Below are 72089 nucleotides of genomic sequence, written 5' to 3' on the forward strand. Positions count from 1 at the left end.
CTCAGCTCAACTCCGGCTGTATCGGTACTGTATATCCCTTTGTATTGGCACAAGCATATCTCTTTTCATATTCTCTCTAACAGGAAGAATCAGTCAACCACAACAAAATCAATCCCCACTCTCCAGCCATATTCCCTCCCAGCATTCCAGCTGCTTTTGAACGCAGTAGGCTTTCTTATTGACCGAAGGTCACGAGGATAGACAAAACAAGGAGACGCAGAGACGAGCTGGAAATTGGACAATTACATGATAGGAGGGGAGGGAAAAAAAAGTAAAGTTAGAAAAGCTTAAATGAATGGAAAATTCTGTTACTGGGCTTCACATCACATTGCTAATTTCATTTGTAAGTACTCACGTTCCCAAGGTAGGAAAATTAATAGCTGCCAAAAGTAATAAAAACTTGAAGGCTTTTTTTTCCCCGTCTCCCTTTCAGGAAATAAAAATAAGATATAACCCTTAAACTGCCGCAGAATATAAGAACAGTGCTAATCCAAGAACATGTTCTACATTTAAAAAAGGGAACTAAAGCCCCAGCTGAAGTTAGGATCTTTAAATTATACTTATAGCGCAGGACTTATTTACCGAGTCTTGCAGCAGCCCTGTGCCAGTTAAAATAGAGTTCCTAACATCATACACCAAGAGAGTACAATATATTAGTCACTGGGAGGCTTCAATGCTTTAAGGAGGAATTCACAGGTAAGAACTACATTTATCCGTCTGTCGGATGAAAACGCTGCGTTTTCATCCGCCAGTCGGATTATTGTAGTTTTTCCTTCACTTCCTGTATCTACAGAACATCCGACACGTCGCATGCGTTTCGCCACATAGCGACGTGTCGGCTCAAGCTGCACCGCGGAGTTCCTACCTTAGGTATAAAAAAAACCTCAGGTCAAAACCACATGAAATGATGGAGTTTATGTTACTGCAAATAAATGAGAGTTTTGTGAGTTTTGCAATTATTTGTGATATATATATATATATAATACACAAAAGCCATGAATATCCTGTAAATTATATCCTTATAAACGGTGAGTTCTGATGTCATCAGTTATAAACGGTGAGTTCTGATGTCATGATGTCTGATGTCTGATGTCTGATGACGCACTGAAACTTGTGTATTATAATAAATAAAGTACCCCCAGTTGCAAAATATGAGGATATTAAAGTTACCTCGGAGTTCCATGACCTGTATAAAAACACTCGGCCTTCGGCCTCGTGTTTTTATATGGTCATGAAACTCCTCGGTAACTTATAATATCCTCAGTGTCGGACTGGCCCGGCGGGACACCGGGAAAATACCCGGTGGGCCCCGACCCTTAATGGGCCCCCGCCGGGCCAGACACCTCTCCAGGTATCTTTAAAAAAGTTTTCCTCCCGCAGTGCTGATCAGCGCAGCGCCTTCTGCGCATGCGCCAGGCGCCTTCACGCTGGTGCGCCAAGCGGCGCCTTTGTGTGCGCGCACTCGGCGCGTCGCAGTAGGGGTCGGCAGGGGCCCTGGACAGTAGTCCCGGTGGGCCCCGGCCCCCCCAGTCCGACCCTGAATATCCTTATATTTTACAAGAGGGGGTACTTTATTCACTATATATCTATATATATCTATATATCTATATATATCTATATATCTATATATATCTATCTATATCTATATATATATCTATATATCTATATATATCTATCTATATCTATATCTATCTATCTATCTATCTATCTATCTATCTATCTATCTATCTATCTATCTATCTATATATATATATATATATATATATATATATATATACTAGTCTCACCTGGTGCATTATTAGCAGCTACCTGGGTGCTGGTTCGATGCAAAAAGAAACCGCACTCACAGGTCTATTATGCGAAATACTGTGGTTTTAATTCAACGTTTCGTCTCCTATACTTGAGCCGTCTTCAGGAAGACGGCTTGAGTATAAGAGCAAAAATGTTGAATTAAAACCAAAATATTTTTGCATAAAAGACCTGTCAGTGTGGTTTCTTTTTGATATATATATGGTATTCCGGAAGACGGATCTTTCCGTAATTTGAATCTTCCTACCTTAAGACCACTAGATAATTAAGTAAATAAACCCAATAGCCTGGTTTTGCTTTCAATAAGGATTAATAGTATGTCAGTCTCGATCAAGTACAAGCTCTGTAATTATTACAGAGAAAAAATAAATATTTTTTTAAAAAAATTTGGATTATTTGGAAAAAATTGAGTCTATGGGAGACAACCTCTCTGTAATTCGGAGCTTTTTGGATAACGGGTTTCCTGATAACGGATCCCATTCCTGTGTATAACAATATATTCCTCTAATATGACCTTGGCCAAATAACAGTCATCAATTAAGTAAATCATCTAAAGTCTGGCAAATTTATGGCAGAATTTAGCAGAATTTCATTGTATGTGGACAGTACTGAGGATAACTTACAGTGATGTACAGTTATGGGATGCCTTATCTGGAAACCTGTCATGCAGAAAGCTAAGAATTATGCTAAGGTAAGCTCCTATATAGTCCATTTAAATCATGTCTAATTTTTAAAGAATGATTTCATTTTTCTCTGTGCAGATATGGGACTTGTTATCCAGAATGCTTTTACCATGGGTTTCACAGATAAGGGATATTTCTGTAATTTGGATCTCCAGACCTTATGTCTACCAAATAATCATTTATACACGAATTAAACCCAATAAGATTGTTTTTCTCCATTAAATGGGTTGTTCACCTTTGAGTTAACTTTTAGTATGATGTAGAGAGTGATATTCTGAGATGATTTGCAATTGGTTTTCATTTTTTATTATTTGTGGTTTTTGAGTTATTGAGCTGTTTATTCAGCAGCTCTCTAGTTTGCAATTTCAATAATCTGGTTGTCAAGATCCAAATTACCCTAGCAACCATGCATTGATTTGAGTAAGAGACTGGAATATGAATAGGAGAGGGTATGAATAGAATCATGAATAATAAAAATTAGCAACAACAATTAGGGGCACATTTACTATTGGTCGAATATTGAGGGTTAATTAATCCTTGATATTCGACCCTCGAAGTTAAATCCTTCGACTTCGAATATCGAAGTCGAAGGATTTAGCGCAAGTCGTTTTATCTAACCAGAAATTGGTTAGAAAGCCTATGGGGACCTTCCCCATAGGCTAACATTGGTGCTCGGTAGGTTTTAGTTGGCGAAGTAGATGGTCGAAGTTTTTTTTAAAGAGACAGTACTTCGACTATCGATTTTTAGGTGGAATCGTTCGAGTCGAAGTCGTAGTCGAAGGTCGAAGTAGCCAATTTGATGGTCGAAGTAGCCAAAAAAAACCTTCGAAATTTAAAGTATTTTTTATTCTAATCCTTCACTCGAGCTAACTAAATGTGCCCCATAATGTGTAGCCTTACAGAGCATTTGTTTTTGATGGGGTCAGTGACCCCCCATTTGAAAGCTGAAAAGAGTCAGAAGAAGAAAGAAATTAGTTTTAAAACAATAAAAAATAAATAATGACGGCCAACTGAAAAATTGCTTAGAATTGGCCCTTTTATAACATACTAAAACTTAGCTAAAAAGGTGAACCACCCCTTTAAGGATTAAATGGGCTGTTCGCCTTTGAATTAACTTTTAGTATGAGATAGAGAATGATGTTCTGAGACAATTTGGTTGCTAGGGTCCCATTACCCTTGCAGCCATGCATGGATCTGAATAAGAGACTGGAATATGAATAGATGTGGCCTGAATAGAAAGATAAATAAAACATAGTAGCACTAACAATTCATTTGTAGTCTTACAAAGCCTTTCGTTTTTAGATGGGGTCACTGACCCTGGTTTGAAAGCTGAAAAAAGTCAGAAGAAGACGACAAATAATTCAAAAACTAGAAAAAAGAAATAATGAAGGCCAACTGAAAAGTTGGTGAGAATTAGCCATTCTATAACATACTAAAGGGGGAATGTAATAAAAGTCGGTAACGGAAAAACTATTCGCAATGCGAAAAGTTATGACTTTGCACGAACAAACTTTGCTTTGCGCGAATTTAATATAGCTTTTGCGAACCCGGAAACTGTTTAGCGACCACTTCCGACAGTGGAAGACTGTTTGTGAATTTTATAGTTTGCGCCAATGTGCAGTCAGTGTAATAAAACTTCTTACTGAAAAAGTCATTATGTTTGCTCCAAACGATTACGACACCTTCAAGCACTATTTCGCAATGCAATAACAGTTTAAGGAACAATATTACATTGTGAGATGTGGATTTTTATTCTTATTGGTGCGAATATGAACCACCCTTTAATTATATCTTAGCTTGGATCAAATACAAGGTACTGTTTTAATATTCCAGGTATGGGATCTGCTATCCGGAAACCCATTATCCAGAAAGCTCCGAATTACGGCTTGCGCTTTTAAGACAGAGAACCTGCTCAGACCAACACCCATAAAATAGCATTAGTAGGACTTACCATAATTTTAAACAAATTATTCTTTTATACTTTGCTCATTCAAACAACAAGTCTTCAACTGATGCAGAAGCAGACATGACACAAGTTGATCTTTTATTATTATTATTATTATTATTATTATTATTATTATTATTATTAACCAATCAGACTTTACCTTTCACAGGTTTCCCTGTAGTTATCTGAACAAAGAGGATTACCAACTGGTTGCTTGGGTTTACTGCTGTCGCACAGATTCCCTTCTTAATAAATAAAGCTAAGTTTTAAGCGTTTCCTGCCCATTTGGCATGAAGCGCGTTAGGCTATTATGTGCCAAATAAACTTCATCATTTTTGCTACTGCATTCATTACCACTTGGTCTCTCACATATATTTGGACTTGGAGTTATAGCAGTACTTCAAGTCTTAAAGGAAAAACAAACCCTTTACCAAAATAAACCCCTACTTCCCACCCCACGTAGATCCCCTCCCTCCCTGCATAGCTGCCCTCCAAGGGAAATGTCACAGCATCGGAGTTCACCACAGCGATCTTCCGGGTCTTCATTAAGCTGAGATGGAGACCGGCGAAGTAGCGCATGTGCAGTTGGAGCAAATTACCGGTTTACATTCACAGTTGTTAGTTGAATATCATTGTTAATATGCTCTAGATCAGGAGTCCCCAACCTTTTATACCCATGAACCACATTCAAATGTAGAAAGAGTTGGAGAGCAACACAAGCATGAAAAAATCCATGGGGAAGTGATTGGCTATTAGTAGCCCCCATGTGGACTGGCAGCCTACAGGAGGCTCTGTTTGGCAGTACACACGGTTTTTATGCAACCCAAATTTGCCTCTAAGCTGGGAATTCAAAAATAAGAACATGCTTTGAGGCCAATGGGAGCAACATTCATGGGGTTGGTGAGCAACATATTGCTCCTGAGCCACTGGTTGGGGATCAATGATCTACAGAGAGGCCCAACTATATATAACTATATACCCACTAGATTCCAGAAAGAGAGACGTATACATAATAGCTGCCATTATGCCCCTTTGGGATGAAGATAAGCTGAGATGGGAAATCTGTTTTTCAAATTTAAAGGATATTTATGTACAGTACTTGGTTCCAGTACAGCCATCATTCCTATTCTTTGAGGCTTACATCAGCCCCAGAAAAGCTGAGGAGGCTCAGCCTGAAGGTGAATTTCTGGTAGAATGTCTGTTTGCTCTTGTACCGAAGGTCAGCATAAAGGTTGAAATAGACTGGGATTTGTGTAGTATATTGCTAGAGCTATGGCTGACTCGATAACTTAATAATGCACTAAAAGAGGCTTCCTCAAAAGGTTGAGTTTCCATCAGGAGCTTGAGCTGAACTAGTCTGACATCCCACAATAGTGCATCTTAACACAGTAACTTTAGTGATGGGCAAATTAGCCAGACACGAATTTGTGCCAATTTCTGCGTTTCGCCACAAGCAAATTAATGTCGCAAAACTGCAGTGACAATTGTCATGTTCTTCCTCTCCAAACCTTACTTGACAACAAAGCATGATTGCAGTTTTGGTAGCGGGTGGAAGCATCTAATACATAAGTACTTCTTCAGACAAAGTGAAGAGTTTGTTCTTACAAGGACAGAAGAAGATATTGCAAACTACAGACTTCAAAGATTTTTAGCAAAGAAAAACAAAGCAAAACTCTCATGAAATCAATAAATACTAAGGGGGCCGATTCTCTAACTTCGAGTGAAGGATTCGAAGTAAAAAAACTTTGAATTTCGAAGTTTTTTTTGGGCTACTTCGACCATTGAATGGGCTGGTTCGACCTTCGACAATGACTTCGAATCGAAGGATTCGTAGTAAAAATCGTTCGACTATTCGACCATACGATAGTCGAAGTACTGTCTCTTTAAAAAAAACTTCGACCCCCTAGTTCGCCATCTAAAAGCTACCAAAGTCAATGTTAGCCTATGGGGAAGGTCCCCATAGGCTTGCCTAACTTTTTTTGATCGAACGATATTCCTTCGATCGTTGGATTTAAATCCTTCGAATTGTTCGTTTCGAAGGATTTTATCGTTCGATCGAAGGAATTATCCTTTGATCGTTCGATCGAACTATCTGCACTAAATCCTTCGACTTCGATATTCGAAGTTGAAGGATTTTAATTCCTAGTCGAATATCGAGGGTTAATTAACCCTCGATATTCAACCCTGAGGGCTCTTACACATGAGCGTTCTGACCTGCGCTCCCCTGCGTTCCGTTTTTTGGCGTTCAGCCGCAGGGGAGCGCAGGAATAGACGCAAGTCATTATTTGAAATGGGGCTGTACTCACTCAGGCGCGTGTAGGCGCCGAACGCAGGAAAAATGCAGCATGTTGCGTCTGAACCTGCGTTCGGCGCCTACACGCGCCTGAGTGAGTACAGCCCCATTTCAAATAATGACTTGCGTCTATTCCTGCGCTCCCCTGCGGCTGAACGCCAAAAAACGGAACGCAGGGGAGCGCAGGTCAGAACGCTCATGTGTAAGAGCCCTTAGTTAATCGGCCCCTTAGTATTAAGTAAAACAAATGGAAAACAATGACAAAAAAGAACATATTCCTCTAGTAAATAAACTATAATAATTCCATTGTATTCTTCCACAGGCTGGACTGGCCTCCTCCCCTAGTTAAACATCACTGCGCTGTATTACAATTACCCTCCAAGACTAAATTAAATCAATGGTTCTTGATTACAGTATCTTGTAATTATGCAGGGACACAGCTCCAGGTTGCAATAAAAAGGCATAAAATCATTACAGCACAAAGAAAAAGTAACTGTGTGCATTCAGCTTACAACTGGAACATAAAACCGAGAGAGACACTGTGAGATGCCAGACATTTTGTACATAGATTGTAAGGGTCAGATCATTACGAGTAACAAGGGTAAATATTTAACCTGGATTCTTCATACCTAACTTCTTGGAGCATTACTTGTTTTCCTTAGTGTTTATCAGCGGGGAGGGTGAGGTGCAGCAGCCAGTGTGATATGCAGGCAAAGCAAGAAGGAACCAAGGTAAGTCGCTTATAAAAAAATGTCCCTTTCAGCAACAATGTTGCCTTTATTAGCAAATGTTTTTTGTGAGCACTGCACATTGCTATATTGGCAATATCTGGGGATCAGTAATGATAATTTAAAAACAAATGCAACTTAGCACAAATATCTGAAAGAGAAAAATATCCTGGCTGGGCATCCATTGGCCAATTTTTATTATATTTTATTTATATAGTGCCAACATACGCACAGTTCTTTATAGATAACATCCATCAATCACTCCCTACCCCAGTGGAGCTTATAGTCTAAGGTCCCTTATTCACACACACTATAGCCAGTTTTATCGTAAACCAATTCACCTGCCTGTATGTTTTTGAAGTGTGGGAGGAAACTCAGGATTACACAGTAAAAGGTATCCTTCGTGCACTTTGCACACAGCCCTAGCAATAGGGAACTTCCTAGATTGTGTGCAACTTGTACAAGCAGATGAAAGGCTGACAGTCAGGCTCGAGGAAACCCCTTCTGGGCATCTTTTTCATTCTATTGGATTTATTAATCTTGGAACTTAAACTATACATTAAGCAGATTCCATAGCATTGGTTCCCTTAGCCTTACAAAATGTAGCCTATGGTTAAGTGGCATTTATGTCAGAAATGTGTAAGGCGTGTCTCTAGATGTAGGCATTATTGCTTTAAGGCAGTTTAAAAGTACTAATTGTCCCTTGTTGCCTATTATTTGCCAATGATAATTATTGGATCTGTACATGTATGTGGGTATAATATATGTTCATGTATATGGGCATGACACAGGGTCATTCTTCTACATGTACCAAGGAGGGAGAAAACAAATAAAGCCTGGGAGTGCAGTTTACTTGCTGAATAGGTCGAATGCTATTTGTTTTTCCCCTCCCTGTTTTTTGCGTGCTAGGTGAAAAGACCAATTCCAACAGTAGCACCTTTAAAACACAAGCAATATCTGTGAATCATGCCATGGCAGTCAACAAATGACTATATAATATACTTAACCCCATGTTTGCCTCTACAGCCGAAGTGTAGATAGAGGCCTATAGGCCACAGTGCAAGCTCCACCAACTTATCTTTCATTTACTGCTGCTCATATGGCCACTTCTTTTTTTCCTTTTGTAGTGAAAGCTGAAATTATTTGTGTCCATGGTGAATTGGGGGGATTCATTTTTATATGGGTATTTGCCATGTTCTAATTGAGTAGAAATAAACTCTCAGTTTGGACTGGGATGCCAGGGGCCCACCAGAAGCCCTTAGAACGTGGACCCACTATTTTTCCTCCTCTCCTCTTTATTTTCATAGTCTTTTATCTCTAATTACTATACACTATTCTTCCATTATTAAGCCTCTTTTTACCCATAAAGAAATAGGGAATGACCATGAAATAGGCTAAATGGTTAGAAGCAAGAGGGCCCACTGACACCTGGGCCTCCCGGGAGTTTTCCTGGTATCCCGGTGGGCCAGTCCGACACTGTTTGTGCATATATATATATATATTTATGCTTGTTAATGAAACAGTGAAAGCAAAAAGGCTTTATGAGTCTGGGCTCACTGACAACTCTCTTTTGTAGCCCCAGTGTCGGACTGGCCCGGTGGGACACCGGGAAAATCCCAGTGGGCCAGACCCCCTCTCTCCATTTTGAAATCCTCAAAAAAAAAAACCCCGCTGCTGTGCAGCCACGCTTCACAGTAGGGGCTGGGCGGGGAGGCAGGAGGGGAGCCCTGGACCAGTGGCGGAACTACCGGGGGAGCAGGGGGTGCAAGCGGGCCAGGGCCCGCACCCCCTCAGGGCCCCCGGCAGTCCGTACACCACTGAGAAATGCGGGCAAATGCGGCCGTACAGAGGGGGCGGGGCCCGGCTGCATGTCACGCACCAGGGCCAGCCCCCCTCTAGGATCGCTACTGCCCTGGACAGCTGTCCCGTTGGGCCCCGGGCCGCCCAGTCCGACCCTGTGTAGCCCCCACCCTTCCCAGATATAGTCAGGTGATCCCTGATTCTTAATGAATCAGATGTAATTTGAGTGTAGGAACTGGCCAGGTATGGGATGACTTTGACGTAGTTGGCCAGCTTACATATATTGCAATATATGGACAAACAATCCCTGTTTCGTTTAAAGGTTAAGGCATTTTTCAGTAGCAGTATGCACAAAATATCTCAATGTCTTAAATATATTGATAATGGGTTGAGTGCAGAGGACTCTTGTATTTGTCTATATATATTTTGTGGTCACAGCCTCATTGCACCCCGCTTAATGGTTTTAAAAATTAGTGGTGAGCACAACTTTCCCTTGTTTGTCACTGACAACACCCTTCATTTGGCAGAAAAACTACAACCCTGAGCGCCTCAAGTAATTTCTTTTGCAATCTCTCCTGCAAGCTTCCTAACACTGTACAAGGTTAAGTCAGTTGTTCTGGTAAAGGTTTTATGAACCTGAATTAATGACAACATATTGTTGTGGTGCTTTTTGCTACATTAGAGTGTAGGGATGGGCGATTTTTTTCACCTTGTTTCACAGCAGAAATGACGCCCACAGACTTGTATGGCCTTGTGCGACAAAAAAAAAAAAGACGTGCGTCAAAAAAGGTTTTGCCGCGCGTCAACATTTTTTTGACGCCCATAGACTTTAATTGCCGTCATCGACATTTCGCCTGAGGCAAATTTTTGGCGAAACAAAACGGGTCAAATTCGCCCATCCCTAATTTATACCTCTATGTTCTGCAGACCATGTAATAAATAGGCACACATACACTTTGATACTAAGGCAGTTTTTTATTGAAGACCAAATTTTTCGAGATTTACTATACCCAGAGGATGGAAAAAGTCAGAATCCAAAAATCCGGCATCTCACACCAAATATGCTATTTGGAATATTCTGTGATCTGTGCTTGAATTATACCGAAAATCCGAATATTTTGGACATTTCGGGGATAAATCTGAAAAATTCTGGCTTTTCCGCAAAAAACTCTTGATTTGGATTTTCACTCGTTTTTTTCGGGGTTGACCCCTATCCGATTAAATCACACTTTTTAAATAATAAATAAGTTCCAATTGTGGATTCTAGTCAGACTTTTTGAATTTTGCAATTTATGAAAATATTTACATTGATATATTCTCTTTAACAATTGCAAATGATTTCCTAGCGATTTTTTCTTTTTAATATGCGAGGTAATTGAATCATAATGAGTTATAATGGACTCAGCCCAACCCATTAAGTGTTGCTGAAATGTCAGGGTTAATGATAATGTTAACGAACGTATTCTAACACTCAGTTACCATTGTTGTATTTTTCAGTTGAGCAATGTAATTTGAGATGGTATCAGGTGATCACAAATGTTTGTCTTACTTGTATACCTGAGAACATTCTTCCTTAACCTCTACTGAATTCTGCAGTTTTGTTTCTAGACAAGAGCTTGTATCAGTGGAGGAGGCTCTCCCCAACTAACCGTGGACATTTTTTTTAATTAAAACTGATCATTGTCTGGACTGGGTGAAACAAAATGGCAAGGCTAGTTTTCCCTTTGTGATATCTGTATCCAGCACAAGACTTGCGGGTGAGTTTTATGCCATAAAATGACTTATTTCTCATGCATACGTGTTGGTATGTAATGAGCAGGCCAGATGTATATGTATATGATTTATGTATGTGATAATCAGGACCATATACAGGTTTGTACATGTGTGTGCTTTTATTAATTGAACGCAGGAGGAGAGTTTCTAATATCTCTGTATTGTGTGACAAGTAAAAGAATCTTCCTTATGCTGAATATATGTCAGACTCTTTTTTTTGTCCACTCTGGTGAAGTAATGGTTTTCTCCATCTGATCAACTGCAGTGACTTGTTTATGATCCTTTCTAATTGGCTCCTGAAACAAGTGTGTGTGTGTGAAACTGTCCTGTTTTGTGTGGGACAGTCCCGATTTTGACTGCTCAGCAGGGCAGCCATCAGGGGGGGGACAGGGGGGAGAGTTGTAGGGGGCCCCGAGGGTAAAGGGGGCCCGGCCACGCCACACTTACTTGATTAGCCGGGCCCCCCATCTTTCTGAGAGCTGCTGACTTCGGGAAGGCATGGACGTTTAAGGGGCCACCAATTTTTTTTCTCATGTGGGGTCCTAGCCACCAATATTTTTTAATGGGAATGGGGGGCCCTGGCCACAAATGTTTTTTTTATGGGGGGCCCTGACCACCAATATCTTTTTATTTTTTATTAACATGTGGGAACCCTAGACACCAATATTTTTTTTGTTTTTTTACTGTGTGGTGGGGGGCGGACCTGTGGGGTGAGGAGGGCAGACCTGTAGGAGGGGCTTGCGGTGGGTGCAGCCCAGGGGGCCTAGGAAATTTTGTCGTATGGGGCCCTGCGATTTCTGATGGCGGTCCTGCTGCTCAGCCCTCAGATTGTAGTTCTGTGTCAGCACACGACTCTTCCACTGTTTTTGGTGCACGTTCAATGGTTGCCACCCCACACCGTAGAAGATTCAATGTAGAAAGGAACAGCACCTTGTTAAAAGGCCTTTATTCAAACACGGCACAGACCAATTGTAACAACTTTTCAAGCCGTCTCCAGCTTTTTATCAAGCTCAGCCCACAGTCCCGGGTTTCTTACTGAAATATTCCTCTTTGATCTCCTGCACTGATGACATAAAAAAATACAAAGTTTCTGCAACTTAATTAAAATAAGAGGCTTTTTGCCAGAGAGGCCGGAACACTGAGCTGCTGCATTTGTAACAATTCAAGATAAGCAAAGAAACAATTGTCACTATTTAAGATAAGCAGGTCTCTTGGGGAAACTGATTCACAGCTTAAAGGGCAATTTCAGCTTCATTATAACACAGAAAACATGACCCTACAACTTTTACAAATGTGTTCAAACGTTCACAACCTGCCAAATTTTGTAAAATGGGCATGGTAATTAGGGAGTGTGGCCATAAAATGGGCATGGTCAAAAATGGCATGTTTTCGACCCTCTTTACATTTTTTCAGAAAAAAAATCAACTGATTTATATTAGCTTACATTAGATCATATAAGCTCCATTGTAAATGTCAGTTGTTTGGATGCTGCATACACTCACTTGTCTTAAATGATTATTCACCACTGAATACTGGCTTCTATTTGTCATACAAGCACATTCTACTGTGTGAAGGTTCTCCAGTTCTGCAAAACCATGGAGCCAAGTTTTCAATCAGATCTTTTTAAGGGGTAACTAATACCTTAGATAAGATGGTTTGTGCTTTTTTTTATGTGTTTTATATGTTCATAGCAGTTCATTGCATGTCTTTTTGCAGGAAGTGATTTTCATTATACTACATATTGTCATAGACTGTACATGTATGGGACCTGTTATCCAGAATCCTCGGGACCTGGGGATTTACGGATAACGGATCTTTCCATAATTTGGATATTCATACCATAAGTCTACTAGAAAATCATGTAAACATTAAATAAACCCAACAGGCTGGTTTTGCTTCCAATAAGGATGAATTAGATCTTAGTTGGGATCAAGTACAAGCTACTGTTTTATTATTACAGAGAAAAAGATAATCATTTTTAAAGATTTGGATTAATTGATTATAATGGTCCCTTACCCTTGATAGTTATGTCTAATTAGAACAGGAACACAACAATTTATCTGTTAGCACCCCTTGAGAACATAATCATTATGTTGCAATTTTTGGCAGTGAAAGGTCATTTCAGCTAAGAAATGTAATGTGGAAGCTTATGGTATATTTTCCCTTTAAGTCTATAATGTTTTGGGAAGCCACATTATTTTGTTGCTTGTTCGTCGGCTCCTGAACTTCTCGGTTTTATATTTAGCAAAATATATTCTGTTATGAGTCTCTATTATGTATAACATGATCTTGCTGTACTTCTCCGGCTAGAATATGAGCCACGCTCGCCTTTTTTGCCAACAAATGAAATCACTACATTTAGCCCCCGAAGCCAATTTGCTTAAACAGAGGTAAACTACAAGACAATAATTCTGTTTAGAGCAAACTCTCTTTTCATGTATGTGGCTTTAGATATCTCGATACATATGGAACATGTCCAAGGCAGCTTGTTATGGTTATTAGAACAATATCACTACTGTGCACAAGTAGTACAGCGATATCAAATTTAGGCCTTGATTATGATATCATAACTGCCTTCGATATATCTCTGTTCCCTTATTGGCTGTGATGGAGTACAGAAAAGGTCTTGTTATCCAAAGAAAATGATAAGATTCTAGGTTGTTTGAAATTGGCTTTTTAAAGGCAGTGGAAAATGCAATGACAGATTTGGCCCAGGGCAAATAGACTTTTAGCTGAATTGATACATACGCGATAGTACGCAGAATTACAATGTATGAGTTCTCATTTACAGATTAAATTTACAAGCGTTATGGGTGTATGCAGTGTATTTTTTATGTACAGGTATGTGAGCTCTAAGCCAGAATGCTCGGGACCTGGGTTTTTCCGGATAATGGATCTCTCCGTAATTTGGATTTCCATACCTTATGTCTACTAGAAAATCATCTATCTGAGAAAAACAGCCCTGATGTTTTTCTATATCAAGTATTTGTGGGGCTATGCCATTTATATATGTCGGTGAAGGTTTGTGTTGAGTATTGAATACAGGTATAGGACTTGTTATCTGAAATATTTGGGGGGAACTGGTCTATTCTAGATAAGGGAGTCCTTAACTATGTGATGCACCATACCTTAAGGCTACAATAAAACATACTTTTTTGCCATCTATGGGTTCTGTTGTACTTATGTATCTTTGTTTACGGACAAAACAAATCAGTCATACTTGGAAAATGCTGTATTTTAGTATTGTATGAATAGAAGGTTTGATTATAGGACTTATGGATACTAGATCCCATATCTGTGTCTAATGTTTGCGGTACTGTATGTCCACAGTACTACTATGATACAAGTATCCAGATATCTATGGTTTTATTTTCTAAATCAGGATAATGAAATATATAGAGCACATCTGCCTTTTTTGATCCCACATGACCTACATATGCTTGATTGGGGGCCCAACCTTTTTTCAAATGTATATGTGATGGGGAGCAACACAAGCATGAAAAGTTCCTATGGGTGCTAAATAAGGGCTTTGATTGGCTATTTGTTAGCCCCTATGTGGACTGGTAGCCTACAAGAGGATCAGCTTGGCTATAAACCTGGATTTTATGCAACCAAAACTTGCCTCCAAATCAGGAATTCAAAAAGAAGCACCTACTTTGAGGCCACTGGTAGCGACATCCAAGGGGTTGGTGAGCAACATGTTGCTCACTAGCCACTGGTTGGGGATCACTTTTCTTGATGGATCAACACTTTAAGCACTATTTTTCATTGCAGATAAAAAAATTGGGATTGGGGGAGGACCTGTTCTACTTTTTAGAAACCAGTTTTTCATTTTAGTCTATTATATATTTTTACTTAAGCCATAAAGACAGCTCTAGCAAATATACTGTATAAATATACATGTATTTTAGCGTGTGTTCCCACTAAAACTATGTCTGAACAATTCAATTACTGGCCATTTCATCATGTCACGCCCCTTGTCGTAGCCCAGAACATTACACTGCTCTGGCACCTCCTTCATGATGCCATGGAGGGCTATGGTATAAGATGATAAAAACAGAGAACAGGGGGGGCGTGGCCGGGATGCCGAACTAGTTTTTTGCTCCGCAATCCTGAACTGATCCTGCTTGCTACTTGCTTGTTCCCACGCCGATGGGTAGATCTATTGTGGATCTTTTAGCTGTGGGGACACCTCCTGAGCCAGGAAATGCGTAAGGCGGCCCAGAAACGCATTGATGGCTACACGAAGCCGGCCACCTCGCCACGAGGGCCTACCCAAAATGGCAGCGCGTCCCAAAGCATGGAGTCCGCAGACCCCGCTTCCCCTCTAGCTGCGCCGTCTGCTGCAGACCCGACGCCGCACTCTACCCAACTCCTCTTACAAGCGATAGCGGAGTCTAAAGCTACTCTCACTGCCACGTTGGCGACCACCAGTGCGATGCTCACCTCCAAAATAGAAGAAGTGCGCATCGATCTCTCCCTCCTGCGTCAGGATTTGCAGACTGTTCGTGACCGCACTACCGAGGTGGAGCGCAGGGTGGGAGAACTGGAGGATGAGGTGAGACCCCTTCCACAGACTTTACAGCAACTTCAACGGGAGTCTGCTGACTTGGCTGCCAGGATAGACGATCTGGAGAATCGTAACCGCCGCTCGAACCTCAGAGTTGTGGGCCTGCCGGAGGGCTGTGAAGGGGCAAAGGTGGAAGACTTTGTGGAGGGGTGGCTCAAAGAGACACTTGGAGCTGACGCTTTCTCGCAGCATTTTGTGGTGGAACGGGCGCACCGTATTCCCGCCAGGAAGCCACCCCCTGGGGCACCGCCAAGAACTCTGATTATGAAGCTGCTCAATTACAGGATAGAGATGCAGCCCTCAGAGTGGCCAGGGAAAAAGGTGAAATTCTCTATCAAAACGCAAGAGTATCCCTATACCCGGACTACTCTCTGGCGATACAGAAGAAAAGAGGAACCTTTGTGGAAGCACGCCGCAGACTACGTGATAAAGGGATCAAGTATGCTATGCTCTATCCAGCTAAGATGAGGATTCTGGATGGGGCAAGGGCCCTCTTTTTCGACGACCGAGAGGGATTATCCAATGGCTAGAACACCGGCCTCCTCCCCCTCCTTGATGAGTCGGCACCTACCTCGGTTGGACTCCCCACTCAGGTCGTATGGTTTTTTGTTACTCTGCTAATGCCCAGCTACCTGGGCAGATTTCCCCCTCTAACTTTGGTTCCGAGAGCCGCTTGACTGTTGGGGCCTTTGTGTCGGACTAATCAGACTGTTAGGGCCTCACCGTTGTTCTGGGACTCCTCTTCCTAAAGCTGGAGCTGGGTTGTTTTTCTCAGTTTTCTCCTTGTTATTTTTGCTCGGTATACCTGGATTATGGTCCCTATGTTGGGGGTGAGTGGGTAGCTACTGTTACACGAGGTTCCTAGACGGAGCTCCTCACGCAGTGACTTTACTCGTACAGAGACTTTTTTTTTTTCAGTACAAAAGGTTGGCCAGCGGCCGGGACTCTCCAAGGAAGGTTTGAAGTTATGGGACGAATGTATCCCCACGTTCAGGGTGGATACCGGGAGGGTGGAAATTTCCGCTTTGGAAATGGGATGAGTGTTTTTGCAATGTCTTTCTCGCTAACTTGCTTTGTTCACACACTAAGGGTTCATGTATATGCTAGTGGCTGCAGAGGGGGAATTTACTTGGCAGGCCTCTGCCTCCTGGTTACTGGGTTAGCTTACCAAACCTGAGCATACCCATGGCTTACCAGCAACGTAAGGTACAAGTGGTATCGTGGAACACACGGGGGCTCAATGACCGTATTAAACGGTCCATTGTTTTGGATTATTTGAAAAAAATCTGGTGCGGACATATGCCTGCTCCAGGAAACACATTTAATTGGTCAGAGAGTGCTAGCACTGAGAAGGGCCTGGGTGGGCAGCCTTTACCATGCAGAGTACTCTTCTCACTCGAGAGGGGTAGCCATTCTCACTAGAAAGGGCATGGGTCTTGGGGTGGCGGATTTGCACACAGATCCAAAGGGTCGGTATATAGCCATTAATTGTCAATTATTTAGCTATTGTTTTATAATTGTTAATGTGTATGTCCCTCCCCCTTTCTCCGTGACCCTTTAAGATGAAGTCCTGACTCGTATAGCTGATATGGGGTCATACCCGACGATGTGGTTAGGGGATTTTAATGCGGTTCCTGACCCCTCTATAGATAGGCTTAGGGCCTTGCCTCATGATACCTTGATTTTCCCCAATTGGATAGGGAGTGCTGGGTTATCAGATGTTTGGAGATCTAAACATCCCACTGCTCGCCAGTATTCCTGTTTCACTATAGCAACTTCGGCCTTATCCCGTATAGACTTAGCGCTAGTTAACAAAGAGGCTCTTCGTCTCACGTTTTCGGCTGAATACCTGCCCCGGGTTTGCTCCGACCATGCATCCCTTCAACTAACTCTTGCTTTTCCAGGGCCTGGGCAGGCGCGCAGTTGGCGGTTGGCCCCTAAGTGGGTACATAACCAGCCCATTCAGGATAGTTTCCAGCATCTGCTCACTGAATTTTGGGACACCAACACAGGTACAGCCAGGGACATAGTAGTATGGGATACCTGTAAGGCCTGGACCAGGGGAACCTATGTCTCCCTCATTAAACGGGAACGTAATATAATGGAGATGGGTCTAGACAAAGCCAAATCTGAGCTTCAAACAGCGGAGGGAAACCTCAGTCAGGAAGACAGTTTATCCCACAGAACGGCTATGACGTTTGCGCAAAGAAACATTGATCTCTTACTCACTGATAAATTTTCTCAATTCGAAATAAACAGACGGGCAGCTTGGTACGATAGGGGGATAAAAGTGGGAAATTGTTAGCGATGTTAGTCAAGGAGCCGCACGAAGTGACTGCCGTCCCTAGGTTAGTCCTGCCCTCGGGGGACGAGTTACAAGACCCGCAAGATATAGCAAATGCCTTTGGCGAGTACTATAAGGACTTGTATGGCTCTAGAATGCCTTCCAGCTCAGGGATACCGGAATACTTAGCTCCCATACCATTTCCTAAATTGACTTTGGAACAAGCGATAGCCCTAGATGCCCCCATAACTAAGGAGGAAATTGCTGACGCGATAGCTAGCTTCCCGAATAACAAGTCCCCAGGCCCTGATGGACTGCCAGTTGAGTGGTATAAGGCAAATACCAAATCTCTTGCTCCCATTCTTGCCTCTCTCTGGAATACCACCTCGGAGACGGGTGAAGTCCCATTCTCTTGTACTCAGGCAGTAATAGCGGTTCTTTTAAAGCAAGGCAGACCTGATCAATGCTGTGACTCTTACCGCCCCATCTCTTTGCTTAATGTAGACGTCAAGATCTTCACCAAAGTTCTTGCTTCCCGACTTAAATTGGTTATCGAGCATCTTATCCACCCTGACCAAACTGGCTTTATGCCGGGGAGAGCCACTGATGTTAACATTAGACGCCTATATGCAAATATGCAAACTCATCATGACAATACAGGCTCCAGAATCGTAGTCTTGCTTGATACGGCCAAAGCCTTCGACACGGTCGAGTGGGCTTACCTCTGGGAGGTGCTGGCCCGCTTTGGCATTGGGGATGGCTTTATTAGGTGGGTGAAGGCGATATACAAGTCGCCAGTGGGCCAAGTCAGAGTTAACTCATATCTCTCACAGATCTTCGAGCTACGTAGAGGTACGAGGCAGGGATGCCCTCTGTCTCCCTTTTTGTTTGCGCTCGCTATAGAGCCCCTAGCTATTCAAATCCGTAACAATAAGGAAATTGTAGGTTTGCTGAAGGGCCGGCTAGAAGAAAAGACATCCCTTTATGCAGATGACATGTTGGTGTATTTGGCTGATCCTGAGGCTTCTCTGTCCACCCTGCTTCGAGTGGTGAATGAGTATGGGACTTACTCGGGGCTTAGAGTAAATTGGGAAAAATCTACTGTCTTTCCGATTGATGAAATTGCCACTCAGGACCGAATTCCATCTAGATTAAAATGGACCACCTCGTTTAAATACTTGGGTGTACTTATCTCTAGAGACCCGGCTAATTATATACGGGACAATCTGGAACCGGTTCTCCAGGAATATCGCAGGAAAACTACCTCTTGGGTCAATTTGCCTCTATCTTTGGTGGGAGAGCCAACATTGTCAAAATGATTTTCTTGCCGAAATTCCTGTATAGATTGCACAATGCCCCGAATTATTTACCCCAAAGCTGGTTCAAACAAATAGACAAAGTTACCAGCTCCTTCATTTGGGCGGGTAAGGCTCCCCGCGTTAGCCTAGCAGCTCTTCAATCCCCAACATCGAAAGGTGGTCTGGCACTGCCAAATTTCTTGCTTTATTATCATGCCTCTCAACTGGTGTATGCCCACTGGTGGCTAGTGCCTGATTTGAATAATCCTGCCCTGATGGTGGAGGCGGCGAGTGCCTCCTCGCTGGAGCATTGGCTAATCATTTGTACCGGGGTCCGCACTCTGCCTTCCCATGCACCGCCTCCATGACTCCGGTCATGAAGATCTATGATGTGTATATGAAGAAGCTATACCCGCATCCAGAAACATGGTCCCCGGGCACCCCCCTCTGGGAGAACCCAAAACTTCCCCACTTTAAACAGCTTACTGATGCCGGACTCTGGCCTCTTTGGGTGTTAAGTATCTGGTCCAAATTGTTGAGGGGGGGCAGCTCAAGGCTTTCCCAGTCCTTAAAGAGGAATTCCATCTACCAGCTAGAATGATTTTCCGATATTTACAACTGAGTCATGCATTTCAAACGCAGTTTCAGGCTAGACCCCTTAATATTGCACAGTGCTCCCTTGAACGATACCTGAGGCGACCTGGGCTGCAGAAAGTGGTCTCTTGGATATACGCTATTTTGCTAAAACCCTTGGACTCCCACTTAGAGAGGGTGCGTTTAAAATGGCAGGCTAATATTCCAGGACTACATGAGGAGGCATGGAGTGAGGTCTTGGAGCAAATTCCAATAGTCAATATTTCGAATAGGGACAGGCTTATTCAGATTAAATTCTTTCATAGAACGTATCTGACCCCTCATAGACTTGCTAGGATATATCCAGGAACCCCGGACACATGTTACAAATGTGGGACTGAGGCGGGAACTTTGTACCATGTCTTTTGGGAGTGCACTCACATGCAGAGATATTGGGGGAAGGTCCTGGGTTTTATTCAGGAAAATTTTGCACTTCCCAATATCCTCTCTCCGGAACTTTGTCTCATGGGACTTGTTGAACCTCTCACCCTTCCCCCGTACCGTAGGCAGTTTTATCTGCAAATGCTATATTTTGCTAAAAAGGCCATTATTCTCGCGTGGAAAGACACTGCTCCCCCTACTCTGGCCAGATGGAAATCTTTGATTAATGATGTTCTGCCACTGCAAAAAACAGTGTATCTAGCTAGGGGTTGCCCTGGTAAGTTTCGGGCAATATGGGGTGACTGGATTGACTTGCCGGATACTGTAGTTCCACGAGTGTAACTATGGGTGATACCTGATTCTCCCTCTCTGCAGCTATGAAATATTTGTAGTAAACTATTTGTCTAGAAGTGTGTACTTACGGACCCAATGTGATTGTACTGATGTGAGACATTGCAAATGTTTGTCTTGTTAAACTGAAAATTGTTAAATAAAAACTTTTAAAAAAAAAAAACAGAGAACAGTGGAGACTTAGGTAACAGTAAAGAGGAAAGCAGAGTCATTGAGGCACTGGTTACCCATAGGACCCAATCAGTGACTGGCTTATTCAGCAACCTGCAGGTTAAACAAGAAACTTTTGATTGGTTGCCATGGGTTACTGCCCAGGTGCAAATTTGCCCCGTGTTTATAAATGTGCCCCAATGAATCATGGCAAAACAAAGAACTCAATCATTTCAAAAGGAAATATCAGGTATAGTAGCAGTTTATCAGCTCCATATTTAGAAAATAAAATAAATATATGTAATGAACAAGTATTTTGACACGTATGACAAAAATGATATGAAGGGCTAGATGAAACAACCACAGAAATCACAGGTGTAGAAATGGATTTGATCCCTATTTAATGGTTTAAGGTTTGAGTCAGAGTTTTCCAAACTCAGCTCACATGCCCATTAACATTCAAAGCATTTTTTCTAAACCAGCAAAACCAGCATTGACCAGTTTCATCTAGTTATTTTCTTCACGGTTTTATGCAAAGGTATTTTCTTATCAGTATCGTCTGTGTTTACGGTAGGAATCAGAATGGCAATAAAGTAATTGCAATCCTGTTATTTGTGTGACTGGTAAACACAAAGACTGGTACATACTGTAGTAGCTGAAAATCTGTTTTTGTTGCTAGAGAAAATTCTGTTTGTGTTAACTGGTCTGCAACTTCTAGAATCTTTCAGTAGCATCATCAGTTGTATATTTGACATCGCAGGGGATTTCCCCTGGGGCCCAGAACAAATTAATTAAAATACATAATCTTGAATGTGTTAGAAATGTAGGTTTGGTAAGAAAGGCTTGGAATTTAGTAGGGTTATATGTAGGGCAGTGAATATCAAAGTGGATTATCAGGAGGTTGGTATAGGGAAAGGGAGAAGAGGGAAAGGCAACCGTTTTGGTGGTGAGACAGGGATGAGTAACATGCCACATATCCGCCTTCTTTGTGTCAGGATTATTGAGAGGATGTCCCTTTAGGGACATAAAATGTAATTGTCACAGCTGTGGAGGAATGCTTGCTAGGGGTTGAGGGCATAGCCTAGTTTTAAGCATGCTAAGGATGATGATGATCTCTTTGGTCAAGGGTCTCAGGATGGAGGTATTCTGATTGACAGCTCCCACTTACATATCGCTTGTGGGAAGTAGAAGGCACAGTAGGTAGCACAAATTTGGTGTGCAAACATTCCATGTGGGTCTCTGTTATTTCTTCTGTGTAATATTTTTGTTTATGCTATTATTGATATCACTAAGGGAGATGTAGATGGGCTGAGGAAAGGTTTCGAAGTCATCCTGCCAGCTTGTCATGTTAATATGCATCGATATGGAGAATAGGAAGCAAAGCAATGTTTTTTACCTCAGCGGTTTCAGGCAAATGTGTGCCATAAAGCCTTACAAAGAAGAGTAATGGGATAAGTTTTGGGAATGATGAAAGTTTACATTGTGATTGATCAGGAATTAGGATGTTCCCACTTTCCCATCTGTTGGCTATGCCGCCTGTATTATGTCGTGCCTTCCAAATGAAATGTAGGATTTTAGGATCTGGATTTGTTCCGGTCATACCAAAATATAAACCTACAGGCCTATAGTTTTCAGGCTGAGAATGCGATCCCTTTTGTCTCATGGCACTATATTAGCAATTTGCCAATCTCTTCTCACCTTACCAGGCCGCAAGGAATCTTAGAAAGTTAAGTAGGGTGGTTTGGCAATCACAAAGTTGAGATCTTTAAGTACCCTGGAATGAATACTATATGGTCATGGACCTTTTTTCCTTTACACATTATAGTCTCTTTTGAATTCCCTCCAGCTATCAATTATCATTTTATTAGAACTGGGAAGCCTTCAATAGTGAGTTCCTCAGTTGTGTAAAAATAACAGTTCAGAATCACTAACCACTAACCTTTTTATCAAACCACATTAGTTTTGCAACTTTTTTCCTTGTTTGCAAGGGGAATATACTGACGTATAATTGTTAAGTAACATTTTCCATTTCTTTCCCTGCTTAACCTTGTGAGAAGGCTTTCACAATTAAAATATTGAGAGGTGCCCTTATACTTGGAAAAGCAGTCAGCACATCGATTATCTCTCCTTTAGAGAAATGGTGCACGTTCCTCAGTGGCCACTCTCCACCGATATAACAAAGGAAAATATTTGTAGAGCCCCTTAGCTGAAATTAAGGCTTTTTATACAAGAAGATTCCCAATCTGGTGCTGTTCTACAAATATTTTCCTAGGTGCCCTTATACTGCCAAAGTTTGCACACCTAAAATGTAATGCCTTTATTTTATTTATTACTCCCTTATACAGTTGTCTCTGCAACATAATCTCAAATTATGTTCACTGTTCCCTAACTGCTCACCCACACAAATAGGTTAAGACACATTCAGTATTATTTATTACTAAATTCAAAAGCACATCTTTCCTAGTAGTTTCCTGAACTACCTGAAATAAAAAAGATAAATACATCTAATTTGAATAATTATCCAAAATTAAATACCCCAAAAATTCCATTAGTTTGTTAAATGGATACTGTCTTCGGCATATCAGATCTGTAGTGGTTCGAAGTTGTGCCTGTGTGCACAAAAAATGTAAATGCATATATTAATTGTAAAGCACCAACAGGTCAGTGCAATAGGATCCTTTTAAATAATGTAATTTTAAGCTTCTCTAAATCCTTTTACTATATAATCCTCTACAATTTCCCAAAACATGTTCATTTAACACAAATCCTTTTTAGTCATGTCAATACTGATTTCTTTAGAAGGGTTGGTGTTTCAGACCTTTTAAATAATTGTGGCATTCCGTATATAGATGTTCCATTAAATACAAGCCATTATTAGAATTCAATAGCAAGAATGTCTGTTGGGTGCCCACAAAGGTACATGGTATTTCATGTGGTTCCAAGATCACATCTGACTCACCGTAGTACCTAGACTTTGGCAATAAACCCAGAGGCAAGTTCCTTGTTTTTTCTTTTCTGTAATAAGAAATAGCAACCTAATAATGTCCCATGTGGATAGAAGTTGCAATAAAAATATATTCTTTATTTAAGGGCCAGAGATTCTTTATGATCTAAAGCACTGATCCCCAACCAGTAACGTACGAGCAACATGTTGTTCTCCCGCCCCTTGGATGTTGCTCCTAGTGGCCCCAAAGCAGGTGCTCATTTTTGAATTCCAGTCTTGGAGGCAAGTTTTGGTTTCATAAAAACCAGATGTACTGCCAAGTAGAGCCTCCTGTAGGCTGCCAGTCCATATAGGGGCTACCAAATAGCCAATCTCAGCCCATTTTTGTCACCTCCGGGAAATTTTCTCATGCTTGTTGCTCTCCAACTTTTTTTACATTTGAATGTGGTTCATGGGTAAAAAAAAGGTTTGGGACCCCTGATCTAAAGTATTAGATAACAATGGAAAGCAATGTCTAATGGACATATGTATATAGTATATGGTAATATACTAATTCTGTAACCTTGTGAGTTAAGTTTTTCTTAATACTTCAACACTAAAGGGATCTAGAACCCAATAAGAAATCTGAATACCTCTGGTCTCATATCACACTATGGGGCAAATTCACTAAAGGACGAAGCGCCTAACGCTAGCGTTAATTCGCTAGCGTTAATTCGCTAGCGTAGCGCATTTTCATTAATTCGCCGATTCACTAACGGACACTGGCGTAAATTTGCTAGTGTTACTTCGCACCCTTACGCCTGGCGAATTTGCGCAACGGATTTGCGCAACGGATTTGCGCAACGGACGTAACAAATTCACTGATGCGCATTTTTCTGAATGCTACCTTTTACGCCAGACTTCCTTCGCCACCTCAGACCGGGCGAAGTGCAATAGAGTAGATAGGGATTGCTGGCGTTTTTTCTTTTTTTATGGGTGATAGGCTGAAAAAGATAAAAAAAATTTTTGGGACTACCCTCCTTCCCCCCTACATTTCCTAACTCATGGCACCTTAACTATACAGTGGGCACATGTGTAGGGCAAAATAACAATTTTATTTGCTGTTTTGAAGGTTTCCCAGGCTTGTGTAGTGCTGCTACATATTCCTCCATTGTAACTTCAATTTGGCGCCATATGCAAATTAAGCATCGCTAGCGTAACTTAGCTTTGCTTGGCGAATTAACGCTAGTGCAACTTCGCAACCTTGCGCTTCTCCTGAGTGCAACTTCGGATTTTAGTGAATTTGCGTATCACTGGCGAAAATACGCCTGGCTAAGTGCAGCGAAGCGGACGCTGGCTACGAATCTTAGTGAATTTGCCCCATGTGTCCATTTGATTCTATTTCATAGATCAGATTTTTCATTAAGGGGATGAAATTCCGTATTCCTACAAAAGACTGAGTCTGAAATGTTTGGAGAATATTTGCCCTAACCTCTGAGGCTTAGTAGTAATGTTGTATAGTCATCATAATACCCCTATAGCATATGTCTAATTCAGAATTGTATTATTAGAGTCTATGTTAAAACAGGTTAAATCTAAAGATGTGGTCCCTGGGTCAGAAAGTGCTAGGATATGAGCTGAAGAATGGCTAGAAGAGGGGTTCCCAACCTTTTTCACCTGTGAGCCACATTAAAATGTAAAAAGAGTTGGAGAGCAGCACAAGCATGACTAAAGTTCCTGGGGATGCCAAATAAGGGATGTGATTGGCTATTTGGTAGTCCCGGTGTGGACTGGCAGCCAACAGACAGTTTAGCAGAACCTCTTTTTTTTGCAAACAAAAGTTGCTTCTAAGCCTGTAATGCAAAATTAAACATCTGCTTTGAGGCCACTAAGAGTAACATCCAATTGTTGCAGTTGCTTGTGAGCAACTGCTTGGGGATCACTGAGCTAGAAGTAGGTCACCAACAGCAGAGATAACATTTGAGTCACCATGTTTACATGATTTTTAGTGGATCTAGCATTCCTCCAGCTTTGCCATTGGCCTTCTTTTTATTATCTGTTACCATGTTTCTTCGTGGTACTATAAAGATCAAAGATGGCTCTGTTTTGCTCAGCAAGTTGATTACTTTTATAAAGGTTGAGTGAGAAAACTGCAAGAGGATGACTTAGCTTGATCTGGCTCTAATGTCTTCACAGACTGATTTCCTTTCAATCTATCTTTTAATCCATAGCGTGAGTAGTTCCGAAGCGCATATTACCCCCCTTTAAGAGGTTAATACACTATCGGGATTTTTCTTTTCTTTAGGTATCGGGATTAGACCTGAACTATCGCACCGACACCCCCCCCTTTTGATTTTATATCTTTTAATCTCTATCCGGAGCCTTTTTTGGTTGGTGTTGCTACTTCTCTTACCTCAGGATGCTTAGTGACATCTTCAGTATGATTACCCTGTTATTATAAAACACCAGCAAGCTTTCCATCTGCTTTCTGTTTTCTCTAGAGCTTCCTGCATCAAGTCCTGTAGACATCATAAACTTCCTCTGTTTGTTGGAAGCTATAAGGTTACGAACTTTGAGTTTCTTTCCATCAAAATACAAACACAAGATTCTGCTTTTCCGAAATAATAGTGTGCATCTGAGGTGAATCCGGGGCATGTGCCTATTAATATCACTTGTGCCTGTCAGTAAACGTCAGGGCTTTGGACACATCTGGAGGCCACAGGAAGTCGTTGATGCTCTGTACTAGAAGCTGCAGGAAGTTTATGATGTTTTGCACTGTAGAGAGTGATACAAGTTCCTTTTTGTAAAGTTCCTAAGGTGGCAGTATCCATTTGCATTTTCTACAAAATTTTAGAATGACTTAAAGGAGGGCTAGACACAAAATGAAATAGAGTTGTAGCACTGCAGAGAACTCCTATTCCGTTGCTCTACTACAGCAGATCCATGCAGTCTAAGTTTTAGCCACCCCCTGCACCCCCTTCCCATGCAACAGAAAATGCTTTGGTGCAAATTAATAGTTGGGGGGGATAGAACATATGGACACCTGTGGAACATAAGGTCAGATGGGATAAAAAATGTTCATGCTTTTGGCAAAGCAAATCTAATAATAATCTTGACAATATAGTCATTAAATAGCAAAACAATTAATGTGTATTTAGAAATTAACCAACCAGCTGTGTGTGTGTGTGTGTGTGTGTATATATATATATATATATATATATATATATATATATATATATATATATATATATATATATATATATATATATATATATATATATATTGAATATATAACATTATATATATATTTAATGTTACGAGCTGCAGGTCAAGAATGGGGTCATTAGTAGACCTCCTAACCTCTGCAAGCTTGCACTAGTTCTATCTAGTTGCATCACTGCAACTGACACTTGTAGGGTATATATTTGGATCTTAATAGTAGTAAATATCAGTTTTCAAATTGTAATTTATTATCCCAGTGAATGCAAACTTACTAAAGGGCGCATTTTTGCCTCAGAAGGCTCCCCCACACTTTGCGCAACTTTGACAGACACTAATTCATAGCTTATATGCTTATTTAGCAAAATGCAAAGTTGCGTCTCGGCAAACAAATGCTATTGAAGTTTCACTTGTGAAAATCTGTCATTTCTAAGCAAACTTTTGGTTGCGTTACTTTCTTCTTAGCGAAACTTCGTTAACACACTTACGCTTACATAAATTTAAAAATGGCGAGTACATATCGGTAATATATATGACTTTGTTAGAGATGTTGGTGAAATTGCTGGAAGTGGCCACTTATTATTAATTATGTCCAAGGAAGCATAATAAAGACAAAAGAGATCCTCTACTGTCCTAGACAGGAGCCCATCCTAAAACAAAAGTGACATGAGCTTTAAATGATTAAAAAAAATATACTTAACAGTTACAACTTTTGTTAAAAAAAACGCTAGTGTTTTGTCTTTTTAATGATTTCGGCATACAGGATATGATGTCACTGACAAAAGATTGAGGAGGATGTAGCTTCATCTTATAAGTTCACCAGGTTCACCTAGCAAAGCAGACTCTGGCGAAAAGGGTAACATAGTGGAAAATTCACACTTGAATCTGCAGAGTAACAATCGTTCCCCTAAGCAAAAATGCGCTTGGCGAAAGGGTGTAAAACTTCATTAGCACTGAACTCTTTCTCTAGCAAATTGTCCTCTATGCCTTTTAGTAAATTGCCAATGTCCCTGCGAATTACCATTTTGGCGTATTTTCGCTTGTGACGGCCACTTCACCCATTAGTAAATTTGCCCCTAGGTCTTCACCTGCTTCGCCAGCTCCCAGCACAGACTGTCTAATCCTCTAATGAGGGTTTTAACTGCTAAATACTGAACCACATCCTGAACCAGAAAAGCAGAAAAACCTGTTTAGATGAATGGCGTATTTTTGAGCAACAAGTTTTTTTTTTACTGGGTGCGACGTTCATGAAACAGATACCAAAACTCCCTCAGATGACAAGACTGGAGAACATACTGACAAAAACAGTTCATGTGCCAGTGGTGTAATAAACATTTGTACATAATGCTTGTCATTTGTGATTCTAGTACAGTAATTATTTTTAAGCAGTGAGATGCTATTACCTAGTTTTCTAAACTATTTTTAGCTTCTTTTTTCTTTCGCAAAAGCACGAACCACCCACAGGCATCAGTCATTTTTGTCTTTCCATATCTCCTTGAAAAAAGTTCCACCTTTTTATATTCAATAATTTCGTTTGAATATTTTACATGGTATACCAGAACCAAGCAAGCAAAAATAGATAAAGCAAGTGTTTTATATAAACTACTTGTTCTTCAATTTATGCGTTCAGTAAATGTTTTTCAGCAGTATTACTTTCAGGAATCACAAACAATTCCATTGCTTGCACATTTGTTCTCTGTTATGTATCTAATATCATAGCCCCAGCAAGTAACCCAGGTCATTGTCAGGTTGATATATTACATGCAACCTTATCCTATATCAGCATTCTGGGCGATAGTGCTTAAATTAGGCTGTTTACTGAGCCTATCATCTCCTGGGTCTTTCTTTCTGCAATAGCCTTCCAAAAAATGTGTGGGGTTAAACACTAGGTCTTCACCTGCTTTGCCAGCTCCCGGCACAGACACAACACAGATGCTATCTCCGCCTATGGAAAAAATGAGACATGCAGAAAACACAAAGCAAAGAACAAAGAGAATCTAAACCTATCTCCAAACACAGGAGCCTTGGAAAACATCTGGACATTTAAAATTAGGAATGAAAACATTCCATGTCTGTGGACAAAAAAAAAAAAAAATACAACCTGAAAATGAGCCTCTAGGCTGCAGGGAGATCTTTCTACAGCAAGTTCAGAGTTCAGTACATCTCAAACGAATCTTTAAACCTGTCTGGGTAATTAAAGGAGGTTTGATGGATTATGGCTACTGGTATGAGCACAAGTTGGGACCAGCTGAATGTTCTTGGAAGCATGTGAATCTGCTAGATTTGACTGGGCTGGCTGGGACTTCAGGCATGCTCCTGTGTTCAAGATGAAAAACAATATTCTTATTCGAAAACACCAGTGGGACTTGTCTGGTAAATCGAGGATGAATGGGATGTTCTGAACAGATTCTTCAACTCTATAGTTCAGTGAGATACTGTACAGTACTTTGCACATTTTAAAAGTACAATATGAAACATGTTTAGATTAATTATCAAACACGATTGGCCTAATTATCATCAACATGAAAATATGTTGAATGTTTCTGTTATGAATATTATTGGATTAGATGCAGCTAAGACAAAGCATTGTTCTATTTAAGGTTCTCAGCAATGGAAAGATATTAAACATATCAGTCAATATAAAAGTCATCTGGAGAGTTCATAGACAAGTGAAAGAGAACCTGAAGGCTTCTGAGATTAATAGCTCCACCAGGTGAATCTGTTTTTCTCAGTGCTTGGAAACAAGCGGAGCCTGCACGCAAATGAAGTTGACCCTGATGGCTGCTGCACAATCATGGGTCATGCTAGGCAACCTGCTTTAGAGCAGGAAAAGACAACAAACTAGATTTCTTGGATAGTAAACAAGGATGGCACATTAGCTGCAAAATAGTGTCATTGCTCTTTATAAAATGACCCCTAAACTATTGTCTGGTTACCCTTACATACCAAAGCAAATGTAAATACAGAGCAAAACATTTTCTGTTTCATTATTTTGTTCTGCAGGGTACTTCAACCAATATAACTATTCATTAAAAATTGAAAAATATAAGACATATTTCTGTTGGGACATACAGTAGATACAATCACTTTGTAGGTCTTTGTATTATTTGTATATGCCTGGCTGTAGACAATAAAGGGAACAACAAATGGTGATTTTGGTCATCTAAAGATGTTTTACATTCCAAAATCATTATTTTATGAATAAATCCCACTCCCCAAGAGCATTTAGGTTAGTTCATCTGTTCAGATGATGACAGAATTAAATTATGTAGGGAATCATTTTTCAATCTCTTGTTAGATGGGGCTGACTTTTCCAGTATTTGGAACCACAATCTGAACCTGGCCCGGGCCAAGTCGGGGCAGGCACCCTAGGCAACCCGGTTGGCAACCCCCCCCCCCGTGCCTGTGTGAATGTGCATGCGTATAGCCTGACATTGAGGGGGTGGGGGGTAGCGACATAGAGGAGGGAAGCAGCAGAGGGGAGGGATGGAGTGGGGAGGTGAAGCAGCCGAGTGGAGGGCTGGAGTCGGTAAGGGAAGTAGCAGAGGGCTGGAGTGGGGATAGGAAGCGGCAGATCAGCAGAGGGAAGTGACTACAAGCTAGGGGTAGGCAGAAAAGTTACCTGCAAAATGCCCCCCAATTTTTGCACTCTAGGCAGGTGCCACTTGTGCCTATACCTAGTTCTGGCTCTGATCAATAACTCCTCTAAATATTGGCCATGAGTAGAGGTGCCATTATTGGTTAGCCCATGTATGGCAATCTTCAGTGGGTGCTGATATTTTAGCAGTTGTGCAGTAAACAGAATTTACCAGATAGGGAGTGGACTAATAGAACATCATGACTGACATACCTTTAGGTTTAACCCAACTGGCTGCTTGCAGTCAGTCTAACAATGTGGATTTGTCTTTTAAAGCACAAATCCCAGAGAAGATCTAGCAATTAAGATTGCTTTTCATGTTTCATTTCTGGTGGAATCTGACCACCATGGCCCTTACATAAAATTGCAAGCTGCTAGATAATGCTATGCCTTGAAAATGCCTACATTGGCAAGCTATACTATTATTTACAGCAGGATTAAATAAACACTGAGGAAATGTAAAATACTTGCACAACCCGAGCCACACCTGAAATACAAATACCAACCCCCAGCTTTTCTTTAATTACAATTTGATTAATGTCATCGGCAAATGTTATGATCAAACCACATTCTGCCTGGAAGCGTAGAGGAGGCATGCCAGTATCTGTATGTAAAGTATGCGCAATCGTTGATATAAAGAGCCAACAGGTACCCAGGTGAGAAATATATCATTCCGTGTGAGCTTCAGTAGTGACTCAGGTGGCCACTGCTGTTAAAAATATATTTCAGCATTCTTTCATTTTTCTGTAGGAAGTGCCCATACACCAGCATGCTACAGTATACGTTGTTTCTTAATATAGATCTGATTTCCTTTTCTCAAACTTTTGTATTCATCTTTTTTGGTAAATTCCTAAGACCAGCGTTGAATAATAAACACTTGCGTTTTTATTTTAGCTCCTAGCAGATGTCTACATAATTTCATCAATTAAGAGTATTCATAGATTTTGTGTAAATAAGCCTTGGATTCTTGTGGAGTTCTTAGTCTGTATAGACAAGCTGTGCTTGCCTGAGAACCTGCTGCTTCCCTTACTCTGCAGTTTCTTCTGTTTGGGAAATAAAGGACATACTTACCATAGCGGAGATTAGAGCATTTACTTCCCTTTCTTGTAGGGGCTCTTCACTGATTATAGTGGGCTAGTTATTAAACCCTGTTTATTACATCAATGTAATCAAAGTGAATGGAAAAGTATTGACATAATGCCGCATAATGATAACTCTTACTTCCTGCTTTAAAATCCATCAGGGTTAAAAAAATTGGATGTCATGAGAACATGAAATGATGCTGGGCTTTGTGTATAGGAAGTTAGATGAAAAGTATTCAGCTGTGTTGTATAAATCTGCTAAAAAAGAACACGCCCGGCCTTCCTTTCAATGCAAGTTTGTAAAACAATTTTATGAATCAGTAAGGTCTTTCCTACTTTTGATATACAGTATAAGTGTACAGGTATGAGATCCGTAATCCGCAAACCTATTATCCAGCAAGCTCCTAATTAATGAAAGGCCATCTCCAATTATATTCAAATAATCTAAATTTTAAAAAATGATTTCCTTTTTCTCTGTAATAATAAAACAGTACCTTGTACTTGATTCAAACTAAGATGTAATTAATTCTTATTGGAAGCAAAACCAGCCTATTTGGGGTTATTTAATGTTTACATGATTTTTTAGTAGACTTAAAGCATGAAGATTCAAATTACTGTAAGATCCATTATCCGGAAAACCTCAGATCCCGACCATTTTGGATAGCAGGTCCCATACCTGTACTATTATTGATACAGCACTATCATCTTTAATAGTCTGGACAGAAGACACTATATTTTTACCTTTATTTGCCCACAACCAGCCGGGCAAGGAACAATTCCCAGCAAGTCTTGTGCTCAGGATGGGGCTTTGCTGTTTTGGTAGATGAAGGGTAGCATGTTGCCATCTGGCTGGTATTTTACTGGCCTGGCTGGTACAAATGATGGTTGATCCCAATGTTATTAAAAGGGAAGATAGATACAGTAAATAGGAAGGCTTATATTTTGTCCCCTAAAAAGATGGCAACCCTAAGCATATTTGCACTATAATGTTCATGTTGAAAAAGAAAACCAATGGAGCACCAGTGTTTCTTAAAGGGATACTGTCATGGGAAAAAAAAAAATTTTCAAAATGAATAAGTTAATAGTGCTGCTCCAGCAGAATTCTGCACTGAAATCAATTTCTCAAAAGAGCTTGATTTTTTTATATTCAACTTTGAAATCTGACATGGGGGCTAGACATATTGTCAATTTCCCAGCTGCCCCAAGTCATATGACTTGTGCTCTGATAAATTTCAATTACTCTTTACTGCTGTACTTGTTGGAGTGATATCACCCCCTCCCTTTTCCCCCCCAGCAGCCAAACAAAAGAACAATGGGAAGGTAACCAGATAACAGCTCCCTAACACAAGATAACAGCTGCCTGGTAGATCTAAGAACAACACTCAATAGTAAAAACCCATGTCTCACTGAGACACATTCAGTTACATTGAGAAGGAAAAACAGCAGCCTGCCAGAAAGCATTTCTCTCCTAAAGTGCAGGCACAAGTCACATGACCAGGGGCAGCTGGGAAATTTTCAAAATGTCTAGCCCCATGTCAGATTTCAAAATTGAATATAAAAAAATCTGTTTGCTCTTTTGAGAAATGGATTTCAGTTCAGAATTCTGCTGGAGTAGCACCATTAACTTATGCATTTTGAAAAAAACATGTTTTCCGTTGACAGGATCCCTTTAAACAATTAACAGGAACTTTATTGAATGTCAAGATTTAGGATAATGATTAGGGATGGGTGAATTTGACCCGTTTCGTTACTGTTTTAAACCTATTTGAAGCTGATTGTGTAGTATTAGCAGAAGAGAGTATGTAATACTCATGCCAATGGAGCTCAGATAAAATAGAACTTACTCTCTCTCTCTTACTTGTAGATGCCAAAGTACCAAGAAGTAGTGAGAATATCCTGGGTACCTTTGCACTGTGGTCCCTGTACTAGGCAAGTATTGCCTGGGGATTTCTAACCACACTACTTACTCTTCCTAAGTAAGGGCACTGAGCTGCCTTGCTCCCTGATCTTGCCTGATAGGTTTTACTATCAGGAACTAGTATTCATGGGGTCCTGGTAACTTGGCTTAATCTTGAGGCCTACGGTAGTTCAGCTTCTGGATGCTCAGCACTCTCAGCTGCCTCTAAGGTAGAACTCTAAGAGCCAAGCACATGATTATCCTACCTTTTTATCAACTAAAAGGGCATCCCATATTACCACAAAACAAATGGAAGAATACCTCCCTCCTTAGGGCACAGGTCACTCCTATGTCAAAAACTATCAAAGTGAAAAAAATAACTTTTTCACATCCCTACATAAGTAATGATTCCAACACCTGAACTGTTTTCTTCTTTTTTTACCCTACCAGAAGGCTATTAATGCTTAAAAAAGAAATGTGGTGTTTGTAAATTAAAACTTTGGAAAAAAAAGTTTGAAATCACCAAAAATCTCACCCTTGATACATAGACCAAATATGCAGATGTCATAGAGGACAAGGAATGTTTTTTTTTATAACCAGAAAGCTATTAATGCTTAAAAAAAGAAATGTGGTGTTTGTAAATTAAAACTTTTTTAAAAAAGTTTGAAATCACCAAAAGTCTCACCCTTGATACATAGACCAAATATGTAGATGTTATAGAGGACAAGGAATGTAAGTGAAATTTTATATATATATATATTATATATATATATATATATATATATATATATATATATATATATATATATATATATATATATATATATATATATATATATATATATATATATTAGAACTATACATCTACAGAACCGATGATCTCACGTGTTCTGTTGTGCACAGAATTGCTTTTGACTTTTTTCTAATATTCTTCATGGTGTTTGTTTCATCTCCCTCCTAGGTATCTCAAAAATATTATCCTACAGCAGCTTTAGAAATACATACTGATGGATTTTTGCTGATGTAGACACCAGAAATAGCCCCAGACTGAATTTATTTTGACCCCACTTTCATGGAACATCTGTATCTCTTTAGGAAACGCCATTCCTGTTAATAATTTATTGCAGAAACCCTATCCTAGCCTGTTACCACTTATTCCACCGCCGGATTGTACAGAACCAACATAAAGGATATTGATGGATTTTTATAATGTGGGTCTAGGTGAAAGGATTCATTAGATATGAAAATACTGCCTATAGAGGCATCCAGGCTCCTAAGGACCAAGTGCACTACTACTATATATCTGCTATCAGTACAGAGAGTAGACACCGATATGATTTCCCAAGGTGCACTTTGACCAATATGTCAGTACTTTATCACTTTTATTAGCCAGTTACTGTATTTCGTATCACAAGCTTTTTCCAATAAATCCTGGTTGTTTATCAATTTTGGAAAAAGTTTTTCCTTCCTTTTGCTAAATTCATGGTTGCTTATCATACAACAGAAATACATCAACATACAGGAACAGACTTTCTCTGGACCATGCATCTAAACAGCAGTTACACAAACATATGGCGTAGCACAAAAGAGCCAGCTCTTCTGGTCTGGACTGTGTACTTACACCTAAAGGAAAAAGGGCACAAGTTGCTTTGCCACAAATCCGGGCCTAATACCTTATAGCTCCAATCATGCTAATACAATCAACCCCTTACCTCCATGAGGTCTCTGCTCCCATGCTGGTTATACTAAACATATTATACTGACTGGAGCAAGGTTCCAGGGTATTTAAGCCATAAAGCTCATCCTGAACTGAGAAAAGCCAGTCATATGATTAGCAATATGTGTTTTGAAGAGAAATAAAGAAAAAAATAAATACAGCAAGTTCAGTTGATTATTTTTACTATGGCATATACATACTACCGTACATTCTTATGTAGCTACAATATGCGTTTAAAGTCACAGGCATATATGTATTTTCTCTGGATCCAGGGGTTCAATTTTCATGTGTTTTTTTTCTGCCATGTTCTCTAGGCAGTGTCTGTCTAATTAGGAATCAGGCGTTTCAGCCAAACCATATGCTAAAACATGACATATAAAGAGTGCTAAGCAACACATTATTTTGCTTTCAGATAATGCTGTTTTGTTTATAGCCCAATTCCAGCAATTAGGGATTGGATTGAGTTTGGAATGTATTATGGAGGTTTCAACTAAATGCCTGGGTCCTGAAACACCAGATTTAATTCTAGTCTTTTCTTATCTGTATATCTTACTTGGTCATATTGCCTTGCTCCTGTTTATCCTATTCTAACCAAAAGTGCCAGCTTGGTGACACTTACCTGACTCGAAGAAAAGAATGCTGCTAGAAACATAGCTGCCTGGTCCTTTCTGGTATGGCATTTAAAGACCAAGCTAACCCCCACATACATAGATGAAACCTGTGTATAGGATCAGCATTTCATTCAGTATAGAATGTTTCTATACAACATCTTCATCCTTATTTAGATTTTTTATTAAAATATTGTACTCAGCTGGGTACTTAGAATTTGTTGTGCTACACAGTCTAGGGACCATCTCTGACAGAGTCACAGTCAGAGACACCTCTGCAGTGAATGAAACCCATATACTGGATCTGTTTATACTTTTGCCATTCATCATAACCTGCTATAGTCCAGAAATTTCCTAAAACAAGGTGTATCTTCAGGCCTTAGTCAAAATCTCCTACAGTCACTTATTAGATGACTAATAAATGAGTAAAAAGAACTCATTTTATTTCATCTGCATTTCCCCTATAGGCTAATGGGAGGTTTTTTTTTCTAAAGCTAGAATACACTGTTAATGTTCTACCATGTAATAGAAGACAGCTGTTGTGAATTACATTATATCAAAGAGATCAGTATCGCAAAGATATTTCCATCAGCAAAAGGGAATTCTGTAAGTACGGGACTCTGTTGCAGCCTGTGCCCAACGTGCCTCCCCCTGTCCTTTATAGTTATATAGTTAATTTGGGTTAAAAAAAAACAAAAGTCCATCAAGTTCAGCTCCTCCACAAGAACTCCAGGGCACATGTATCAACTACATATACGGACCTTTCTATATACTCAGATATATAAATATACGGACCTTTCTATATACTCAGATATATAAATATACGGACCTTTCTATATACTCAGATATATAAATACACGTATGGGACTAGTGATAGGCGAATTTATTTGGCAGGCGGGAATTTGCAGCGAATTCCTGCGATTTGCCGCCAGCAAATAAATTCACCAAACCGCAGCGAAAATTCGCCAGCGTAAAAAAAAGACGCCGGCGTCAAAAACGAGACGCCGGCTCCGTTTAGCGAACTTTTCCCAGTTTTGCAAATTTCGCGTGAAATTCGCTAATTTTTGCGCGAAGCCCCAAATTCATCCATCACTATATGGGACCTATTATCTAGAATGCTCAAGACCTGGGATTTTCCGGATAAGGGATCTTTCCATAATTGCCTTTAATCTACTAAAAAATTCCTCAAGTCTAAAGGGGTGATTCCTTGATCTTTTCTAAGGGAGCGTACGTCCCCTCTGTCTATCTATAATGTTTTTGTAGTGTAACCATGTTACCTTGTAAGCACCTTTTCTCTGGAGAAACTCAACATATTTAATTCTAATTTAATTATTCGATTTTTGATTAAAACAATTCTGCTAAATCACAGGGGGGAGATGTAGATCTCTATGCTCTGTTTTAGAGTGCAGACACTTGGGGCATTCTTTAAAGGTGATGAGGCAGGACTCAAAGTTAAAAAATCATGGAGGATTTGAAAATTTTTTGATCTTTGAACCCTGCTCATAATAAATGACTCCTGGTGTGTTTATTTATAGCATATTGCAGAGCCAGAACTATGGGTAGGCAAGAGAGGCATGTGTCTAGGGTGCAAAGTCCAAGGCTTTGCCCCCTCATCTTCAACCTCCCAATACATAGTCATTGCCCTTGCTTGTTGGGTATGCTTGTTCGAGGGGGCGAGATGACTGGCAGGTTTCCCTAGGATGTCTGGCCAGCTTGGCCCGACACTGTCAGGAGCGACGGCCAGCGTGTCCACCTCCGGCGGTGCCGCATCCAAGATGGCGGTGGCAATGGCTCACACCGGTGCATTGACGCCGGCGCGATGACGTCACACGCATGGTGCGAAATTTGAACTTAAAAGGCCATCCGCGTCACGGGTTCAATGCCCGATCATACAGTTTGTTTAGAACATTCCTGGGTCTGCTATTATTCTTGGTAAACTGTTTCCTAAACTTCTGACCCTGCATGGACCTTGACCTAGATATTATTCTGCCTGCCTTTGAACTTTTGCCTGGACTTTGATCACGATTTTGCCTGAACCCTTTTGTACTGCGATTCTGGACTTAAACCCCTAAAGCTTCCTCCTTGGTCCTGACCACTCCCGTTGGGAGCCGATAGGCCCCTTGACAGACACTGCCCTATTGGCTTACAGATAATTCAATTTCTATGAGGAATGTTGGCTGTTAGAACATGTGACATTCCACTAAAATATGGTAATTGTTATTGCACATACTTCCAGACTGGGGATTTGAAGGACTATATGCAATTCTATACCAGACATATAAATGTAAAGATGCATAAATGTATAGATAGATGATAGATAAATGCAAATACAAAGATGGAAGCAGGCCCCTGGTACATAGAGCCTGTGGCTTTACCAATCAGTGTGGCCAGGTCAACTGGGAGTCCATTAAGGTAGGATAACTAGTGTCACAATATTTTACAGTAGTTGACTGGCAGGTGAACCAATAACATTCACTTTATGCTTATGCAGACATTAGTTTTTCTATTAGTATGGGTTTATGGTAGATCAGATATCATCAAGTACTGTATAAGGTACTGTCTTATTTGTTCAAATAGGACATGTTTTATCCTTGTATTTTAAAGTGTAGGGTCAATTATTTCCTATAATTAACTATTCTCAGTCTGTGACACAGTACAAATAGAATAGCACTAGGCAGGGCTTATATATGATGACATCAATAAGGCTGCGTGTCACAGGTTGCATTAACTTATAAAGGTGCAAAGCCGCATTTTCCTTGATTTGTTTAGGGGTACATTCCTTTGAATCTCTTTTCAGCAAAGGAACAGTTACATTATTTCAGTGCCTTTCAAACAATGCTGTAACGTGCAGTCCTGAGTCCCAGGAATCTCAGTGCTCTTAAGGAAGGGGAAAATAAAATCACTAACAATCAAGTGAACCATATACGTCTGTTGCTTATTATAGTGTCAAACTTTGGTGGTTCCATGGAGGTTGTTTTTTATAGGATCTGGTTTCACTTTAAAGAATTAAATGTCACTGTGTTTGTTTCTTTTAGTTATTTCAGTGCAAATTGGTGCCCCTTTGCATGACTTTTGAGTTTGTGTAAGTGTCTGCTGCTCTGTGCTATTTGCGTCTGAGGGTTTAATGTTTCAATAGAAATTTCTTTATTCTGATATTTTCATCCTCTGCCGTTTATTGAGGTTTGGAATTCCCGACCCACAAGGCTTGTGCTCTTACACCAGGGACCATCCTCTTCCAGGTTTTTTTCCCCATGCGCTTTTTATAGCTGTTGAAATTCACAGAAAGAAATACAAGATTCAAAAACACTTAACTGAAAGGTTAAAGGGGATCAGTGTCGGACTGGGATGCCAGGGGCCCACCAGAAAGCCTTAGACCTTGGGCCCACCAGAAAACCTTAGACAGTAGACCTTTCCAAACTATTATTCCTCCGTGTTCGTGCCAACTTTGTGCTGGGTCGTGGGGGGTTGATCAGGTGACCTTACTGTGCCGGCTTCTGCTAGCCACTATTTATAGGCTTGCGCCTGCCCTGTCCCCTTTCATGACATCAGAGATGGGTGGGTCTGGAGCATGGTCTATAAATAGAAGTGCAAGTTGGGTTTGGGTTCGCGTTTGGAGCAGGCTGGTGTGGGTTGACTTTTTTGGAGCATTCTGGATAATGTGTTTCCCATACCTGTACAACCAAATCTGATATGTGCCACTGAACTCTGAACACTTATTAAACGTATATCTCCTGTATGAATGTATCTGATATGTTCACGCAATCTCTTGCATTTTTGGTCATGGAATTCCTTGGTAATATTATGTGTATTGTATGATTTACTGAGACTGTTATAAGAAAAAATCAATCACTATTGTAAAATAAGTTAAGGATACATTATTGATTAATACTCTTATATTTATTATGTTATTCAGCAGGGCCTAATAACTTCATATGATCATGGAACTTCAGGGCCGTAACTACAGAGGAAGCAGACCCTGCGGCTGCAGGGGGGCCCAGGAGGTATAGGGGGCCCCATGAGACCATTATTAATGAGCAATTTCAATATATATTGGTAAAAAAATAACAACCTCTGGATGTGCTGTATGCCCTGTAACATTTATTTACTCCAGTGCTCTATGACTTCCAAGGCAGTGTCCATTATGATAAAGCACCACATTGCCCACCTGAATTTGCATTGGAATTGAGTCCCAATGTAAATAGCAACATCAATGTCAGTTTTACTTAGCACTTAGCAATCTGCTGGCAGGTCTAAGCTACTGTTAAACGGGTGGTTCACCTTGAAGTTAACTTTTAGGGGAATCTAATAAAAGTCGGTAACGTAAAAGAATTTTATGTTTTTACACAAACAAATTTTCCTTTGCGTGAATTTAATGTAGCTTTTGCGAACCCGGACACTGTCCTACAGTGGAAGAAAGGTTTGCAAATCTTAGACTTTGCACAGTGCGCAAGTTATTACTGAAAAAAGATTGCGACACCTTCAAGCTATTTGTAAAATCACGTAATGCGCAATTAAAATTCAAAATCAATAACCATTTTAGCATGCAAATTGCATAAAAGGATGATATCGGCCGCCTGTTGTGTAGTATAGTTATGGGACCTGTTATCCAGAATGTTTGGGACCTGGGGTTTTCAGGATAACGGATCTTTCCGTAATTTGGATCTTTATACCTTAAGTCTACTAGAAAATCATGCAGACATTAAATAAACCCAATAGTTTGGATCAAATACAAGGTATTGTTTTATTATTACAGAGAAAAAGGAAATCATTTTTAGAAATTTGGATTATTTGGATAAAATGGAGTGTATTGGAGATCCATAATTCAGAGCTTTCGGGATAATGGGTTTTCGGATAATGGATCCCATACCTGTAGCTCTATATCCTTTTTTCTTAGATGCTGTATGCTAAATTCATCTGATTTCAAGAACTACAAAGCTCAGCTTGACCCAAAATTCAGCAGAAAAAAATTCTCACCCTACGAGAGAGCGGCAGAGTTTTTTTTTACTCAGTCTTGAGCAGTAATTTTGTATAAACTAACCCTAGGAGTGTTATTTTAGGAAAGCAACGTTCTGGCAACTTCTTCAGCCCAGCACAAGATATTTAATAATATTCCCTCTTGTTAATAGAATACAGAGTAGGCAGTAGCTGTTTATTTTAGCAAATTTTATGCAGCGCTGTTTGCGAGGCTTACATATGTTGTCTGAAGTAGGCAATGTGAAAACAATTACAACTGTAAGGATGTTTCTTATTTGGATGCTTATTGTTACTCAAATTGCTCTTTTGCCCTTCTTTCACACATTAAGTTATGGCAGTGCGGCGTATTGCTTAAAGGGGATTTAAACCCGACACTAAAGTGTTGCCTAATGAAAGAAATTGTCACTGAAAGAAACTTTCCAATATACATTTATTACAGATATTTAATGGGCTTATACATTGATTGTACACAGACTGCCAAATAGAATTCTACACTTCTTAAGAAGCAAATATTTAAAAAATAACAGAAAGAGGAGGACATCTGCAGAATGACCTAGAGTATTAGCATCAATATCATTCTAAAATGTATGTATAGAATGTGCAAGTCAGCCTAAAACCCATGGATTGGACAGGTTCCAAGATACCTATTGACCTCTGCAGTGGGCCAAGGGGGCATGTGACAGGCCATTGCTGTTCTTTATATACTCACACTTGACTTGTCTTGCTCTCTCCAATGACTTCAGAGATGGGCAACTTGGACCAGATATATAAAGCAGTATGGTATGGCAGGACAGGCCTGGGCTGCGTTATGGGCAGGTTAGGGTTGAGATGGGTTGAATAAAATCACTGGTTTGAAGGGGAAGATATATGACTGAAAACATTTAGTTGGGTTAGAGATCTGCGTGGGTTTGTTTTCAGAGACTTTCAGAATAGCAGGAGATTGTGGTATAGAGTTTATGCTATGGTGGATAGTATTCTGGGTGTGACTCTCTCTAAAAACCCATGGGAAGCGTTGCTACATAAACAAATTGAAGGTATCCCAAAGAAAGAAATGCGCTTGATTGCTTATATATTTAATGCAACAAAACAAACAATAGCAGCAGCTTGGAAGTCTCCTTATTTGCAGAATACCAAAGTTAAAGAACGGTTGATGAGAGTATATCTCTATGAGAAATTAACTGCCCAATCCTTAGGAAGATACAAACAATTTTTTGATATATGGCATCCTTGGCAAGTGTATTCTCAATTGGAGGACAGTTAACTCAATCATTGTATTATGTCACCTGTTGATGTTTGGTTACATTGTTCAGTGATTTTTGATGTTGATTGTACTGTAGAGAAAGATGTTCCCCCACCTCCCCCCCCTTTTTTTTTTCTTCTCCCCCCCTCTTTTTGTTTTTATTTTTGACTATCTTTCTTTTCTTGATTTATCATAAGTACATGTGTAATTGATGATCTAGATTGGGTATTGTTACTATGTTATCATATTGCAATTTCGTACGCTGTGCATTCTGCAGGACTGCCTTTATCTTCATTGTCTAACATGTCTTTGGCAATGTGATCACTGTACTGAAAAAATCTGTTAATAAAAAAAAAAAAAAAAAGATAAAGAGCCATAGGTTGTATCTCCTTTGTGTAAACTAATGATGCCAAAGAATATAAAATCAGTCATATTAAAGGAGCATCCAGAGAGTCTTTTTCATTGAAGCAACTGTAGCCTTTATAGAGTACATACATATTCATAATTACATCTAAAACTATTCTCCAGGCACTTTCAGACTTGAAATATCTGTTTTCCAGTTATTAAAGGGGACCCGTCACCCCAAAAAAATATTCATAATCCTATTTTATCACATCAGTAAAACAAAATGAACTTTAATTACACTATATAAATTATTTGAATCTTGTTTCCTTCAGTCTGGGAATTCATAATTATAGCAAGCAGGCAGGAGCCATTTTGTGGACACTGTTATAAAGGCAAGTCTTGCATCAGCTCAGAATCTTGTTTGTGCACCAGAATGGGGGACCTGATGTCCATCTCCATGCCCTGGCTACACAATTAAACAGTGAAGAGAACGAGGGAATGTGGGGAGAGCAGCAATTTCTAGGAAGTGCTGAATGGAAAGTGCCCAGGGCATAGAGGAGGGGCAGAATAGAAATTGGATTTCATTTTTAATTTGAAAAGGACTTTTATTATACAGATTTTTGTGTCTGGGTGACAGGTCCACTTTAATTCTTGATCACCTCAAAACAAAAAACTGGACTGACAGTTCTAAATAACTGGTAAAATATCAGTGTTTTTGGTGCAATTAGGATTTAATTTGTTATAACCATTCAGGCTTTTTGCAGATGATGGTCATATCCATCAAAGCAGTACATTCTCTACAACTACAAAAATAACCCCAATTTTGGACTTGGAATAGTTTAGGGAGAATTTACTCTCCATCCTTGCATTAGTGCTTGCATCCAGGGCATTCCCTTCATAAAGATTGCACTTCCCATGTCTAACTAAATCTTCTATACACATGTAGCAGATGGCTTCTAATGAAATCTCAATAAATGGTATGTTTTTGAGTTTGTGCAAACAGTCAAATTTGTAAGCTTCTCATTCACAACTCTGCCCAGGGGCCTTAATGGAGTAGTTTATCATTCAGTTCTTTCTAATCTGTTATACAGGTATGGGATCCATTATCTGGAAACCCGTTATCCAGAAAGCTACAAATCACTGAATGGCCGTCTCCCATAGACTCCATTTTATCTAAATAATCCACATTTTTCTTTTTCTCTGTCATAATAAAACCATTCCTTGTACTTGTAGTTGATCCAAACTAAGATATAATTAATCCTTATTGGACGTAAAACCAGCCTATTGGGTTTATTTCATGTTTACATGATTTTCTAGTAGATTTAAGGTAAGAGGATCGAAATTATGGAATTCCCTAGGTCATTCTGTATAAAAGGTCCCATACCTGTAGTCCTATTCATAGCAACCATTCTAATGGTCTTCATTTTTTTTTATAGTTAAAATAACTTGCCTTCCTGTTCTGCCTCTATTCAGTTCACAATGCTGCCCTGTTTGTCAGGGTCACTGACCCCGGCAACAGAGAAAGACGATGCTATTGCATTGCTATTTTCCTCAATTGGGGAATTTTAATACATTTGCACCATATTGTTCATTTTAAGTTGAACAACTCCTTCCTAGAATTTTAGAATATTATTATTGAGGGCTGTTAACTCTCCCCCTGAGACAAGAGTATGCCCCGTAGTGTTCATTTCCAGTGCACAGTTCAACAGGGTTGCTGGTTTCTGTGTTGGTGACAGTCAGTGCTGCATTAGTTATGGATGACACAGGTCTCTGTGCTCCAAAATGGAGTGCAGAGGCCTGCAGCAAATTACATACTAAAGGGCACAACGTGCAAAGTGAAAAAAGACTGGTTGCAATCTTTTTTTTGCAAGTTGCACAGCGAGTCCTGCATTGCGAATGAGGCCCATTCAGGGTCAGACTCGGCTGGCTAGTACCAGGAAAAAAAACCCGGTGGGCCCCAGCCTACTGGCCCGGACCGTTCTCCACAGCCGGTAACTCATGCACCCCTTTCTAAACTTCCCCCCTTCTGATCGCCTGGAGCAAGAAGAAGGTACATGCATAGGGGTTTAGGGAGATAGAGGGCAATTTGCTGCTGAGAGGGGACAGATGGGGGATTTGCAGCTGGGATGGGGTTGGTCCTTGGGCGTGGAGCTCTGGTGGATCCAGACCTCCCCAGTTGGACACTGGGCATATTGTATCACTATAATATAAAGATATGGGCATGCACACCAAATGATTAATCATATAAACCAGATAATTGTGCAGTAAAAATTTTTTTAATGTTTAAAACATAACGGTAATAAACAACATCAATTAATGAGGGTAAATATTCAGTAAATCAGCATACATACATACCACACCACTGGTAGTTTTGGTTAGATATAGAAAAGCGGATACACAGACCCCCAAAAAAGACAACACCCCGACGTTTCGGCTTTCGCCTTTATCAAGGGGTATTCTCTTATATTGTATCACTACTCTGCTCTTAGCATACACTTTACAGAAGTTTTAATTACGGTACAAAACTATCCCAAGTAGATGTAGAGCGATTCCCTTCACAGTCACATGTAAAATGCGTTGTGCTGATCATTAGAGCATTATAAAATACTAGACATTAAGCCCGTTAAATTAACGGGCGCTAGAACATATGCAGAGACGGTCCGTGGGGCACATGCGCAGTAGCGCAATCCCACGGACACAGGGACTGGACGCAGAGACACTTCAACTTTATTATATAGGATATTCAGCAAGCATATGCAGAGAATATCCTTTGAACCCCTTATCTTGGTCACTATGCCATAAAGTTCTATCACTAGGGCATACATCTATATTACTTCCCTGTACACATCATGTAGATAACTGCTTTGCACTTTTGCATGTTTCCCAGTCTCAACATACTATGCATATTTCTGATACAAAATAATATTTCATAGATAAAATAAACAGTTTTCAGTGTTACATTTTTTTGCGTGTTGGTTTGGCCATAAATGCATTAAACCTTACATTCTGATATCGTACCTTTCATCATAAGAATGATGATTTATGGTGACAAGTAAATCGATTCAGCTGTTGAAACTCTGTAAATTAAATGCATGTGAATATAAATCACATTTATTTTTTTCTGATCTTTTTTTTGTGTGTGTTTTTACAGGTTTTCGGTACCACGGGAAAATCTTTTCTTTAGATCAGTAGCTTGAACCATTGGATGCCATGATGAGTTATACTACAGATACTTGGAAACTGGTGAATGTGAGAGAGCACAACTGGTACCAGTACAGTACAATATGTAGGAAGCCATTCCAGAACCGGTTCATGCAAAAAGATGGAAGCTGCAATGTCTATTTCAAGAACATATTTGGTGAATGGGAAAGCTATGTGGTTGACATATTTACTACACTTGTGGATATAAAATGGCGCCATATGCTTATTATTTTCTCCTTATCGTATGTCCTGTCGTGGTTGCTGTTTGGCTTTATATTTTGGATCATAGCGCTCCAACATGGAGATCTTAGTGATACGGAGATAACCCCATGTATTGACAATGTTCGCACATTTGCAGGCGCATTTCTTTTCTCTCTGGAGACCCAGACTACCATTGGTTATGGCAACAGGTGTGTTACAGAGGAGTGCTACATGGCTATCATCCTGGTGACACTTCAATCAGTCCTTAGTTGTATTATAGACACATTTATTATAGGTGCAGCAATGGCAAAGATGGCGACTGCCCGAAAAAGAGCTCAGACCATACGTTTCAGTTACTTTGCACTCGTGGGAATGAGGGATGGCAAATTGTGCCTAATGTGGCGAGTTGGGGACTTTCGGTCAAACCATGTTGTTGAAGGAAACGTAAGAGCTCAGCTCGTACGTTACTATGAAGATCATGAAAAAGGCATCACCATGGAATATAAAGACCTCAAACTGGTCAATGAGCAGATAATACTGGTCACCCCAGTAACTGTGGTTCATGTTATAGATCAGGATAGTCCATTGTATGCACTGGATCGAAAAGGGTTAGCTTCGGATCGATTTGAAATCTTGGTCACATTTATATACACAGGCGACTCCACTGGCACATCACACCAATCACGGACATCTTACTTGCCCCGTGAGATCCTCTGGGGCTTTAGATTTAACAGTATTTTAGAGGCCAAGAAAAAGTACTATAAAGTGGATTGCTTGCAATTTGAGGAAATGACAGAATATTATGCACCATTCTGTAGTGCAAAACAGCTGGATATCAATTCACAACCAAGCAAGGCCACCCCAGTCTCAAAAGTCAATGGCTTATCTGATGCATCACCAAGTATGACTACGGTTTCATCTCTTGCCACAATAGACAGCAGCAATGCAGATAATGCATCTGTCCCCCACAGCAGTGTACTGAAAGAGAATGGAGTGAAACCTTCCCGGAAAGTAGTTGTGACTTTGAGCCAGTTATCCCTGGAATCATAAATATGTTTTGAATTAAGCAATAATTCCAGGAGATAACTACATTATTCAAACAGAAAGCGTCCTCATAAAACTTTGGGAAGAGGAGATGGAATCTTACAGCGCTGAGGGACTTGTGTTACCACCACAGAACTAGATGCTGAACATACTGAAAGAGTATTATTGACAGAAGATTTAGGGTGGAACATTTGCTTTGATCAACTTTTTATCAACTTTGAAGATACAGTGTATACACTACAATATTTTAAGGAGCACAAATGTGATGCTTTTAGATGTTTCTCGTGGTGATGCTTCTTATCATTAGTCAGCCTGGTTGGGATCTATAGGTACTCAAAGACATTTATTTATTGTTGTATGTGATCATTAAAACTGCATCAGGTACATCCTGGTCAGACACAAGGCCCCCTAAGCTTCTGCATAGGGCTTCACATAGGAGGAAATTCAGTTTGCTCTATAATAATGCTGATGGAGAAGTAAAGCAAGAACCTATGTTCTTCTGCCTAGAGCCCCCTTTGAGCTTAATTCTTTTCTGCAATCAGTGTTTCTTGTGATTAAGAGACACAAGTTCATAGAGGCTATGAAATACATATGACACTGAATAGAAAACCATGTAATTAATTTAAAAATGTAAAAAAAAAAACCATTGGCTCAGATCATTGCCCCACGAGGGTATTTGGGTTGACAATTGAACAAAATCAACAAAAGGACAAATACAGCCAAGGCATATGCAACTGAACAGGTCACAGTGCTCCAGGAGTAAAAGGGTTAATGAGTGATACACTCGATAACATTTACAAAGAAAACCGCTGATCATATGTTATAAAGGAACCACTTTTTCCACTTGTCACACTGAATTAAACTCTCCCAAGCCTTTCTTGAGTATTATAACCACCATTATCTCACTGTTTGAGAATTCTGAACATTACTGCTGTGATTACTTATATTAATAGCCAAAGAAAGAAATACTCTTTTATTTCAAAAAAGATAAATGTGTGCTCCATCAGATAACCGAAAAATACATTTGTGTGTGTGTTTCTTACAGTTCCAGAATTTGTAACAAAAATTTAGCAGAAGAAGTTGTTTTGAAAAATAAATAAATGGGAAATATACTGTATGTGCATATATTTATAGATAAAATGTCAGGAAGATAATGCCACAGAAGGAGAAAAAGGCAAGGTTTATATTTAATTCTGTTAAAATTCGTTTGTTAGAAATGCTGCCAGTGTAACTTTTCCATGACACTGTGCAATAAATTCCAGTTGAATGCTGCATCAATCAATACTATTAATACAGTTTATTCTCTGGCACAGTTATTCAGTTCAAAATGATAGCATTCATTTTAGAAGTGATTTATGATTTCATGGAATTTAAAAAGAGGACTCAAGGTTCCCCAAACCAAGTTTTTCTTTTTTGTGATTTCATAAGGGAGAGGACTAACAATTTAATATGAAGTCAGTTTAGAATAGAAAAAAAAGAAGCTTTGCGGTGTCATTGAATTTCCCATAAGAAGTCTTCGATGATGGCTTCTGAATTCACTGTTTCTCGATCGGAATTTTGCAATAAACCTATTACACTTATGGGATCTATTATCCAAAATGCATGGGACCTGAGATTTTCCAGATATTTACGTAATTTGGATCAATCCCTTTTACCTTAAGTCTACAAAGAACATTTAAACATTAAATAAACCCAAGTGGGATTTGCCACCAGTGTGATTTATGCAACTTAGTTACAAGTGCTAGAGAACTGAGAGGTGCAAAAGCATGCTCCTTAGTGTTTCTTAAAGGAGAATTAAACTCTATAAATGGATTTAGCTAAAATTGCCATATTTTATATACTGAACTTATTGCACCAGTCTAAAGTTTCAGCTTGTCAATAGCAGCAATGATCCAGGACTTCTAACTTGTCACAGGGGGTCACCATCTTGGAAAGTGTCTGTTACACGCACATGCTCAGTGGGCTCTGAGCAGCTGTTGTGAAGCTAAGCATTGGTGGTCATCTAAAATTATCCAGCAGAAAATGAGGTTGGTTTGTGATATAAGCTGATGCTACAGGTCTGATCATTAAATTCTGAAGCTAGTTGCATTGGTTGCTGTGCTGCAATGTAATAATTATCTGTTTTAATTACTAATCTGCCTTATTTTGTGACATTTTTATTTTGTGTACTGTATATTGTGAGTTGGTCCCTAAGCTCAGTAAGTGACAGCAGCACAGAACATGTGAATCAGCAGAAAAGAAGATAGGGAGTTAATGAAGCATCTTTGGAGGTCTGTGGGTGCCTTCGACTGGTACAGAAGCTCAAAATATAATGTATAACTTTTCTAGACTGCTTCTTTAGTTAAGCTTTAGTTTTCCTTTAAAGCAATTGCTTTAAAGGAAAACTGTGAACTGTGTGCATCAGGCAGCGATGTGTTCAGAGCTCTGCACTCAATTTCGGAAAAGTGCAGGGCACAAAGTGTGTAAAACGGGGTGGATTGCACTCATTTTCTTTACGTTTCACACTACCCCTTGTAAGTGACCAGTATGGTCTTAAAGTGATCATTTCGTCTTTAACTAATGCACAAAATTATTTTTGTATCACTTGTATGAATGCCTCCTTCTAAAGAACATACTTTTTAATTACCTCTTATAGGTTGTTCACTTGTTTTTTTGTTGCATTTAAACCAAAATCATTTTGATTGCACACGGTTAAACTATCAGTGTGTGTGGCCCATTGTTTGATTTCCAGTAAATGTCTTTTAAACTAGCTGTTTTTATTGGCTATCTTGGATGTTCCCTGGAGTTATATAATTCCTGTTGATGTGCTGATGTTTTCCCTGCCTTATCTCTCCTCTATACAACTGAAATATTCATTCTGGCCTGGGACTTCTCTCTGACTTTTCTGCCTTTCCAAGATCATCCCTGATTATACAATAGGTTTGTTGCTCATGTAAATAAAGTGATCCTTACATGATAATATATCCTTTAAAATTGGTCCAATTGGTCACCTGTGTCCCTTATAGATGCTGTTGAATAGATTTATAACTATGGGAAGGTGTAAACTGTTCACACCTGCTACTCCCTATGACTCTACATACACTCACAGTTCCCTACATAAACACCATACATCATAAACTCTTATGAATTGTTAAGAATAATGCTATCCCCTGTTTTACTCCTTGACATATAAAGACACTTTGGTGTACATATAAATGGTCCTTCTCATATATGGCCATGGATCTTCTCTGTGACTTCTGATATCCCAGCAGGGGTACTTTTTACCAAATGCATATTTGTAAGATGTTTAGCAAAAGTACATAATTAACACTTTTTACCTGTAATAGCAATTACTGTCTCATCTACATTACAGGTAGACATATAAGGGCAGATTAACTAAAGGGCGAAGTGACTAACGCTAGAGAAAATTCACCAGCGTGACATCATTTCGTTACTTTGCCAATTTACTAACGGGTGTAGATTCTCTAGCTAAGTCGACCTACTCTAGCGCTACTTCGCACCCTTACGCCAGGCGTAGTTGAGGTATGGCGAAGGGACGACGTTACTATGCTACTTCACTAACTTGCGGATTTTACTGAACGTTACCTCTTGCCTTCGCCACCTCAGACCAGGCGAAGTGCAATAGAGTAGATAGGGATTGCTTCAAAAAAAGTTGACATTTTTTCTAAGTCCCAAAAAATGCTGGCGTCTTTTCCTTTTTTAAGGGTGATAGGCTGAAAAAGATCGTAAATTGTTTTGGGGGCACCCTCCTTCCCCCCTACATTTCCTAACATATGGCACTTAAAATATACAGTGGGCACATGTATATCAACTCTATTTTATTAAATTAAGCTTTCCCAGGCTTGTGTAGTGTAATGTATTTGCTGCTACATATACGTCCATTGTACTTTAACTTGGAGCCGTATGCAAATTAGGCATCGCTAGCGTAACTTCGCTTTGCTTGACAAATTAACGCTAGCGCAAATGTGCTACCGTTCGCCTCCCTGAGCGCAACTTCGGATTTTAGAATTAGGGGCGCCCTGGAATTTGCCCCATAGTGTTTCCACAGGCAAGAAGTCCAGGTGCAAGAAGAAAAGTTCAGGTCAATAGCCAAGGGTGAAGATAAGTCTGGAAAATAATGACTTTATGATAGAGGGTCACCCAAGGTAAGGGCTTCTAGCAGAAGATAGATTGTTAATAACTGCATCTGGAATATGTAACGGAAGACAGCTGGTCAGTGTCTTTTTTTTTCTTATTATGAGATTGTTTCAAGAGAAAGGTTACAGTGAGGTGCCTCAGGTATTTGGAACAGAATAGATCTTGTCAGCAACTAAATAATCTCCCTACAAACCATTCAGAGACAACGTTTTGTTAACCCTCCTCAGTTATCTTGTACACTGTATAAGCCAAAGCATGCTAATGAAAAACATAACTTTTATTACAGATGGTCAATTCCTTCATCTAGAATGGGTCACATCATGAAAGAGAATGGAAATTACAATCCAATTAAAAGCACATGATGCAATTCTCCCAAAATATCCTTTGTGTTCTAAGGAATAAATGACTCCAACAGCTCATAATAATTATGTCATCCCCTAAGTGAGGACTGATGGATTTCACATTCAGTAGGTCATGTAAGAGTTTTATTTGTGAAAAAATAAAAATCCATGAACTATGTCAGTGATTTAGACGTACATTAAGCCTTGGCTTTGGCAAGGGAAGAATAAACGATGAGAATGATCAACCATCTCTATAAAGGGTGGCGTTAATGGTGCTGTATAAATAAAGGATGATGATCATATTAACAGCCAGGTCAATTTATAGTACATTTTTTCATGCTTACACTACAGATAATAAAAGTAATAGATGGGTTGATCAGATTCACACTGCCTACATTGCCTGACAACTACCCATTCCCTGCCTGTTCTAAGCGTCACCCATTCCCTGCATAGGCTCTTAGTGATTCACTATCTAGACTGATCAGAGTGTCACTCACAGCCCAGCCATTTCATTTCTACTTTATCCAGCAGTCATTTGCATTACGCGACACCATTACTTGTTTATTTTACTCTATTTTCATGCCGTTATAATTATTATACTACATTAATGTAGCACCATGTTTTTATTAGTTGTGATTATTCACTCCAGAACCTGCCCCAGCGGTGCTTCATTTCAAGGCCCCTACCCTACCAATAAATACATTTTTCTTTTTAACATCTTTTCTTACTTCCCTTTTTTCCCCCATCTGATCCCCGTGAGCACCTTAGCATCAGTAATCTAGTGGATGGAATGCCAACTAGCTGTGCAAAAGGTTTCTACAGACAAGGTGCCAGTATCTTGGAACACCATACTCATTATACTCTCCAATGTGCCTACCTCTCCTGTGCCACAGCTAAGCTTTATTGTCTTCCTCCATTGTCTCCCACCTTTACTGTTGCTGAGGATGTACTTACTGGAGACACTCAAGATTCAACTCCATGTAATGCACTAGCCAAAGGAGACAATGCCAATACATTGCTCTATGAAATGTTAGAGTGGCTGTAGAATCTTATGCATGTTTTTATAAATACAATAACCAAATATTTAATATACTAAGAACTGAAAAGTCAAACTCATAGACCTCCAGGGACTATATCTTTGCCCCACAGACGGGATATGAATTTAGTCTAACTGGAGGAGACTCTACTCCATGTAATGCATAAGCCAAGAGAACATAATGGCAATACATTGCTCTATGAAAGGGTAGAGTGGGTGTAGAATTTAATTTCACAAAAACATGTTTTCATAAATAAAATAAACAAAAAGAAATAGAGATATTCAATCTCATAGACCTCCAGGTCCAATATTTATGAACAATAATTTTCAGATCTCTGAGCTTGTGGGCTCTCAACTACATATAATTACATATTAAAGAAAAATACTTTCACATACAGTAGATGAAACAAGGGTTTATTTAATTGGATTATTAATAGAGGCTTTTAATATTCCCTCACTATATAGTAATAAATTGTCCAACATATACACAAGACACAGAATATATATATATATAGGCAAGAACAGTATTGCTTATAAATGTGTTATACTGAAAATGTTCAAATCCTCTTTTATTAATGCTTGTGGGAAACAATTTTCTTTTCTTCTGCATGCCCTCTTTTTTCCATATAATATATCAGAAACTCTCCAATAAGTTTTTCCAACAAAAGACTTAGGTTTGCAAATTACCTGCAGCCAATATCAACTGTATTTATAGTGTGTGAGAAATCAGTTACCTATATTTAAGCAATATATGTGGTGCCTACCTTCGGCTTACAGAACTGAATATCCCATGTTGTTCAATTAAGTAGGATTATCTTGATATAATTATCCTAATAGGAGGTCAGGGAAACGTGCAAAAGGAAAAAAGAATTACACAGCAAAAAATAAAAAAAATAAAATAATAAAAAGAACTAAAAAAAAAATAAACACACAAAAAACCAGTACGAACAGATCACATTTGCTAGCTGTTATTTATTATATGAGTTATGAGTACAATAAGCTAAGATAGAAATAGTCTGGAGAAAGTTGGATACATAACAACCATAACAAATTTGTATTACCATACATTTGCCTAATTTAGGTTCAATTAAAAAAATAAAGCATCTGATAAATTGTACCTTATACACTTTGTTAATCTCTTATTGCATGAAATGTGGTCCTCCCTATCCTTAACAGTACCCCAACCAAATCTCCTCTCCCATTCTCCTTTCTCACTATTTATTCTAACCTGTCTTCCACAGAATCATTTACTGAACCCACACACCTAGTTTAAAATCTCCTCCAACCCTCTAGTCATCTTCTCCCCAAAACAGCTGCACCATCATCATTGAGGTAAAGCCTCTGATTCAGCTTCTTTAAAGAAATGTCGCCTACATATATAGATGCTTGTATAGATGTTTTTGAAGAGATGAGTTTTTTTTAATAGAACTTTTAGGGTGAGGTTTGGTTAAGGCTAAGCATTAAAGGAGAACTAAACCCTAAAAATGAACCATGTTGTAATTATCTGTATTAATTACTAATCAGCCTTATATTGTGACATTTCTATTCTATGTGTACTGTATATTGTGAGTGGGTCCCTAAGCTCAGTAAGTGACAGCAGCACAGAGCATGTGCAGTGAAAAGAAGATGGGGAGCTACTGGGGCATCTTTGGAGACACAGATCTTTACTGCTAAAGGGCTGTGGTTGTCTTGGGTTGGGACAGAAACACAAAACATAATGTACAACATTTCTAGCTCCTTCATAGTTAAGAGTTAAAGGGGAAGGAAACCTAGTCAGCGCAAACCCCCCACCCCCCTCCCGTTTGTTGCCCACCCTCCCTCCTGGCCTACCCGTCACGCTGGGCAAATGCCCCTAACTTGTTACTTACCCTTCTGCGCAGGTCCAGTCCAGGGAGTTCACCGACGACATCTTCTTCCACGCGATCTTCTTCCTGCTGTGAACGGTGTTTTGGCGCATTCGCAGTAGGATCATTTCGCCGGTATGGATCTACTGCGCATGCACCAAAAGTCACGCGCATGCGCAGTAGATCGTACCGGCGAAATGATCCAACTGCGCATGCGCCGTTCAAAGCAGAAAGAAGATCGCGTGGAAGAAGATGTCGTCGGTGAACTCCCTGGACTGGACCTGCGCAGAAGGGTAAGTAACAAGTTAGGGGCATTTGCCCAGCGGGACGGGTAGGCCAGGGGGGAGGAGGGAGGGTGGGCAACAAACAGGAGGGGGGGTGGGGGGTTTGCGCCGACTAGGTTTCCTTCCCCTTTAAGGGTCAGTACAGTGATCAGTGAGCACAACTGTATGTTATGTATCCTTGACAATGTCCCAAGAGCCAAATATTACTCTGGGAATTAGAAAATGCTAACAAATGATCTACAGCTTTACTGATTTATCTTGTATGACTTCCAAGCAGTGATGGATATCCAAGTGCATTTACAGTAGGTTAGGTACATTCTACTTGTAATAGATATGCAGTCACACTTGCCCTTAATGCTGCAGGAACATGTGGTCTCCAAAAGACTCTCTTTTTTCTGTAGGGCACACTACCAGAGCAACATAAAGGGCCTCCTATCATTCTGCCCCTCCTCCAGAGATTGAAAATCCTTACTGTGATGATCTAGATTCTAGAGAAACATAATACATGAAGGCCTATTTTTAAAGGTCACATTTTAGAGGTTTTAGAGATTTTTGAAACAATTAAACTCAATCTCTCTAAAACCACAAATGCCATGAAAGTTATTAAAAGATCCATATATAAAAAGCATGAATGAAAAAAAAAACACTGAACGATGTGCTATGCAATACAAATATCTCTGAAACTTTTAAAAATTATAATTTTTTTTAGACAATTACTAGTGAAAAAAAACCCCTCCATATTGATAAAAAAATGGTCCAATAGGATCAGCACACCTCCCATTGTCTTCTATGGGACCTCAACAACTTTTACTTGTTGAAGTTTTGTTTTGTCTTAGAGGTTCTTTGTGTTTTTCAAAGTTAATACAGCTCAAATTTATGGAGAATATACAAAAAACCCACAGTTTTTTTTTTTAGAGAAAAATGTATTATTTGTGAAAAATACAAATCAGAATTTTAGCAAGTGGGCCCCTTAGAGTAGCAAGCAAAGAGGAAGTAATGCAGCTACTGCATTAGGTTGTATAATCCCTTATAATATCTAGGAAATATTCTTCCGATATATGCACACTTCACTTTATGATTATTTCTGCAAATAGTATAAACAGACATAATAGGGCAAGCAAGTAACCATGGCAGTTTAATCCACACTCATTAGGTATGTGGTCATTAAAAGCCAAAGAAACGTGCATTTTAAAGCTCATTATGGGAAACCTGACTTTCTCGTCGCCAATGCTGAATCCAACATTAGCAATATATTAAATCTTGGGCGCTCCCCCTTGTGGATCAATGAGATGCATGCAGCATGTTCCTGAGCATTTCCTACTGTTACTGGCAGCCTTATGCTGGTGACTGACATAAAGTCTGTATGATCATCATCAGACTATAAAATGAGGAGTCAACTAAACAGTATTCACTGTTACATAAAATTGCACATGTACACTCAACACCTACTGATTGCATTCTGCAAGTGGAGTCTGAAGAATATGTTTGATCCTTTTATATCTCCAAACCTAGCCTACAACTGATGTAAAACAATCTGGAGATGTAATTGAATGGAATGGTGCTATTCCCCTCCTTCAGATCTGGTACAGATTGGCTGTTGGTGGAAAGGTGGGACCTTGCAGGTTGGGTGTCTGTATATAATCAGTGATAGATGTAATATAATAAAGAGGGGCAAATTAGCCCAGGTGCAGTAACCCATTGCCAGCAATCAGCATTTAACTTTTATTTACTGCACATTTCTGTTTTGGTTGCTGTGGTTTACTATTGGCAAACAGAGTAGTACTATTATGGTTTACTATTGGTTCAAGTGAAGCCTGAGCAGTGTCAGCCTGAAACAGCAGGACATCAGGGAAAAAACCCGCTGACCCAGACCCACTCTCTAACAGAATCTTTTTACCGCCCGACCTTCCCCCCTCTCCAAAAACCTACAGGCATGTTAATGGGTGTGCAATAGACACCTTAGATCAGGGATCCCCCAACCTTTTGAACTCGTGAGCAACATTCAGAAGTAAAAGGAGTTGGAAAAATGTTATTGGGGTGCCAAATAGGGGCTGCAAAATGGCCAATTACAGCACTTATGTGGATTGTCAACCTACATTGAGGTTCTGTTTGGCATTACACCTGGATTTTATACAACCAGAACTTGCCTCTAAGCCTGGAATTCAAAAATAAGCACTTGCTTTGAGGCCACTGGGAGCAACATCCAAGGGGTTGACGAGCAACATGTTGCTCACGAGCTACTGGCTGGGGATCCCTGCCTTAGATTGTAAGGGGCAGGGACTGATATGAATGATGTATATTTATGTCAAGACCGCTAAACTATAGTTTCTATCATACTCGGTTCTGTAACTACTGGGGGGTGTGATCGCCCCTGGGCCTGCACCCACCCTTGGGCCCGCCAGAGCTGCAATAAGTGAAATCGCAGATGGCAGAGGGAAAATTTTTGGTGCACACTGGATTATGATGGGGGCAGTGGGGTCCTAGCCCATACGCTAGCCCATGGCTAGTTACTTCACTAATAAAATTATGGTGGAAGCTGTAGTATAGCAACATCAGAGTTTAGGCACATCACATTAAAACTTTTCCAAAGCTACTTGGGGCCTGAAGCCCATATAATGCATGAGGATCTAACAGGCTGAATCCTGCTTGCTGTCTGTCTGTGTCTGTCTGTGTGTGCGCACCCTGAACTGGAAGCATTAAACACATTATCCCTAGCAATGATCATGCAAAAACCACCATGTCTATCACCGGAGCTTCTTTTACATGAAATCATACATGGGCAACCCACCCCAATAGCACAGTAATATGAAAGGCTCACATTTCCTTTTATAAAAGAAAACATATAATACAGTCCCTGTGTTTCCTATAAAGAAGACGTGCATAGGTAAGCATAGGTGTGTCAACATTGAAGATAGAGAAATAATTGTGTAGCACAAATCCAGCATGCAAAAGCTCAAGAGAACAGCTGCTATCAGCATATATAGCACAGCAAGATATCATACTCATGCTGTAGTTTTGTCCCCATGGTGTATAATTAACTTTCTTTCCAACAAGCTTTTTCAGACTTCAAACTGGGAAAGCTAAATATAACCTTGAAAAGTCCCAGTGATATTTAAATCTAATCTGAGCACCCCGGGATCTACATTTAGCTGAATGGCTTTTCTCCATTACATATTTCCACACATTTTATCACCATCAAAGGGTTAACGGGTGTATTAAACGCAGTAAAGGATTAAAAACAAAAGCCATGTCAAGCCAGGTCTGGAATCTCCCCTCCCTAGCCATTAACACCAGTAAATATGTTAACTGTGCTGGTAAAAAGGTTCCTGTTGCACTTAATCCTGTTGTATTAAAGAGCAGAGCCATTCAATCTGTAGACTTCCAGCTGTTATTTAACTCCAGCTCCTAACTGTTAGTGCAGTTCCCCACCCCGAAGGCATAAGGTAGCAGTTGCATATCCTAGTATTTTTAAAACAAAATACTTACAGATGGAAAGCACTATTACTTTGTGTGTCTACATTCAACATATGGCCAAAAGTCTGCTTTTATTCAGATAACAAAGTATGGAAAAGAGTTACACAATTAACTTACCATCATGGTAAGGGCTCTTCTTTTCTCCAGTAAAATACCAGCTGATTGAAGTGACTATGCATTAACTTGCTCTATAAGAAGCCCAGCACTTTTTTTTCAGGGCAAACCAACAGTTGCATAGGATACTGCAGGCTTACTGATGTGTGTATATTTTTATTTGTATAGCGCTCCTTGAGGGCAAAGCACTGCAAAGCAGAACGATAAATTAGTAGAACAAACTGGGGATCATTGCAATAATAAGTACAAATAACCACAAAACTACAATACGCATAAATATAAAGTATACTTACAATACAGATTAAGTGCTTAATGTCAAGGAGACAAAAAGATGGTGGTCCCTGAGCCATAGAGCTTACAGTCTAAATTGGAGGGTAACTTACAGACACAGATTGGAGGGATATTAAGTGCCGTAGGTTACAGTGGCACTGCCATATAAGTGTCAGTTCCCAGTTCAGGGATTATGCAAGTGCTCCAAGAGTTTAGTCTTTGAGTTTAGTTCTGAAGACATTGAGGGACAGTTCTCATCGGGGGAAATTCAGGAAAGGCATTCCAAATATAAGGAGCAGCAAGACAGAAGGGTTTGATGCAGAAAACTGCAGTAGTAGGGGGGTGCAACCAAGCAGATATCAGCAGATAACTATATAACAGCACAATGGTGAACCCCTCTTCAGTTTATGTTTCCAGTTTGCTATGTAGAGAAATAAGCCACTCAGTACTGTCTATGGTAGAATATTTTCCAACACTTTTAAACTATCTAACATCATTAAAATCTGTCTTATCTTCTCTGGCCTTTCCTCCTTAAAGGGGACCTGTCACCCAAAAAAATTATTTCAAATCCAATTTTATCACATTAGTCAAGCAAAATTAACTTTAACTACACTATATTATATATAACATATATTTGAATCTTGTTTCCTACAGTCTGAAAACTCATAGTTATAGTAAGGAAGCAGGAGCCATTTTGTGGGTGCTGTAGGGCAACCATATTTGAACCATAGTCAAAGATGTATGTGTATAAACTCATTTACTTTTTACATTGCTGCAAAATATGCTGGCGCTATATAAATAAATGTTAATAAATAATAATAATAAAGTATAACTATAAAATACAACAGTGCTTACAAATTAGTGGATAGCATTTTGTATGAAGCTTTGCTGTCAGCTGAGGAGTCTTCTATACAGTATGAAGCCATTACTACATCACATTTTCAAAATTCTTCCCTGTCCAAACAAATGATCCAATCCATAACCTCAGTTGCCCTCTATACACTCCATCCATCTTATGTTCTCTTGTAACAGAAGAATCCTTTACACAGCTCAATTCTCCCAGCCAATAACCTGCCCTCCTGACCCTATTACATCTCATCTTTTCAGTGTCTTTTACACTTTGCCCCTTCTAATCTCATCTATCCAACCTCTCTATATAACACAGGCACCTGCCCTTGTTCCTTCAAAACATTGTTACAACACTAATAATCAATGGACCTTCTTTTGACCCTACATGCCTCTCAAATTATCACTCTGGGTCACACCTTCCCTTATTTCTTGCAGACTTCCTAAATGACTATTTACGTACAGATATACATAATTATGATAGCTGGATGTCTGCTGATAAACATTCGGAAACATTCATAAAGTACTGTATGTCGCCGGCTGATTATTAATTTACTACACCTGAAATCTATGAAATATGAAAACAATTGAAATGTGCACCTTCTTCTCATAACAGAGGCATTGTTATAGAATACCTACGTTCAGATTTGAACTTCAACATATTTAGTGTTGTGACATATGAGTTATTGCATGTTTATTATTATTATAGATTATTATAATGTAGATTATTATTATCAGATATTCTTCCACCAAATTTTCATTTACAAATGCAGCCATTGCATTGATTTAGTCTTTTTAATCCAGGAGTCCCAACCTTTCTTACTCTGGAGCCATAGTTTAATGTAAGAAGACTTGGGGAGCATGGGGTGCCAAATAAGGGTTGTGATTGGCTATTTGTCAGCCTCTAGTAGACTAGAGTAGTAGTAGTTGGTAGATTGTCAGTTTAGAAGAGGTTTTGTTTTGCAGCACATCTTTTATTTTTTAATTCAACCAAACCTTGCCACCAAGCCAGTAATTTAAAAACAACCATCTGCTTTGGGGACACCGGGAGCAACATCCAAGAAGTTGGTGAGCAACATGTGCTCATGAGCCACTGGTTGGGGATCACCATGTTAATCTCTTAAAACATATTTAGGGGAATATTTATCAAATAATGAAGTCACATTTCTCAAAACAATTTCCAAAAAAGCCAATAATAATATTTTCTTAAGCTCAAACCAATTTCATGAAGTTAGGAGATGAGGGTCCTCTATTACTGCTGAACAACCCCCCATTACAACTAATTTCTGTTCACTAATGCCACTTATGGTACACTATTCAGTTCAGATCAGGCACCAGACTAATCAGACTTTAAAATATTAAACCTGTAAACCATATACTTTACTTATACATTGCTCTTTATTAATACAGTATAAGTATTTATTAATACAGTATAAGTATTCTACTAAATTTTAATCACACACATCAACCTTTGAACAGTAGATTCTGCAGACTAATTTCCCTACTACTGGTACACCTCCTGTTTTTAGGGGAGGAACTCCATGCAACATACAAACTCTTTCCAGATGCTGTCCTCTTCTGGATCAAACCCAAGACCCGACTGCTGCTAGGCAAAAATGTTAGCCACTGTGCCACCATGCTGCTCTGTCTTCCATTCAAACACTTTGATGGGCGGAGAAGGAGTTTATAGGTAATCACTAGTGAACGAGCCTAAGTGGCGAATTAAGGGTTTTAGAAATAATTATTAACATGTGATATTTCCCATGTGCCTTTTATGGAAAACTTTACAGACATGTCTGGGACATTTAAAACATAGCTTTTGACATGAGAGCAACCTGTTTCTAAGCATTACTGCTCTATTATAGTTAATCTCTGACTGAGCATGCAAGTTAATCAGGGTCTCAGCCATTTTTGGACGACCCACCTGTGCACAGGCTTTGGAATCTGGCCTTCACATGTGTTGTCGACAAAGTGACTGCGTGCCAGATGACTAACCAACTTATCTACATGAATCACTGTTTGCTTTTTGTACAATACAAATAGCTTAACTTGACTTTGCAAAAGCCCAAAAAGACTGTGCAGCTCTGAAAAGTCGTTAATGCTATTTTGTGTAAGCAGGGCCACAACCAGTAATAAGGGGACCCATACTACTAAGTTATCAGTGCCCTTTCTACAGTTATTAGCTCACTGGTCAACTGGATTGTGGGCCATGCCAACATGTATAATGAGGCACCAATGAAAAAATGCCCCTCACACACAGGCATGCCTGTGATGTACCCTGACTACACCCCAATTATGTAAAAATCCCACCCATGCTTCACCCAAACCCTGCCAATGCTTCAACCTACTCCTGCAAGCCCAGACCTCTTAGTGTCTTGTTTTTCCATCTCAGGGCTCCCCTCTGCCATGGGGTACCTGATTGCAGTACCCCCTGTACCCCCCAATCGTGGTCCAGTGTGTAAATTGTTTTGTAATCAGTCTTTTGTCCAAGCAACTAACACCTTCTAACAAAATGTGGCCTTTCATTTATCATGCAACTAAATTTCCCAGAATACTAGTCTCTTATTTCTACCATGATACTGGAAATTTGTCATAAATGATCGCCAATAAATGATCAGGTATGAGACCTGTCATCCAGAATACTTGGGACCTGGGGCTTTCCAGATGAGTGTTTTTTTCTGTAATTTGGATCTCCATACCTAAAATCTTGTAAACATTAAATAATTCCAATAGGATTGCTTTGTCTTTAATAAGGAGTCATTATATCTTAGTTTAGATCAGGAACAAGGTACTGTTTTACTATTAGAGCTTTTTTTACTAAAAAAGCAAATCATTGTTCAAAATTTGAATTATTTCTAAAATGAATTCTATGGGAGATTGCCTTCCGTAATTTGGAACTTTCTGGATAATGGGTTTCCGGATAAATTATCCCATACCTGTACTATATTAATTAAGCATCATTCTTTCAAAATTAGACTCAAAATGGGTACTGGTCATGTTTAAACTGATGTCATATATCACCCAGCAGACAGTTTAGTGGCTATTTCACAAGCCACCATTCTCCAGGTGGCAATAGAAATTGGTGTCAGTTTCACTGTGGCTAAGCAACAATGTTGGCTCAAACCGACTTTCATCAAGTGGATGTGATAATGGGTGTGTACCAAAATATAGAAAATGCATGTCATGAGGGGTTATCTACAAATGCAACCAATGTGCAAATTGAAAAATTAAAAAATTAAAAAATAGCAAAAATTCACAGAATTGCATTGAAGTCTATGGGCAACAATTCTTTTCACTCATTAGAGTCTATTACAGGGCTTTTGGCTCCTTTAAGCCCATCACACCCTAACCAGGCTAGGTTCTCTGCTTCACTGTTCCAAAAGTCCTACCAGTGTCGGACTGGCCCACCGGGATACCAGGAAAACTCCCTGTGGGCCCCGGTGTCTGTGGGCCCTTGTGCTGATAAACATTTGGCCTATTTCAATGCCATTCCCTATTTCTTTGAGAACAAAGAGGCTAAATAGATGGAATAATAGATTACAGTATGTAAAGAATAGAGACTAGGAGAATAGAGGTTGAGTGAAGAGAGGAAGAATAATAGTACTGAGAGTGGGTCCCTAGTCTATGGTTCTTTGGTGGGCCCCTGGTCTACGGTTTTTGGATGGCCCCCTGGTGCCCCAGTCCGACACTGAGTCCTACCCACTCAGTCCAATATCTTGCATTGATCATGATTTCAAAGTTATTTGTAAATGTAACTCCATTTGAACCATTATTTGTCTACAGATTTCTCTTCTGCTGGTTCGGACCCTTTAAACGGTTCCTTCAAGCATTACAGGTCTGTTAGTCAGCCGCCTTCTACTGCACTGTCAGAGCAGAGACTAGCGAAGGATAAGCACTGCTTTCAATTGCAATTACATTTACAAATAACTTTATAACTGCTGAAAATTTCTGATGAACGGAAAACTGCCTAGAACTGCATTTCTTTCATTAGGCAACATATTTGGGTTTGCTGCAGATGGTATAGCTAACTTTCACCAAAACACCAATTGCAAGAACATAAAGGCAATTTATTCCCTTTGTGTATTATTTTGCCATGTTTAAAAAGCTATCCGTTTATCTAACACGGCTGTGTCAAAGGCAGTATCAGAGCAGATTGGGTGGCTGGCACATTTTATGCAGTTGCCTGGAATGCTTGGAATCCTAGCTTGGATTGAGTTTAAACACAATATTCGCCTTTGCGGCGCTGCAGAATGTCACAAACAGATCAGGCAATCTTTGTGTTCACATTTTAGGGATGTAACCTCCTAATTGCTGCATAAGTTCACTTATGGGGTTTTGCACTTTATAAACCCATATATGCTTGACACTTGTTTGTCAAATATATTTAAAGGGACACCACCATCACAACAAACAATTTGAGTCTGAATAAAGTTTGTATTGTTTAGCAAGATGCAGTGGTGCTGCACAAAAAAACTAACAATTTGATAAAGAAGTTTCTTAATCAACACTTGTTAAGAGCCATCTTACTTGAAACATGGTGTGTTAAAATAAACCTTGCAGCACAGCATCTGCGGTTTCTGAGCTTGTTTTCCACACACTTCCGTTTTTTTGATCGGTTGACATACTCCTCAATTTGGGACAGAAGCAGTGGAACAGGCATCCTACGTGCTACTGGTGCAAACTTATTTGCTTTCACATGCTTAAAAGGTAGTTTAATTTTTAAATAAAATTTTAGTATGATGTATATAGTCATATAGTATCAACATTTTTGGCTGCTGGAGTCAGTGACGCCATTAGAAAGCATGAAAAATGCATTACAGGAAGGCAAATCACCCCAAAATGGTTAAAAGTAAAAATCAAGACAACCGTATTAAATTACCCCTTTACAACTCCTTACTTTCTCTTTTCTAAAAAGCCATACTGTCATGCTTTTTTGGGTTCTAGCCATATTTATAACAGAATATTCAGAATATATGTAACAGAATGTATTCAGTCATAAATGCTATCTAAGAGCTTTAAAGCATTTTGGTCCACAAACTGACCCTTCAATTCACTTGCATAGGAAAGTTGCTGGGTATGGCAGAGGCTTTTACCAGAAGGGTGACTTCTACATTCTTGAGGGTATCTGCCTACTGGTGGGCACATCTTCATCTAAAGAAAACAGAACAGTATGTTGATTGCTGAAAGGAATGCACGTGAAAACACTTCTGAAAGTGAAAACTGCCATAAATCTCGAACCATAATATTAATACAATATTAATTGGAAAATTAATTTAAGAAATAAATCTACTGCATATTGAAAACATGTAATTGTAATGACAAATGAGATTCCTCCCCCCAAAGCAACATTCAAAACCAAAATTCCATAAGAGATCAATAGTATGCTCTGCCATTCCTCAGTGAAGAATTGAGATCAGCACTATGTCATTATATCCACCACTGAGTATTAGGCTGCCTCTACCTACTGAGAGGATGTCCCAAAACTCTACTACCAGCAGGAGCTGCATCTCCCACCATGAGAGAAGTTCAGCAGTCCTGCTGGCGACCCTGAATCTGCAGTGTGTCAATGAGAGGAAATCCAAGCAGGCTGCCACCTAGCACAAGAAGTAGTAGTGTCTGTATCAATCAACCCACTGTGCAGTCACAGGAGAGAACCTCCTTTCTCCCTCTTCCAAAATTTACCTGTGCAGTACTCTGGCAAGCTCCTACCGCTACTGTGACAAATAAAACTTGAAATACATTATCATATATCCACTATTTTTTTGATCCAGAGGAAGGCAAAAAACCCAGCCTGAAGCCAGTGCCAATTATGCCTCAAGAGGGAAAAAATGCTTCCTGACCCGAATGGCAATCGGAAACATTCCTTTGATCAAGCATTTGACATTAATTTAACATGAATAATACGTTTATACTGTATAAGAGTATACATGCAGGAAAACATCCATATTTGGTTATTAATAGATAAGATGAGAACATAAAGAAGAGAAACTCCTGATTTTTTACAAAAACTATACATAAAGAGGTGAGGGTGGGTGGAATGTTTGCACCTGCTCAGAAGATAAGGAAGTGAACTGATTCTTCCCCTGACATCACATCCTTCTATTTCTCTGCCCAACCCAGCTATCCCCTGCCTTGACTCATTCCTTCTCACCCACTCACAGCTACATCTGATTCTGCCAATCTTAAACATAAACCAGTTGAATCTGGCTGCTGGTAATTTTAATCCCTTGTCATGCATCCCCTGCATTTATAGCTCCAGGTCTTTCATTTATAAGCACCCTAATGTTATGATCATACTTAAAATAAGCCAAAAACATAGACAGCTGGCTGTACAAGGGTATTATATGAAGTTGGTCATCTCTGTCCCACTGAAGTAGCCTCTATCCCTCTGGGAAGGTTTTTGCTAGATCGTGTAAAATTGCCTCCATTCGGTCACATTAGTGAAGTTGGACACTGATGTTGAAAATCAGACTTGGCTCTGAGTTCCACTTAACTCCACAAATGTTCAGTCAGGTTGAGGTCAGGCAACAAAGTAAGAAGCATGAAATTAGTTACTGTTGTGGCACCTGTGTCAGCAATGATAGGTGTGGCTTAAAGTTTCAATAATTTGTGATGTCCACATACCTTTGATTATATAGTGTATTTGATTGGTTGAAATAGGGGTGCCAGACATGGTTTGCCATCCTAGACTGACCTATTCATTGAAATCATAAACAATAAATGCAACAGGGCTTCTGACATATTCCCCATTTTAGACAGCAAGAAAGTTGTTAAGCACCTATTGTACTCAGTGTAGACATCATGTCCATTTGTATGGATCCATAGAGGCAATGTCACTTGACAATCTCTCTCCACACGCTCTTTTAGAAGGTCAGTATGGTGTGCAGAGGAGTAACTACAGAATACCCTGCAGCTGCGGGGGCCCAGGGTGTATAGGGGGCATAGTTTAGCAATTTCAATATATTTTAGTAAAACAGGACAACCTACGGATATGCTGAGGGCCCTAAAATTAATTTGCTGTGGGGCCAGTAACATCTAGTTACACCACTGATGGTAAGCCTCTTACTAGAGTACAGTCGATGTTCCCAACCCAGATTTTGCCTTTTTATTCCTCATTTATTTTTATCTTTGGTCTTATTGCATATAATGGTAAACATCATCTGTCTAGTATCCCATAGCAACCAGAAAAGCACTTTCATCGCACAAGGCTAGCAAAATCAAAGTGTTGATTGGTTGCCAAAGAAAACATTACTCATGTTACTTTTTAGTCCTCTAACTTGTATCATTTCTTATTACACTTGAAATATCCTTCAGATACAAGAACATCTTGTGAAGTTTCACAATACAGTATTCTTTTGCAGCATTGCTGCACACATATTTATATGCTACAACCCTAGGCTTTCCCAGAAAGCATCCCTAGATACAGAATATTAAAAAAAGCGACCTCGGCTGACCTGATCTATATTTACTCCGATTTCAGATTTCAAATGAATTGTTCTATTAAAGCTCAGGGCGATTCTTGGTTTGGCCCGTCAAAAAAATATCCCTCTGGTTACAACTCTCCGGCAGCTGAACGAGTTAAATTTAGATCTGCATTGTGCACGCTTCCTCTGACCTCTGCTTGATCAAGCAAGCACTAACAAAAGCACAGAGTGAGAAACTCAGCCATAGCTTGGTAATGTAGATCAGTGCTGCCCCTTACGGCTGCTGCGGAGAGAAGCATGCACTTTTATTATAGGGAGAATCTAAAAAAAAACACCTGTTGAACTGCAAATTGGTAAAAGAATAAGACAATAATAAGACAGCCAGTATATGCAACAAATATGTGCTTATACAGGTATGGGACCTCTTATCCAGAATGCTTTGGGACCTGGGGTTTTCCGGATGATGGTTGTTTCCGTAAATTGAATCTTCATACCTTAAGCCTACTAGAAAATCATGTAAACTTTAAACAAACTCAATAGGCTGGTTTTACTTCCAAGTACAGAGAAAAAAGGAAATCATTTTTAAAAACTTGGATTAATTGGATAAAATAGAGTCTATGGGAGACAGACTACCCGTAATTATGAGCTTTCTGGATAACAGGTTTCCGGGTAAACAGGTCCCATACCCGAATACAGGATACCCCATGGGTGGGTTTTAATGAAGGCTTGGGGCGAACAAATACAGATAATTTCCTACATCACGCAAGAAAGAGGTACTGTACACAAGATTGGCACTTTTATTAAACCTGTTGTATTGGGGGTATTATATGTGGAACTGTATCCTACCATGTGTTCTGGGACATTGCACATAAAATTGTAGCTATATTTGTATGTATTTTTGTATATATTTTATGGGAGCTATTAAACATCACCTTGCCAATGCAGTTATCCTGCTCAGTGTCAGACTGGCCCACCGGGATACCAGGAAAACTCCTCGGTGGGCCCAGACAGTGTCAGTGGGCCCTCTTGCTTCTAACCATTTGGCCTATTTCATGGTCATTCCCTATTTTTTTATGGGGCTTAATAATGGAAGAATAGAGTTTAGTATGTAGAGATAAAAGACTAGGAGAAAAAAAGGTTGAATGAGTAGAGGAGGAATAATAGTTTATAAAGTGGGCCCACGGCCTAAGGGTTCCCTGGCCTAGCCAGTAAATCACCAGCTAGGGCTTCCTCTCCTTTTTTCTTCATAGCAGGTAGCTTTCCATGGGCCCCTTCCCTCTTATTTCCCTCCCCTGAACACTGACAACATTGCTTCGTCCCCATGATATTGCCCACATCCCACAAAGCTGGCAGGTAAGTGTCTGCAAAAAAGGTGGCAGCCCTACAAATAGAAGTAGTATAGGCTCAGCAAAAACGAGTATAAGGATTTAATGAGTCAAATAACAAGTAAATCACAGCTAGGGGCCCTTTTTTCTTCATATCAGGCAGCTCTCCACGGACCCCGACCCTTTTACTTCCTGCCCCCCAACACTGCCCTGCCCCCATGACATTGTACACCTCCCTTCAAAGCGGCTGGTAAGTTTATGCAGAAATGGTGGCAACCCTACAAGCAGTAGCGTAACAACTGTAGATGTTATTGGGCCCCATAGCAAATTCAATTTATGGCCCCAAAATATTGATCAGTTGGTCTTTTTTACCAACATATATTAAAATTGCTCATTCATTAGGGCCTCACTGTGCCCCTCTCAGAGCCAGGCCAGCCAGGTGCCCTAGGCAACCAGGCTGCTAGTGGCGCCGGCTGTGTGAGCATTCGTATGTGAACTACCATTCGTGTGTGCAAAAGAAGAGCAAATACACAGGCAGATAGAACAAACCATTGGGGAGAGAGGGACATGACATGGGGTAGGCGACAGAGAAGGTACGTGCCTTGTGCCCCCCCAGATTTGCGGACTAGGCAAGTGCCTACTGTGCCCACCCGGCACTGGCCCCCCCTGCAACCGCAGGTTCTGCTTCCTCCATAGTTACGCCCCCTGCCTACAAGTAGTGGTAGTATAGGTGCAGCACAAACTTGTATAACGATTTAATGAATCAAATAGCAATATTATATATATATATATAATATTATGTTTGCTGATATAGCTTTAATAACAAATACATTTGAAATCATAATACCCTAAAAGGTTTTGGCTACACCAAGTATATGGCAGATCATTATTTGGAAGCTTCATGTTGGAAAAGATTGAGGGTGGGAATTCTAAGAAAAAGACAGGAAAGAGAAATGTTCACAAAGTACAGTATTAAGATTCTTGTAAATGAAAGAAGATGTGCTTGGCAATATAGAAAACTCAATTTACTAGGTTCTTCAGCAAGTCTTGCTAGCTCTTCCCTCCCTCCCACTTTCAGGAAAATGTATATATAAAAATATGTATATATAACATATATAAATGTATATATAACAGACATTGGTTCTGCTGTCTCTTTTTTTCAGTAGATGATGTAGGTGTAGTACTAACTAGTGATGAGCAAATTTTTTCAGCAGGCATGGATTTGCAGCAAAATTCCTCCGTTCGTCATCAGCAAAACTGCGGCACAAGTCCGTCATGAAAAAGTTTTGCCGCTACAAAACAGTTGCCATACAAATGCATATATCTCTCCCCCCTGCCCTCATGAATACAGTGTTACCAAAAGCAGGCAGTGCTGTATTCATTGGATAAACACAGATCTCTCATTTTTTGTATTAGAGCGAAGATATGAGGCAATTTTATAGGATAAAATGGAATGAGTGTGTTTTTTTCACTTAGAAATGACCCCCAACAACAACAACAAGTCTTCCAAGCAGATAGCTTGTCACTTACAGTTCAACATTGAAGTGGAGGCTCTTTTCTACAGCTTGATACAGGCTGAAGAGGAGCAGAAATTAATTCTTGAGAAATGGATTATAAGTTTCTGTAAGATGTCTGAAATCTTTGTGCTTTTTTCAATTGGTTTAGTAGCAACACTTTAAAGGAGAACGAAAGGCAAATTACACTTGGGGGTGCCAAAAGTAAGTCACCCCCAAATTATTGTATTTACTTACCTGACACCTCGGGTTTCTTCCAGTGAGCACCACAGAGCAATTCTCTTCCTGCATCTTCTTTCAGCTCGCGTCTGCACATGCGCAGTTGCGTGAAAAGCCAAACTTTAACAAAAAAGTAGACTATTTCATTCGTCTGCCCTGGGAAATTTAAAAATTGAAGAGGGAAGATGATCGCTTTGTGGTGCTGTCTGGAAGAACCCCGGGCCACTGCAGTTGAGTGCTGATAGGAGCACTGACCCGGGGTTTCAGGTAAGTAAAGATAATTAGGGGGTGCCTAAATTTTGGCACCTCCAATATAAATTGCTTTTCATTCTCCTTTAAATTTGCAATAGTTGCAAGTACTGTAAGGCAATGCTGTGTTTAAAAATAGCCTTTGATGGGTTTCCTTCCTTTTACATTTCCTTAAATAGGCAGTAAAATGTAAAGCCAAAGCTTTATGTACTTGCCGATCCATCACCTCTGTGTGCTAGCAGTGTGTAAATAAAGCCTGGTCTTTACTTGGACAATAGCATTTTTGCATAGCAATATTTCCTGTTTGATTCAATAATTTATTTATATGCATGTGTGAATTTGAGCGCTTTTTCGTTCCAGCCAGAGCATTATCTGCAAGGCGTTAATATATTTTCACCAAGCTTGTGTAGGTTTCCCCCAGTTTCCACCAACTATACAAAAATATAGAGGAAGGTTAATTGTGTGTTCCAAACAGCGGTAGGAAATAATATATATGGGATTAATTATCAAAACCCGAAAAGTTCTGAAAATGACTCCAAACAAATCTGCATGGACTTTTCCCCCCTATTTATTAATATATTTTTCTGAAAATTTCTTCTGCAGGAAAAAACTCAATAAAATCATGAGAAAATCTGAACAGTACAAATTTTTTGGATTTGTTGCCGAAAACTGATACTTTTTCAGATTTGATGCCTGAAACCTCCAACTTTTTCGGATTTGAAAACCAAAAAATCATTTGCATTATTGAATAAAACCAGATAAGGATATCAACGGGACATTTGCATTGACTTCTACATGAACTCGGCAGGTCTGAGATGGAGTACTATTCAGACTTTTAACACCATCAGAGTTTAAATCACAAAGAATTTGAGGTTTTTTTTGTACGAAATTTTTTTCCCCTTTAAAAGTCCGACCAAAAATAATCAGGCTTTAATAAATAACCCCCATAATCTCACTAAGGCATTCCAAAATATGACAGTGGGATATAACTAAAGAATACTAATATTTTTTACCCAAATTAAACATTTATTAGATTCTGCCTTCTGCTAAAATTTAAGGCCTCTCTGATAACTTCAAGACATAGTTGAAACTTCTCAATTAGTGAATTTTAGTGAAATTCTGCCAAAATGCATTGGAATCGCGGGGGAAAGCGAAAGTATACTGTATCTCATTAGCCATTTTTATCGGGCCGGTTCAAATGTTTGTGGGTTTAGCCTGGGCTTCCTGCTCCCCCAAACGACACCAGGTGTCAGGCAAGTCAATTTTGATGCAAGGATGTCAGAGAGGGTGAGGCAAGCTTGATCCAGGGATGTCAGAGGAAGCAATGTTGATGCAAAGTTGAAGGGGAAGTAAGGCAGTCTTGACACCAAGATTTTTTTAGTAAATAAAAAAAAAAATATCCCCACAGGCCCGATTGGTGGAAAGGCCACAAAGGCCCCAGCCTAGGGCGGCAGAATTTTAGAGGGGAGGCATGCTGCCCAACCATACCTGCATTGGTTCCTGAAGCGCTGGGGATTCACAGGAGATACAACCGTTTTTTAAAATTTCCTGTGCACCAATCCCTAGTTTTTAAAATTCACTGTATACCAATCCTCAGTACTCCGGACCCTATGCTGAAAATTTGTGCATGTGCAGAAAGGAATATGAGGGGGCAGCGGGCCTAGGGGTGCCTGCTATGTGAATCCGGCTCTGTATCCCCATGAATCTCAGACACTGAAAAATAAGCTCATCCAGAAAAATTAGCATTCCATGACTGATGCCAAGAATGTTGTTATTTAGAAATGTAGAGTTAATATATAATTATAATTTAAATTTAGTTTTTTCTAAACAGTTTGCCCACCTACTGTATGCCATGGAATAGATGTCTGGCTGGGGATTTCTCAGGACAGTGGAAGTAGCAGTCAGCAGTTGGTAGGACCTTTAATGCTTAGAAGAGCTTCTTGTGAGTTTATTTTGTTTTATTTGAATGCCACACATTTCACAGCAGTGTCAGCCACTCCTCCTCTCCTATTCATAAGAAGCATACTTTAGAACAAAATTATTTCCTCCTCTGCCCATTTTTTAATGGTCTTGAGGTCAGAAATGCAAGTTCCAACATAAAGCAAGGTTTTAGCTTTGTACATTTTATTGTGTTTGGGAAAACCACTTTTTTCCCGATGGACATTTTCCAGTTCCTTAACCACTTGGAAAATGTTTTTTGCCAGGTCACATGCAAAGGTTGGGCTG

The 72089-nt window shown here is 39.7% G+C and overlaps 1 protein-coding gene across 6 annotated transcripts; it reads left to right on the plus strand.

Moving 5' to 3' along the window:
* The first annotated feature begins 7228 nt into the window (after nucleotides 1–7228).
* kcnj16.S (potassium inwardly rectifying channel subfamily J member 16 S homeolog) lies at nucleotides 7229–48068 on the plus strand. 6 transcript variants are annotated; one of them, XM_018237159.2, is made up of 5 exons: nucleotides 7229–7301; nucleotides 7393–7461; nucleotides 10855–11015; nucleotides 39695–39782; nucleotides 45492–48068. In XM_018237159.2, the coding sequence occupies exon 5, from the start codon at nucleotides 45551–45553 to the stop codon at nucleotides 46790–46792; it is 1242 nt and encodes a 413-aa protein (XP_018092648.1). In that variant the 5' UTR covers nucleotides 7229–7301; nucleotides 7393–7461; nucleotides 10855–11015; nucleotides 39695–39782; nucleotides 45492–45550; the 3' UTR covers nucleotides 46793–48068.
* Nucleotides 48069–72089: the final 24021 nt, after the last annotated feature.

The sequence above is a fragment of the Xenopus laevis genome, chromosome 9_10S (genome assembly GCF_017654675.1).
Source record: "Xenopus laevis strain J_2021 chromosome 9_10S, Xenopus_laevis_v10.1, whole genome shotgun sequence".
Taxonomy (NCBI): domain Eukaryota; kingdom Metazoa; phylum Chordata; class Amphibia; order Anura; family Pipidae; genus Xenopus; species Xenopus laevis.

What these genes read in the sequence shown, in the direction of transcription:
- kcnj16.S (XM_018237159.2), top strand. Translation starts at nt 45,551, where the DNA reads ATGATGAGTTATACTACAGATACTTGGAAACTGGTGAATGTGAGAGAG.